This window comes from Triturus cristatus, chromosome 6 (assembly GCF_964204655.1).
Source record: "Triturus cristatus chromosome 6, aTriCri1.1, whole genome shotgun sequence".
Lineage (NCBI taxonomy): Eukaryota > Metazoa > Chordata > Amphibia > Caudata > Salamandridae > Triturus > Triturus cristatus.
Window position 1 is genome coordinate 232,405,425 of NC_140589.1, and position 72,089 is coordinate 232,477,513.

Sequence of the window (72,089 nt, forward strand, 5' to 3'; positions counted from 1 at the left end):
ATGTATGTACTTTATTCCATGTATGTTGTAATTGTCTTGATATACCCAGCTGTAATTGATTTGTCCAGAGCTGCCAGAACTATTACATGTGCAAAGCTGCAAAAACCAATACCTTGCAATCCCTCTTCACTTTTTTTTTTCAATTAGCGTAAAATGGCAATCAATTTTTTAAAAAAAGTACCTTAGAACACTGACGAACGATTAGGAGTACAGTACGCGTTGTTAATTCCCATACGCGCACTGAGTAAGCTGCAGCGTGTGAGGAAATTGCCTCGGAAATCCCAGCGCAGTGTTTGACTCGCTGACGCGTTGTCATGGAGACACTGTCATCAAAATGTCCGCTATGCGTGTTGATGCGTAGCATGGTAACGTCTTCTGACAGTGTGGCCTCGTTCCAAACCACGTACGTCACAGACGTCCACAGAATTGCCGTGATGGCGAGATTTAAATCCACAGAGAATGGAGCGCGGTGAAAGCAGAATTCAAACGTGGGTCAGTAGCGCACGCGGGTTGAATCAACGCCTTAACAGTAGTAATATTATGAATTATGCTCACCCAAAGTTGATTAAACTGTTCACACGTTCCCACAGCAATACTTCTCACCACATCGGGATAGCAAGTGGTCCACGAGCAGCACGGCTTCTCGTTACTCGTTGAAGCTGAAAACAGCGGGGTGCAGCGGTATCTGATGCTATTCTCTGTTGGCAAACACTCAAAACTTCGCTGTTGATTGTTGTAGACAGCGGTGGAAAGAGATTCTCTCGTAATGCTTGTTACGATGACTAGCAGGAAGAAAAAAAAATTCTTATGACGAAAAAAAAGTATTTTCATCCCACAATTGTCGCCAAAATGTGTAGAGATCTCGTAGGAAAGGCGTGGAGTAATAACAAGGAGGTAGCTGAGTAGTAAAGGTAGAAGTTTATTCTTAGAAGCTAAGTATATCAAGACAGATGCAGCTCTAAAGGGAAAGGCTGGTAGAATGACCAACAACCCACAGTTCATACAAAAACATTCCTATTACATAGTAGGATTCTAGTAATGGAACACCATTTAAAGAGATACACCATTACTACAGTAGCAAAGTGGTACTAATGAAGTGATATCACTGCCCACAAAAAAGATAACTTGTGTAAAAATGCCAAAATTATGTAATACTAACATAAAATGTGCTTCATTACACCACATAATTTACCTTTTCTTGCCACATAATTTAGTCACCTCTGCCGCATACTTTTGTCCTCCCCAGTCACATAATTCCAGCGGCCCTGCTTATAGGTGTGCAGGGGCATGTGTATAGGAGGGAGCTATTGCCATGAAGCCTTTTTGGGGAACAAGGCACTTGCCTGTAAATCGTTCGGACGTTGGCGTTTCCTCAAGATGTCTATATATTATAGAAAGAAAAGTTACGGCGACTTCATGTGTTTCCGACGCATATTTACTTTAGTTTTGTATGATTAGTTCTTAGTTCACTTTCTCTGGTACTTAAACTTGAGTTTTTGTCGGAAACTTTCCTGAGTAAATGTTAACCCTTTGTCCTTAATTTGTTTAAGTCACTATCGAAAATGTTACAGTTTAAAATTGCAGGAAGCAAAGGGAGCCTTTCCGCAACTACGCTTCTGGTGAGTTACTTCGATGCGTTAAACCGGTTCCTCTACCAAGATGGCGGCCGCTTGCAGTTCCAGTCCTTCACACTTCCGCATTATCAGTCAGTTTCACATAGGCTGGAGTCACATTGACCGGACTGTAGTCGTCAGTCCCTCTTCTGTGTTGCTGACCACGCATGCATTCGGACGGGAGGAGTCATGGCGACGACCTGCAGTAGGACTGTGCGATCCCACTTATGTGCAGTACAGAGGAGTGGTGAGTACAGAGCCAAACCTGGCACATGAAATGAAGTGGCAGCATAGAGTGAGGCTGAAACTGGTGCAGCGGAATAGGAGGAAGGAAGACCAGAACTGTTTGCAGATATAGAAAGAGTCGCACAATGACCCCGAGATAGAGCACTTACCGTTACCTCAAGTACAGCATGAGCTGGACTTCTGTTGTTGGGGTCACTAGTAAATCATCAGTTTAGCAACTGGCAAAATCAAAGGCATATACCAAGTATTGGTAGGGAAATGTACGGAAATAAGCACGCCTTCTCCATGTTCTCTAAACTAATACATCGTGTGTGTATAGTTCAGCTGCTCTTTGACACCAAACCGCCACCGCTGTCATAGGTTAAAGGCCACGCATGCCCACAGCTTGCACGATAGGAATGCATAAAAACACTCCTCCCAATCACTACAATCCGTATAAGGTAACATGCCAATATGTTTGTTGGCAAGGACACAACCCTGAACACGCCGCCTGTGACTATATAGTGTACATCACTGATCTCGTCTATTTACTTGAAGTAAAGTTAAGGCATACATCTCACTTGCCACCAACCTGATGACAGCGGAGCGCACCTACTGAAGTCAGTGCACAGTATGAGAATGCGTAAGGTTTCCAGGACATTGTACAGTGCCCTGCTGCCCCTGGGATAAGGTATAGCCCCTGTCACCCCTGCTGTTCCTTGCAAAGAACCACATGCGCACTGCTGCCAGGATAGGGTAAGGTAACTGCTTCCCAAGAAGATACACTGGAGCACATTCGCTTCCAACTAGATTGAGAGCAGAACCTAGCTCGCTTGTTGTCAGTATAGTTTACAGAAACAAGCTCGTCTACGCAGAAGGGGGCCCCAGGGGGAGCAGAGAAACAGTCTCCCCCTGGGGCTTTTCGCCCGAATGGAACGGGCCGCGCTAGCAACTCAAGGAGAGGCGCGCGCGTGCGCGTTAGCTTTTCCAGTCAGGTGCGGTAGTGTAGGGAAGCGCGAGCGTGGGTGAGAGGGAAAATTGAAGTCCCACCCTCCCAACCCTACTCTTGGGCAACGTTCATTAATTAGTATATGCAAGGTTTGGGGTGGGTGAGGCAGGAGCGGTCTTACCCGGCATCCCAGGAAGACGGGTAGGAAAAAGGGGAAGACAATAATGACAAGGTAAAGGTAACACAGAGAAGTTTGAAGGTTGGTTTAAAGTTTTGAAATGGGGAAATGTGATGTTAGAAATGGTTTTGGCTCAGTATTCTAAATTATAAAATAAATAAATTGCCGAGTTATTTGAGAGTTTACCTGTTCTAAATAAAGTGGCCTTTCTACTATGCAAAGATGCGTGAGGGTCAGTTTGTTTTGGGCGAAGGCAGGGCAATAGCAAATTACATTTACATGGATATGTATAAAACGATGCACAGACTGCTATCCCCATAGCATACTGTGCCAAACATTACCTGTGCTGCTAGAATGCTACCAGGATAAGATGCAGCAGCCGGCTCACCTGCTACCTGGGCAAAACATTTTTAGGGGAAAATCTATCAGAACTTCCCTAATCCTACATTGCTGGTTGCTGCTGCCCCCATAATCACTCACGTTATCAACCCTCCAGTTTTACTGGCGGAGTTAAAACCTATTACTCTCTAGAGCAAGTTTCTGAAATGAGTAAAATTAAATCAAGCTCCCTTCTGAGCTCTCCCTCCCGTATATCATGGTGACTTTAGCCTCTCTCCTTCTTCCTGTCATTACTTCATTATTTAATCCCTCTCTTAGCTCCGCAATCATGCCATTGGAATCGAAAGCAGCATAAGCCAGGCCAATTCTCAAAAATAATCTAATGCCGACCCCAATAAGTTCATCAACTATAGACCTATCTCACTCCTCCCTTACCTTAATAACATTTTGGAGGTCTTAGTAAATAAACAACTCTCCTCTTACTTGGAAGTCCATTCACTACTGGACCCTACCCAGTCGGGTTTCAGGGCTTTTTACAGCACAGAAACAGCGCTAGTGGCTGTACTAGACTCGATCAGACTTTTCCTTGATGCTGGCCTCCCATCATTGTAGCTATTACTTGATCTGTCTGCTGCATTCAATACCATCTCGCATTCAAACCTGGTTCAGAGACTTTCTGAGATTAGTATCTGTGGGAGAGGTTTGGGCTGGCTCAAAGACTTACTCAATAACCAGACCCAGACAGTGTCTATTGAGTCATTCAAATCTCGCACAATGACTTTGGGCAAGGGGGTTCCTTCTTGAGCCCTACTTTCTTTAACGTCTATGTGGCTCCCCTTGTCCAAATTGTAAAATCATTTGTTTTGAAGTCATCTCGTATGCAGATGACACAATCAATCATCTCTTTGGGACATAATACAGAAAATGCTGAAAGCAGATTTGTTGAATTCATGAGGAAAGTTGCCTCCTGGATGACTTCAAACTGCTTCCAGCTGAATGGAAATAAGAAGAAGATTCTGCTATTTGGCAAGGCCCGGCCTACTGTTCAGATGATTGGTGACCTTCTGAGTTGGGGGCAGTCCCCCCATCCTAAAAAGGCAGTAAGTCTAATTTCTCCTTTGGCCGTCCCTCATTTGTATGGCTAAATTCGGTGGTCAGTCATTTTTTTTACTTTGCTCCCCATCACTGGAACAAAGTTTCTTTTCACATTCTGATTTGTCTCTTTTGCCTTTAACTGGGCGGAGCGGCTAAATGCTCCTTCGGTGTGATTTGTCTGCGCTATATCAAATTCCTCTAATATAACATAACAACAATGCAAAACTGTTAATATCTGCTATGAGTCTATGGTGCAAAATGACACGCATCGGAGATATGGTTCGATATAGTGTACACCTAACTGCAGATTAGTTTAGAATATAATGCTTATGTTTGTATCCTATTTGATTATGCAATAAACTTTGAAGCTTCATAATTAAATATGATAATCTATTTGACCGTACAAGAAATAGACCGCATTTATACTGAGATATGCTGTGTACTGCAGTAAACCAGAGTTCGGTTTGGTCAGGGGTGCTTAAATTTCGAGTTGCATTTTTTACTTTTCTGTGTTAAAGATTTTTAACACATATTATTTTTACCAAATTTTGTGCCTTTAAATGTCTTCAACAGTAACCAAATTTGAAAGCAACCCTCATTTTTGTCTTTTAAGGAGTATGGTTTTTGTCACATCGACTTCTGAGCACCACAGGCGGAGATGGAGAACCAACCAAATTTCAGCCCCCTCCGAAACCGGTGATTCTGGACAAACGTAAATCCGAGGAATCCCAGAGGAAGTAAGATATGTACATCCTTATTACAATCAATGAGATGTCTTTCCTTGTCCATGCTATTACTTATTTTGGTTTGGCGGATGCATTGCCATCTGAAATTGGAAAGCTAATTTAAGTCACTGAGTTTGCGCTACTGTGGATTGATTTGTATAATGGAGTTCTATTTGGTTAACCATATCTAGGTTTTCTGGCTAAAATTCATATGCTGCACACGGCTATTGTTCCTCCTAAAGTTTGCACTTTTTAGATCTTCCCAGCTTTTTACTTTACAGTCCATATCAGATATTTAAGTCTGATTTGTAATTTTATTTTTTAAACAGTAGTTCGAATTCTGTTTTTAATCCTGGCCCCCTGATATACCTCCGTAAAAAAATTGTTGTCCAGAGATTTACATTTTTGATATGTGTTTTTGGATCATTAGAAAAGTAATTTAGCTTCGGTAGACCTTACTGATCCAGGCCGAATTTCTCTGGACAACATTTTTTAAAATGTGTTGCAGTAATTATGTAATATTTTAGGAATCATGAGACCTATATACTTCATTTTGGTGTTAAAACACAGGGTTTGGGGGTCAAGTAGCCTTATCTAGACAGAAAATAACTTCTCAGAGCAACTCTTCTGCTAGTTTCCAAAATGGCGGCTATAGTAGAGGAAGAAGGGACCTATATAGAAACGAAACAAATAATAATAGTTTTTAATCCTTTTATGTATACACCAAACCATGTTTATGATCTGAATACGAAAAAAATAATATTTATCACTCCTGTTATAAACACATTTTCATAGTTCACTATGTTTCGGATATCGCTCATGGTACATTTCCAGAATGTTGAACATTTGAAAAGAACATAACGACAGGGACATCTTTTTGTAGCACAAGTTTTGCGAGTACTTGTATGTTTAAGTTCTGTGGGTAGAGGCTTTAGAAATTTCTTAGGTTTTAGCACTCCATCAATATCTTCCCAACCAAATTCACGCGGATCTTTCTTTACATATGCATGATCCAAACATGTACACATCTTCTGATCAAGTAGAACACGCTTTTAATGTGTCCACGCACAGAATATGACATCAGTGGAAGGTGACTTAGAAGGACTGATCTTTTGAACTCCCTGTACCGAAGATCGTCTAATGTCTGACAGTCAGCACTCGTTACCACACAAGTCCGAGTCACATTCTTCTTCTGTCACAGCAAATCCTTTTACAAATTTCACTGGTTCAGAAGTTAAAGCTCCAAGCTTTGTTACAATTTTACTCATGGTGTCATCACTCGTAAAAATATGTGCCTTGATAGGAACTCTGGGCATCTCTGGGTCAAGTTTCTTGTGCAGAATATAAAGTGGGATTAAGTGATTTTTCTCGCCTGTTCCATAACTCAGACAATCCTTGACATGTGAACATTGCAACAAATCTAAGTAGCACAATAATAACATGTGTTATTTGACAGTATAATGACTTGATTGGAACTATTTCGAACAGCCCACTCAACTTGTGGCACAACACAAAGGTCCGCTTCCTTCAATTTGTGTTAAGTTATTGAACAATATGGCCCCTACATTTTGAATATATCTCTGGAGACACCAGCTCCTCATTGACAATCATTCCACTGCAATGATTGGAAATTCAGTATTCATTGAAGCATGAGCAATGTTTTTGCGAGTTAACATCTCCAAGTTCATCTTGTTCGATGTTGATGATCAGAATTTATCAAGTTGTATAGGTGTCGAATCTTTGATGCAGGCAAGGTCAATTATTCCACTTGTAGACATTTGTCTGATTCGCTCACATTCTTTGACCGATATTTCAAGATAACTGTCAAAGATAATGTGCAGTTCTTGCAGGGTGCACACTGACTTTGATATCTGTAGAACAGTCTGAACGACCTCTCTGAAGTTTTGCATGGATGAAATCTTGACCATTCGCAATTGTGACCTATAGTCCACAACAACAGCAGTTTTCAATGAGAACACTTTTTCGAATTGAAATTCTTCAGGTGAAAGGTTTTTTTGGAGCTCTTGTACAAGTTTGTGCTTAACTGGTTTGGTTGACCCATCTTGATCAAATAATGTGTTTGTTGTAGAATATCATGCGACGGAATGTCCTTAAAAAATTCACCCCTTTCTTTTGCTACATCCATCTCCCTATATGCTTGCAAAAGTTGTTTTTATGTAACCTGTTTGGAGTGGCTGTTTGGACGAAACTCTTACCATGGCAATTAAAGCGTGGACGTTTAGCTTTAGTGATTCTCAAACAGCTTTTTCTCTTTCAATACACATCTCTCTTGCATCAGTTCTGCATATAGTTTTGATCCATGTTCTAGGACATCTATTAGACATGTCTTCATATCGTTATACACATATTGTTTGGTCATAAAGTTGTATGGTTGCACTGGCTCAGTCATTTCAAAGGGGTTTCCTGGCTGCTGCCTGAAATGAAGAAAGCTTTCAACATGTTTACTAAACAGTTCCCCTGTCTTTCCCACAAGTTCGTGTTCAGGAACAGTTTCACGATGGTCCATTAATTTAGAATATGTCATCTCTCTGAAAACAGTGCAGAAATTAAGGACTTCATGGTAAACTAGCTTGCATTGAGCAACATATTCACTTTTATGTGTCTGACCAACAATCCCCCTGGAGCTTTTGTGTGGTCTCTGGATCGTCTGTTCCCATTTCATACCTGGAGCCACAGCTTTGAACCTTCTTTCTGACTTTCACCACAAAATGTCCTTGGATGATTTTTCTGTAGAGGTATGGTTTTTCCACCTCTTGTTTCTTCACTCTTTCCAAATATCAGGACCAATATCTCAGGTAGTTTATGCAATCGAATTCACGAAACACAGTAATCAGTGACTCCACAGTTTTCACATGCACCATGTACATCACCATGTACCAATTTACTAGAGCCATCATGTGTAAAACATTTCCCCAGTACTTGCAAAGTTCTGATATTTCTTCAGATTCTTTGAAAGACTCTACAAACTTGGTTTTCAGGTTTTTGATTTTGAGCTAAGTGCACTGAACATTGCCTGGCTTTGCATTATGTCTTTTGAATGAAGTGCACCTAGTGCATTGTTCACTTATGAGAAAAGGTATGCAGAACCTAATTTGTAATTCTTGTTCCAGAAAGCAATGTTTCTATAGCCTCAGATATGATGAGCATACCTTGTAACAAATGAACATAATGAGTTCTGCTCAATACTGACAGGACGGTTTTGCTACCAAAGATTTCAGCCTCAATAAGTGCATAGTCTATGCCACATCCACTGAGAATTTCCTGCACACCGCAACACAACTTTTGTCACGTGGAAAACAACCATCATTGGATAAAGATCATCAAATTCGACTGGATTGCTCATAAAAATGTCAGCTACAATACAGAAAACAGCTTAATCGCAGAAAATTGGCAGGATAGGCTGGTCTTCACGCTGAGCACGTACATTTTTGAAATTTCTAAGAGTGTGTATTCTGAATTCCAGCCCACGGAGGAACTGGCTTTTCTTTTTCCTTCAGTTTGCACCGAATAAGCGATATGATAAATTCGGTTAAATCAGTTTTGTGGATCGCAGCATCAGGTAGAGGAAGATTTATGTCATCAGCTACTTTAAAACTTTGTGGTAGACTGAGACGTGTTGATGGCTTGTAGTGATTTTGCGCACTTTGGCAAGGCCTGTTGGGTTATAACTTTGCAGCTTCTTTTGTTTATGCCTACAGCTGACACAGCTTGTTTTCCAGCAGCTATTTCATTGGTACTATATTGAAAAAGTATATGGCAGTATCATGTGTGCTAGAATTCCAGACAAAGAAGAGCTGTCTTCAAAATCAAAATTATCAAGAGCAGCAATTGTAAATCCTTTTCTGGTAAAATGACTTGGAAATGGTGTGCTGTCTGATTCACAAGGTTTTACAGCATGAACTGCTAACAAGTTCCTGTTCTGTACTATGTCATTATAACTTGTTGATACACCAGTCCTAATCATTGAAATGATTAGCTCTCTACTTTTGCACATGTCATAGATTGCGTGGGCAGTCATCATGTGTAGCTGAGTTTTCTTTTTGCTGTGATGTAATTCTTAAAACATTATTTGGAAAATATGGTATATTTGCACAGCATAAGCCTGTCGGTTTATGAGATTGGCTTCCATTTCTTTGCTTATATCTCAAAAGCCATCATCAATGTTACCGGCTTCTGTTCCAAACTCAAAAACTTTAGTTTGAAACAGTTTTTTGCTTTGCTGATATTAAACAGTAATGTAAAATTTGTTAAGACCACATCAGGCATTCATTCTTGTTGACTTCCATGATTTGTCATTAAGTCAAAATCTAAATCTTTCAGGACGTTTCTTAAAACGCTGACTTGACTGAATCATGTGATTCATTTTAGCAGCAAGATCTTCAGGAGTCAAATCAGCTGAGAACACCATAAGTGGCTCATTCTTTTTGTTAGAACAAAATCTGTCATTGTACATTCTCACCCAAAAAATCTTAATTTTATTATTATAGATCAATAAAGTTTCAGCAATGTTGCCATTATTTCTCTAATGTCACTGAGTGTGAACCCGTAGCCAGCACTCGAGTGGCTTTAAGAGTCCATTTGCTTTTTCAAAGAGTGCAAACTTAGCTGAAGGCTGGCGGTTACTTTGCTGCTGAGAGCTCTGTTTAGATCAGCCACTCAGCTGAAAACTTCATCTTGGAAGAAACTAGCTGCAGATAAAACAAGCATTGGCATAGCCAATAGGTCTCGCCTTTGGGACCTTATAAGTGTTTAGCCATGCAACAGTTGCATAACTAAATACTTATAAGGTCCCAAAAGCGAGACCTATTGGCTATGCCAAGTGGCCGTGCGGCTGCGAAAGTGATCTCGATCAAACATCAAAGTGACCGTGCGGCCGCAAAAGTGAAAGTAATCGGGGTCAAGCGCGGCGCGCGCACATGCACTGTAGGTCTAGGCTGGCCCGGTAGCACTTTTTGGAGCCCTCTCACTAAGTCTCGCCAGACCAGCGCATGCGCTGGGTCAGGCGAGACCTAAAAATGTTTGTCCTTTGAGACTCAAATACTCTGTACTTTGTTCTTTTGGCAATCCCTTTGGCTCTTTTTCTGGCTAAACCACAGTTAACACATTGAAGCTCCTCTGCTTATTGATCAGTTGTTGGAGGTGGATGAGGGGTAGCCATTGATCTTCTAAGTGGATGGGCTTTGGTTGCCGTCGCTCTCTCAGAAGACTTGGATCTTGTTGTGACTCCCTGGTTTCTACAAATTTTGGCAATTTTTCTTCAGGCTTTTTTCCATTGTATGACTTGTAGCACTTGTTGTTACAATGATAAAATATTTGATCCTCTTCACCCATCACTTTTTGTCGTTTGTGAACTTGGTCTTGCCGTGTTTCTTCAGCATCTCAAACTCTCTTCTGTCCAGCTGCAGTTGATGTTAGCTTTTCTTTCGGATTAGTTTAGCATTTCACATATTTTTCTTTGTTGAAAGAGTCATCAGATTTTGTAGTTAGCAACACTGTCAGGAGGTAAAGATCCGCTACGACCACCTGCTTTACTCATGTTTATACATTTAAGTCAATGGAAAACCTGTAACAAAAACAATATTAAAAATAAATTACTAATATGATGGCTAAAACCCATCATTATAGATCCATCGTTTTGGAAAATAGTTTACTGCTTTCGAGCAGAAGGTTCCCTACCTCCTCATATTACATAGACATAAAGGATAGGTAGATGAAGGTCTCTGCTCTCTCTAGGCAATTCATTGCAGGTGGCAACAACCTTTATGCAGCAGAAGGGGCTACTCAACTAATTCCTCCTCCAGAGGAGACTTTTTGGCTGGACAAAGTTTGATTAGACCAACAATTACAATGTCATACTCTTCAGTTGCTGAACAATCCAAAATTGTCAGATATTTTCTACTCTAGCCCACATTTTGCCTAGTTACAAATTTGAGAACCTGAAAAGCTACTCAATCCTGTCGGTGGGTCTTAGCTCCAGAAATGGGAATGGAAATATTGTGACTTTGGCCTTAACTATCAATGTATTTCCCCGTGAACGCAGAATGGATAAAAGCCTTTTGATGCATTGGGCTCTTAATTCCCAAACCCAATACCCAACTCCCTTTGTTAAACAGGGTAATATGAAGCTTGCGCATGAATGAAAGGTGGTAATGTATGCACAAATAATATCATCTGTTGTTTCTAAGATCTGTAAATAACAGATTACCGACCTCAGGAGGGTAAGTCACTCTGTGCTTTACCAGTATTCAAATTTTGTCAGTGGTATGCATCAATTCACTGTAATCACAAACAACTGTTAAGAACCCTCATCCAGGGTCCTTTACAGTTGTTTTTTTTTTTTACTTTCTGTGCTCCCACTGTATGCAGGATGGGATGGAGGATGATATTTTGCTACATTAAACATAAACATAACGCTATAAAAACATTTATATATGAAACGATCTGTCGACAGCAGAAGGCAGATGTGGTCTGCTGTTTTTATTTATGTGACCCTTTAGCCTGAAAAGTATGGAGCCTAACAAAAGGTTTCTCTTTTGAAAAATGTATTTTACTTACCCAACACCCAATTTCACTCTCAACATTTAAAACCAGGGAATACTATTTTGCCTCTTGTAAATGTAATTTATAGCTAAGCCCTGCTATTGAGGTTACCTTGCAACACGTACCTGGCAAACAAATTGGGTCTGTAGATAGACCTCTCATGCTTATTGTCCCTGACTTCCACCCTAGTTTGACAGCTTGATCATTGTCCTGAGTAATTCTAGTTCCTCTTTATGTGTTAAAGCGTTGTCTAAGAATGACCATACAATTAACTTTACACAGAACTCCTATTGCTGATATTTATGGGAAATATTATTAAAAATTCTTAACCTAATGTTGATATTGATAAAAACAATGCTAATGCGTATGATTGTACACTTGCATACACAAACGAAATCGCATTGCTATTGTCAAATTTGCCCGTCATGAACTCTTCATCAACCCGACTCGAAAATACATGACCAAACAGGCTCTGCAACCTAGGCCCGCAGTAACTGATTGATAGGTCACAAGTGGGGTGGCACGTAGCCAGCAGACAAACGTGCAAACACAAAACTTAGGTCCATCCCCAGATAAGCGCAGCAACACCACAATGGTTCAAGGAAACTGGCCCCAATGAAGCACACGTGTCCGGAGGGGTGCGCACATTCTCAAAATACCATCAAGTCAGATGCCGTGTAAAGCTAGTTACACGCAGCCAATCAAGACATAATACACACAGTAATCACGTGCCCCCCTCATGCCGGACATCTGGACACACTACCACTGGCCCACATTGTGTCCACGCAAGGCAGAGGCCTATCTGCATTTATCAGGGACATTATATTTATGACTCCACAGACAGGGCCCATATTCTTCTTCCAAACGAGGATCACCATATGTACCTTTATTGCTCCCAAAACTGTATATAAATCGCTTAGATTGATTGTACTTTGAGACAGTCCTCAGACACTTCTCTGTAAGTTGTACTCCCGGCCTCAGTACTTTATTACACCAACTGTTCCTGTATTGCCAAACGCCTCTTGTTTTTTCAAGGTAAATTCATAATCGAGCAACGCTAAAACATAATTCATTTTATCCAGTTGCACCATAGGAACACAGTTCTTTATTTGCATATAATCTCAGATAACTTTATGTACTTTGGAAAAGATGATCACGTTTGTGTACTTTTAAGTTGATTTTTAGAAAATGTTTCTTTATAGTAAAAACACAATTTGTCGGCAGCAGAGGTGGTCTACACAGGTCCAAATGCGTAAGATCCATTCCCCATGCTCACCATAACCAATGACAATAAACGAGTTCCATTCACTGACTATGTAAATAAATCCCAGTTATATTTATAGTGTTGTGAATGTATGTTATGTGTATAGCTCCAAAACAGTATTTGTATTTATCAATCGTCTGTGAAGAAAACAGCTTTTGTCATTGAAGGGTTGAGTCCTCTTGTAAGACCCTCCAACCCCACTTTGCTCAACTAAACTTTAACCCAGTGCCATGTAAGCAAATCACTTCTAATATATAGAAGTCCCTTGTAATAGCCAACTTTGCATGCTACTGCTAGAGTCAATGCTGTGTTGAAGTTAATTCACTAAAAAAGACATATTGTTATTTTTAACAGATGTATCTGCTACTTATTGGAAAAATATGCCCATTATCTATAGTTGAATGAAGCTTATTGAATCCAGTCTGCCATAATGAATTGTCCTGATTAACATTTGTGACACCCGTCAAATGTGGGATTAAAAAAAGTGATCTCCAGGAGCACTTTTTAAATCTGGACTGGACCTTTTGTTATTAAATCTATATTTCTCATCGTCATGAATGACCATCATCTGTATGTTGTGACCCTAAATTTAAGTAGGAGAAATCTGGCTTAAAACCTGGGCCCAGAGGTCTTTTTTGTCACACTGAATTTGTTATTACCTCATCCCTTATGCCCTCAGTGATGGGAAATAGACATCGGTGTTAATATGGTTTGCCGTTAATATGCTTTGCACTGACAGACGTTCAACTACTTTCCCTTTCAGTTTTGTGCTACTCACCAATCCCTAAATATGTATTATCTGACTTTCTCTGAGGCCTCCTCAAGAGATTTATTTGATCCACTCTTTCTTTGACACTGCTAAAGAAGGTATTTGCTTGCTCCAGATGATCAAGGTGCACATCACCAGAACTACTTTGGAATTTAGAGTTTCATGAACTGGAATAACTGATTTAGCTGTTAGTCCAGACAAGAAGAGGATTTCTGTTCCCTGAATATGAAAGTGGTGATGACTGAGCGAATCAATGATGAAATTATTTTGTTTAGTTTTTCATAACTCTAAGAACAAACTCCTTTCCTTTCTGCGATTCCTCTTTATCATGGAGCGTTTCGTTATTTTGCTCACCTCCTGGCCTGTTTCATTCCCAGCACTCTAATGCCTCTTTCCAACACACCCATGTCAAATTGGATATATTTTTGCACCTGTTTGATTGCAGCAGATGAAACGTTAATGGTGGGCGTTTAACAAAACGCCCTTCTGATATTTTTTTTCATTCAAATGGACCAAGCAGTCTGATGGTGTCCTGCAGGTGTGCTGAAAGTGCCTGGATATTGAGAGCTTGTCGGCGGGGTGCTGGTCAAGATCGGAGTGTGAGATTGTGCCTATAATGCAGCATTTTGTATCCTCTTCTGAAGCTAAAAGCAAAAAGTCACTCTGCTTAGGGTGACAAGATGCTGTGCTAATCGCGAATATTGCAAGTCTGGATCTCAATTACAGGAGTGGGTTAGGAAGGTGAGACTAAATCGCGACCGTACTCTATTACCAAGACAGTCTCCAAATCAATGTGCTTTAAGAAGACCATGACACCCTTTGGAATAAAATGTGCCTTTTGTTTCTTCAAAGCTGGTAAATATATTTGACAGGCTGTGGTAAATTACCTTACATGGGTTTTGTGCACTGCACACCACCTATTCCTTTCCCTATTTCTGTTCCAATATGCAGAAATGTGTCTGCTGGTTGTTGGCATTCTCACTGTAAACCTTCTGTAAAGCCATATCGAGCCCATACTTCTTTCAGCTCTTTGGTTACCAAGTTATCTCCTAAAACGCCATATTTCTAACCAGCTGTGTTTTATAAAAACTTTTTCTCATGTTATGGATGAAGAGCAAGCAAAAATGTGCCATATACCCATAAATAATGGGAACCAAATAGTGCTGTTATTTTAATGGTATGATAATTCTGAGCTTGGAACTATGTTTGTCGTTCTACAGGTACCTGAGCCCAGAGTTCATCCCACCCAGATCAAGAAAAGACCCTTTCAAATACTATGCTGAACGGAAAGATATGGTAGAGAGACGGAAAGTGCTCAACATTCCAGAGTTCTACCCAGGTTGGTTTAACACATTCTTCATTCATTCTCGTATTGGTCCATCTCCTGAGGCTAGAGCCTATGAAAGATGAGGGCGACTATGAAACATCCCTTAACAATCTACCAAAATAGGGCATAGTAGAAACTAGAGGAGAAGCAGCAGAATGTTAATTTATATGCACTGAAGGTCAGGAGTCCCGTAGGCTATAATGGGGACTTTCAGATTCCTTTAAATACATATATTTGTATTGATTTTAATCAGCTGTATACAGGCAGGTTATCAATGTGACCGTGTTCAGTTTTTCAGTGTTGAGAAACATTTATATTCTAATGAACGTTCTAATTTAATCTGACATTGGGTGTTGGTTAGTCTGATTTTCAAACAGACTCCACGTTCAACTGTGTCTCCTGGCATGTTTGTTCTTGCCAGACTCATTTAATTATATTTGACGTTGGAAAGGAAGGATGAGTAAAAGAAAGAGGAACATATGAGAGAAAGCATGAAAGAGCTATGTTTATGATTATTTGTAACATTACTTTTATTATCTGAATTAAATAACAATGGGAGTACAGCGGAAACATGATTTCCTTCCCTAAAGGTAGTAGAAGTTAAAATGATTTACGCTAGTTTTGATAATTATAGAAATAAATCTAATCTCGTCCATAGTTCAGTGCATTGCAGATTTTTAAAGTGAGATTGTATTCTCCATTGTGTCACATTTTAGCAGATGTATGTGGAAGCTGCGAAGGTGTCATTCAGATGGCCTTTATTTACCTCTCCTGCGCTTTTGACTCTGTAAACCATCTAAAACTATGGACCTACTTAGATCCCTGGGGGTCGAACAAGTGCTGGTTGATCTTCTTTGTCGCCTGCACTGCGACACCTTTGTGAAGGTGCGTTACTAAAAGATGGAGACCGTAACTTAAGCATTAAATCTTTTTGGGGGGTCAGACAAGGCTGTATCTGGGCCTCCTTACTCTTCTTTCTTTATGTAAATGGCCTGGATGACTATTTGACGAATTGTCGAAGGGATATGCCCCAGATTGGGGAGCTAGCTATGCCGATCCTCTTGTATGCGGACAATGCTGTCCTCATTGCAAGAACAGCAAATGGGCTACAGATTTTGTTGAATGGGCTTGATCAAAAGGTAAATATGGCCACGTTTTGCAGCTTGGTAGCAGGACCTAGAAAGCCCAAGGTTGAAATACATGCAATATGGTCCTCATTGATAAATAAAGTGGTCTTATCTAATTAACGTCAGGTCTGTTCAGTTTCAGAGAGCTGTTTATGCAGTCTTTAGATCTGCATCAAGATTCCGACATAGACCTGTGAAGGGACTTTTTCACATTTATAAGGTAAAATGCGCTGCAGTGGCCTTATATGGAGCTGGTATTTGGGGGTCATACCAACAGTTTGATTCCTGACTCAGTAGCTAATTCTATTAAAATGATATAGATGGGGAGGCATGATGTCATCTTTTCGCTGATATTGTAAATAGTTCTAGAAATGTTGCTTGTATGTATAAGATCTGGATCTTTGTAAAGGCCCTTTTCTGCTTCAGAAAATTATAAAAATCCAAATTGGATAAATTGAATCTCCATTTTATGTGGGTAAACGATGGAAAAGAAGTAGTCTCCTATTAAGTGGATACCTTTCCATATCCAATGTCTTGATATTCATGTTTTGCCATCTAGCTTTATTTTCTTATTATCCCTTATAGGAGCACACTATGTCATCCCCAAGTGGGGTGGTGATCACTTATCTGAAGCTGTGTCTGAAATGATTTCAGAGCAAGAATAGCCATTTTAGAAGCGTTCTGTCCAATCTGAACACCCTCAAAGGAAGAGTTCTTTTTAAAGGCTTCAAGAGTGGCTTAATGGCTTGAAGAAATAGAAGGGAAGACAAGGGACAGCGATGTCTAGCTCCATGTTTCAAGACCAAGAAATGTGAAGATGGCCCTTTCATCCTAATGTTCGCTCTCAGGCTTCGATAGAGTGCTATGACTGCTCTAATTAAAGCATTCCCTAATCCGGTTTTCCAGATTGTTGCTTGTATAAATAGGCCATCACACGCCTTCTCAGCATCTAGCGTGATTGCCGCTGTTGAAGTTAAGCCATTGCAAGCTTGTTGTATATTATGTGCAAATATTCAGTTTTTTTTGTCACTCAATAGTCTTCCCTTGATAAAGGTCCATTTGTACTTACAACATTACATTAATATTGGTAGGACTGGGCATAGTGTCTTAGCCAGCATTTCAGCATATATTTTACATTCCTAACTAAAGGATATAGGTCTGTAGCCAGTTGATTCTGAAGGGTCCTATCTTATGGAATAATATTATTAATGCCTTAGGATAAGATACAGTGTCATAGAATCGTTAAACATTTTATAAAATATATTTGGCAGTTCACATCCTGGCCTAGCGCCTTTCCCAGTGGAACAAATTAATTATCTGTATACCAGGCCATCATTTGTTCTGATTACATTTATATGTGTGATACTGTCCTTTGATTGAAGATAATTAGCCATCATTCTGCCTGGTTTATGTCTTCCGATAAAAGCGCAAGCGTTTTGTGCATCTATCATGAACTGCTTCACTACTTGCTATGATTCATATTTTAGAGCTTTAATACTATCGAATGTGATTTTGTTATTACTATTCCTATGTTTTCTTTCCAACACTTAAATCTCTCTTCAAAAATCCTCTTTTTCCTTCACCTGTACCACAGCAATGATAATTGAGCTATTATTAGTAGGTTGAATTGCATCCCATAACAGAGTTGGGAAAGTGCTAGGGAAGTCACTATTATGAAAGTAATTTTTTAAATCGGTCATAGTTTTCGTTGCTTTTTCGAGTCAGGCAGTATGTCTTTTTGTTAAGCCTCCATGATTTTAAAAATTGTTTAAAGTTTTGAAAGTTAGTTTTAAGTGTATTCATGCATAGTCAGAGATGCAAATGCGCTCAACAGAGCTTTGGTGATCTTGTTTGAGCCTTGTCTGTTGTCAGTACATGTGTTTGTTTGAGGAGGTGAAAAAAAAGGTAACATGGATTGAAAGGATGACAGTGATCTTCAAGATCTGATTTGGGTATTGGAACTCCTAGCTAAGATAAGATCCAAAGCTAAATTGAAATCTCCACCCAAAATCAATCTTTTATATGTTGATAACAGCAGCTAGTGTTTTTTTTTTTTTTTTGTTTTGTTCTTGCCAAGTCCCAAACCGAGATGGACGCTTCATGAGCTTCTCTGATTCAACCTCACAGAGTCTTATTTTGGTGTTGTTTTGAAGTTCTCATAAAGTCAAAAGATTTTAGAGTTACTGAATTGTATATCAGAAAGATAGAGCACTTCTAAAACAATCTAATTTGAACTGCTTTAAACACTGCCACTGAAAAGTCTGAAACTGTTTTCTGGAACAAACGCATAATGGCAAATCAGTACTCTGAAAAGTAACCTCGGATTATCTGAGCTAGAGCACTTACAGAGCAGAGAACTTCTGCAGTGAGGTGTGCGGGACACCTTTGCAACAGCAAACAGAGGTGAGGACCAGTCCATTAAACAGTTCACAGACAAACATATCTTTGTTGGGGCAGAGCGAGTGGTCAATGTGGGAAAGACCCTGTGACATTCTCGCTCAACTTGGTCCCAACAGCGGTTGGCATCTCTATATGGCCTAATTAATATTTATTTTTCTATTACTAGACACATTATTGAACTTGTAGCTTAGAGTTCAAACAGCGGATTAACATTATTGAACTTGTAGTGTGAAGATTAAATAGCAAGCACTATCTTGAAACAATGTGCATTAGTTAATTGGTCTCTGTTATGGCTACTATTAGTCCCCCACTAGACATGAATAAAACACTTAGCTGTGAGAAAAACACATTGGATTTATTCAATGTGTTCCCTTATGTTATTTTTTTATATTATTTGGATATTATTTCTCTTGATGGCACTGTAGTACACAAGTATAGGACATTACTTAAACATCAATATAAGACATGTTATCAACATTAATATACACCAAAATAGTTGCACTTTTATGAAAGAGTTATGATCACCAAACTACTACTGGCCTACTAAAAGCCTTATTTTCTCTAGGGGTTGTTGGTCTGCACTCAACTGGCTCACCTCTTTTCTTACAGAGCGCACGTTCCAGGTCTTTCCCCCTATGGCTTCCTCTGAAACCCATTCCTCTCCTTATGGGGTGCCTCAGGGCTCGATACTCAGCCCTTTGCTGTTTAATATTTGTTAGACCCTTGGCAGAAAATGCTGAAGATTCTGGTCTGTCTCTGTTTTCTTATGCAGATGACACGCAGATTATTTTTTCTCTCTCTGCAGAGAAAGTGTCTGAACCATCTGCTCTTCGGATCGGGCTAAGGAATATTGCATCTTGGATGAAAGCCAACCTTCTTAAACTGAATGCTAACAAAACTGAGGTTTTGATTTTTGGAAAAAATAAGGACTTCTGGGGCCCTCCTCATTGGCCTGCTAATATGGGTGCCCTGCCCCTTCCTACGCACGAAGTCCGAAATTTAGGATTTATCATTGACGATAAGTTATCAATGCGTCAACAAGCAGTGAAGGTGGCTGCAACCTGTTTCACCATTCTTAAGAGCTTAATACAATCATTTGGATGCTCCCTAGCTCCACTCAGAGAACAGTAGTCCAAGCTCTTATTACTTCCAGACTAGATTACGGTAACATCCTCTACCTGGGAGCCAATAAAGATGTGCTACGTAAGCTGCAAGTGGCACAGAATTCAGCCGCCAGATTGCTTTGCCAGATTCCCAGAAATGCGTCTGTTTCTAGTTCTCTGCGTGATCTCCACTGGCTCAAGATTGACATTAAGTTTAAAGCCCTGTGTTACATGTTCAAGATTAACTCTGAAGTAGCCCTTCAATATTTGAAAGCTCTAGTCTGCCCCTACTCACCGTCCCGCCTTCTCCGCTCCAACACGCGTAATCAGTTCCCGGATGGGTGGTCGCTCCTTTGCCTGTTTGGGCCAGATTTTGTGGAATGCTCTCCCCCCTTTTGCTCCGTAAGGAAACTGTTTATGTTAATTTTCGCAAAGAGTTAAAAACCTGGTTGTTTAATAGGTATTGTTTCTGCTTTCTTGATTCCTATCAGGCTGGCGCCAGGAAACCTTTTTGGTAGCTGTGCGCCATACAAACCTAAAATAACATAACAAACTTGAACGATAATTTCTCATTAAATTATAGTAAGTGAAACATTGTTTCTCATTAAGTTACTGGAAGCTTTAAGTTACTGGAAGCATAGTTCATGAGCTCCCATTATGAGAGCTACAGTACTTTAGGAGAGACCAAATAAAGATTCAAAGTCTATCCAGCAATTCCGAGTACGAGGTTCAGGTTGAAACACGTCGGCAACTCTTCAATAATTGAGCGGCATTTATCCACGAAGAATTGATGGATAGACTTTAGAGCTCTGCTTGGTTTTTCCTAAAGGATTTTAGCCCTCATGGGACCTCATGAATAAAATTGATTCCTCCCCCACAGGCCTCATCTGGATCATACCCTATTTTTTCAATCTAATATACAATTATTGTCATGTTATTATTGTCATATTGCTGCTCACACTAATAAATCTCGTAGCTTGAAACTTGAACATTAAACTCACTTTACTGAACTGATAGTTTAGATGTTGAACAGCGGGTGCCAATTTGAAACAGTGGGTAATGGATACTTTGGACTTAGAAAGCGTACAATTCTAGATATACCTATCCCCTGACTTCACTCTAAAGAACAGTAATGATGGAAGTGAAATAAAAAGGAAACCTAAAGGACCCATAAAGTCAAACCTTTAATAATACAAAAGCGGTATCACCTGAGCCATACTCGCCATTCAAAAAGAAATCTGACTTGAATGAGAACATGGAAGCAATAATGAAAGAACCGGTGGAAATGAGAGAGGTAATTTAAGCAAAAGAAACCAACACTGCCATGATTCAGCCCGGCATTGCTAGAATAAAACAAGATATTAATAAAGTATTCTTCAGAATCACTGATAATAAAAACAGAATTAGTGCTCAAAAAGCTCAAGTTACAAGAGAAACAAAACATCAAAGGATATTTCTGTCAAGCTGTTTCAGATGTCGACAGCAATGCAGATTTAGGTGACAGAAGCAGAAGAAATGCAAGTATTTTTGGCGAGAGGAAGGCTGCAAGAAAGATGGGGTCTCCGGTGCAGAATTCCTTTAAAACAAGTTATTTCCATTACAAAGCTCCAGTTCACTCAACCCTTCCCAATAAAGAGCATGTTGGATTCACAGATGTCTAGTATGAGGAATGAAAACTCAGTGTGATGATTTTTTTTGTCTCCTTAGGCATCAATATAATGTGAATATTTTAAACTAAGCTAAAGAGAAATCTAATGTGGGAAGATAAATATCTTGTTTTTGAAATACTTAAAGAAGGAGACTGCCCATAAAAGGAAAACCTTCCTCTAGGTGAGATCACATGACACATGGTTTTGTAGGCTTGAATAATATGCTTGCCATGGCGAGTCAGTTTTTATCCGCGTGAGCTAGTTTTTGGGCCTATTGTCCCGTTCTAAAGAGAAAACTCAGACTGGAAAAAAGCAGGTGTTCTGTTCATTCAGAAAAGGAATGAGCAATAAAGTAGCCTTTACATTTTGTGTATATCTTTTCACATTTGCTGTGTGTTCAAAGTCCGATGTCAAATGTCGTGATATGTGTTACTAATTGCTGGTAATTTTATCCTGGCGATTGGTGTTTACCTTTCTCTCTCTGACTGCAAAGTTAGAGGATTTTTTAATGTGAACTGTCTGACAAACTACTGCCGTACAGCGAGTATCAAAAGAAAAGCTGTAGGACGGCAATTTTATTTCTAACACACAATTTTCAAATACCTTGTAAATGAACTGCACAAATGTTTCCAAACTATTTGTAGTTAGGAAAGCACATTTTCTATGTAATTATAAAGTGTGATACAAACAAAGATTTTAAAGGAATCAAAATCATTCAGAACGCTTTACTTGGTGATTTGCAAGTGAGAAATATGTCCTGAAACCTGATTTCCACACATTATTGTGCGGTGGTCAGCTAGTCAAGTAAGTAAAAAAATCCAGCAACCATAAAGTCTCCATTAAGAAACCAGTTTGTTCCATAAAGCGTTCCAGCTCCATGTCTCCCTGCATCATCTGAACCACCCCCACATTCCAAGCCTATTTACATCAGCACATGCTAGAGTAAAACATGGGTCCTACTCCAGAATTCCACCCCATGATACCACAAATCTCCCTTTCTATATACAACACATGATAAAAGAACCCTACAAATAAAGACCTAAACCAATAATAAACAAGAAAATCCTTTATATACAATAAAGTCCCTCAGTTTTACAGGCTTTCTAGTACTTCTACTCCATCCTCTTGGGGACTTCCTCAAGGTATTGTGCTATACTTCGTCCCGTCCTTCTTGGTCATCCACACACTTGACTCCCACTCCTCTATTCTAATACCAAATACAATTATCGTCCGTCTTTACCAAATTCTTGAACACTCTGATGACTTCCATAGACTTGCTGAATTTAGAGAACTGTTCATGGGTAATAGGAGCCTTCACCACATCACCCACTTCAGTATGAAGACTCTTGGCAGCCTTCCTCTCGTCCACATATCTCTTCCTTTCCTCCACCTTCCTCTTCTCTTTACATCTCCACTCACTATCGAAATCCCCATCCTCCATCACTCTTACCTTCATTCACCCACACCACACTGGGGATAACACTGTATTAGTTTTCCTCTCTCTGAATAATTCAAATGGAACTCTTCCCCTGACTCCATGAGGGGTAACTCCATATGCCTCTAACCACTTAATAATTTCCTCTCTCCAATCCTTTTCCCACCCTTCTCGTCATGGCAACGTTTACCAATCTGTTCAATCCGCCCTGCCCCCCATTTGTCTCAAGATGATACTGGGCACACTTTTCACGTTTGAATCCTCTCTCCTTCAAAAATACACATCTCCTTTGGTACAAATTTGCACTCCGCTGTCTGTCATCAGTTACCCTGATAAGTCTTCTCTAGCCAAAACCTCTGATAAAAACTGTCTCAATCCTAGAACTAACATCATTCACAATCTTCAATTCTGGCCACCTGGAAAGTAAATCAACCAGCACAATGATACATTTAGCTTTCGCTGCCCCGCTCAATGATCCCACTATGTCTACTGCAATTTCATCCTGAATCTTTCTTTGTCAGTTCCCTGATAACCATAGACTGCTCTCTGGACCAACACACTTTGTCACTTAAACAACATTCCACACACTACCTCACTTCGCTCTCTACCTCCTTGTCCATTGTTGGCCACCAGTAGTTCATCCACAAATGCTCTTTGGCTTTGGAAATACCATGATGACCCTCATGGGCCATATCAGTCAACTTCTTACACATTGACTGTGGGGGAACCTAGATTCACTATACACCATACCTTCATTCAATGACAGTTCATCCCTAACACACCAAAACGGTTTCACTTCCTCTTCAAACAACTTCTTCTCCACCCAACCATTTTCCGACATCATGTCCTTTTGCAGCATAGCATCTACATTAACCTCCACCTTCCATTCTTCTCCATCCACTTTGCCTTTGCCAGTGACGCATATCTTCTCCTCATCAACTCCACCATCCTCATCGATCATTCTAGACAAACAATCTGCCACTACGTTAATTTACCCTTGTATGTACTCCAATTGAAATTTATATTCCTGCAAAGTAATCACCCACTTAGCAATCCTGCTCAACACATTGTCAACCCCTTTCTTCATGAAAACTTTTAATGGTTTATGATCCGTCTTCACGGTAACCTCCTTACCCCACACAAAGCATTTTAATTTCTTTATCGCCCAAAAAAACTGCTAATGCCTCTTTCGAATACCGAATACCTCTCTTCTGCTGGTTTGAGACATCTCGAAATAGATTTTAAAGTATTTTCCATTCCATTCTTCGTTTGAATAAAAATGGCTCCCAAACCTTTCATGCCAGCATCCGTACAAACCACATTGTCATATTCTGGGCAATAACTTCTCAAACTCTGCACACACCCCACTTCCTCTTTCAACTTCTCAAGCTCTTCATCACAGCTCTAATACCACTTAAACTCTTCATTATTTTTCAACAAATTACGAATAGACTAGGTTTTCTCAGAAAACTTCACAACAAACTTGCTGTACAACTCAACTAAGCCAAAAAACGAAGCCTGCTGCTTGTTATTCTTAGGAACTGGCATCATTCTAATTCCTTCACCAAGTTCATTTTTTGGCTTCAACCGATTTCTGATCAACATATGACCTAGAAAGTCCAGCTCCTCCTTGTGAAATTTACATTTATTTACCTTGAGTGTTAACGATTTGTCACGCAACCTCCTCAAAACAGCTTGTACTCTTATCATCATGCTCATCCAAAGTGTCTCCTAAAATCAAGATCTCATCCTGGTACACTTTAAATCCTGACAGATCTCCCAAAGTACTGCTCATTGCTCTTTAAAAAACTTAAGCTGTCAACACAAGCCCAAACAGCATTCTTTTGAACCTATAGGTCCCATTGATCCTACTAAAAACTGTAAAATCCATGGAATCTTCATGAAAACTAATCTGATAGTATGGTGAGGCCAAATCCAAGGTGGAAAACCACTTGGCATCTCCCAGCATACCCACCAATTCATTGACCCCTGGGATGGGAAATCTGTCCACAGCCACCACTTCATTGAAACCTCACACAACCTAATGTCCCCACTATGCGTATTTGCTACTACTACAGGATACAACCAGTCTGTTCCTTCAACTTTCTCAATCACACCTGTTGCTGCCAATGTTTGCAATTCTTTAATAACAGAATCCCTAACTTCAAAAGGTACTCTCCTCATCTTGCAACCGGGGAAGCTCCACCTTTGATCTTAATCTTATGCACATATACTTTCAAACATCCTAGTGTGTCACTGAACACCTCAGGAAATTCCTTACAAAAATCACTTTTAAAATTGTTATTTTGCTCCACGTTTATATCTACTCTCACGTGTTCTTATTGGAGGATCAGAATTTGGATCTAAAATAGTACCCAAATCCTGCTGATGAAATCAGCTGATTACTGCATATCCTTTTATAGCAACATAAATGTTTATTTCAACTCGCCCTCTAAATACCCCACTAGCTTTATAGATCTACCACCATACCTGGTAGATCTTGTGACCGTTTTAAGCAGTTATCTTGCTTATTTTGTTTCAAAGTACATCCAATGAAATAATGGTCCGTTTTGTTCCAGAGTCAAGCAGCATCTTTACTTTCTTCCCTTGCACAAGTACATAATCATGGGGACCATCACTCTTTTTACCCTTGTAATACAATTCTTATTTTCTTCATTATCATCAATAATGTAATTTACCTTTCCAGTATTAATCCTACTTCTACAACATTTGCCCATATGTCCTTTACGCATACACAGGTGACCTTCCATCCAGGAAAATTCTTATCATTAGCCATATGTCCCACGATTCTGCACCTGAAGCATTTTCCTGAGAACTGTTTACTTTTACTTTGCCCTTTCATCACTTTGTCATCCACCTTGTTAAACTTGGAGCTCGATTTACTAATTGCTGACATTGAACAACTTGCATTACACCATGAAATATTCTTCTTAATTTCCTTCACACATGCAAGACTGTGTTCTAACCTTTTGGATAAATTTATCATTTCTGTTAGAGAAGGATCATCTCGAGACCATAGTTCTTTTCTAACTTTATCATTAAGACATCCCTATATAAATTGATCTCTGATAAGTTCATCAATAGCATTCCCAAATTAACATGAAGAGGCCAATTTCCTCAAAACAGTAATGTATTTTACGGATTCCCCATTTTCCTGCATACGGTTCACAAAATGAAATCTTTCAAGAATAGACTAAACTTGAGGTAAGAAATGATTATAGGTTGAGATTGTCTAGAGGCAGTGGAATCTTTCCAGTGGAAATCCTTCCAGCTCAAGCGTTTGACTCGTTAAAACAAAAGTCTTATGGCCCCATCATTTTCAGGCAATGCAACCAGAACTTGCTCCCTTCAGCTCTAAGGGAAAAGGGGGCTGGGATTAAAACAGGAGTAGCAGGGATTTAGGATAAAGGGTCAGATATGTTTATGTACATAGCACCAAATGTAGGGTAAACATTTAGATTACTACATTTTTGTATTTTCCCCAAGCTTGCATGTTAACTACAACGTTATTACTTCTACATTTTCATTCTCTACCTTTTTTGTACTCTTGGTTACATACGGTCCCACTGAAATATGAATCTCATCTTAAATGGACATTGACATCTATTTATATTACTTGTCAATGTGTTTACTGTGTTTGAGTCACTACGAAGCTTAAAATGAGCATGAAAATGCTCAGATGTTGAAAGTACAGCTTCACCTATTAAATCACAATATATTCACACCCTCCGAATAACTGCAAGAACATAATGTGGCTACTAATTCCAATATCCACATCCTACGAATATAGCTGGAGCGTCTTATGTGACACAGCTAGTGCTTACAGTGCCAGTTGAGCCTGTTCTCTAACAACACACTACCGCTAGGAACCGCAAGTTGGTGCTGCACTGTTATATTAAAGTATGATTAAGTTATATTGACCCATGTTTGCTATTTAAGTGGATTGATGCATCAATTGCAAGAAACTGTTTCTGACCTCACGGTCACAGGTTAAAATACTGTTGGTTCCACTCAGCCAAACATGGTCTTCGGGTTCATAAAATGAGTACTATTCAATTGGGTGAGTTCTAATTAAGGGTCAAGGCACCCTTCATGTGAACATGTGCCTTACAAATACGGTATCTTCAGATTAGTCAGGCAGTTCACACCTTTTTATTATTTCAAAACCGCCTGTTATCAGGGCTGCTTAGTCTTCATAGGTTCATGGGGATATCTTTCCCCTACTCTTGCTGAATTTTGGCTGTACTTTTAAGGTCAAGTACATCGAAGCCTTATCTATGTAGCATATTAGCAGATGCTTCACTTGAGTAAAGATCTTTAATTTAAGGTGTATACCATCTGACCATTGCAGAATATGTTGCAGTCCAGTGTTTTTCACACATAGTCTTCTCATATAATCCCTTGCTCTAAATTACCCCAAAATGTCCATTGTTCACAGAATTACAGACCCTCAACTTTCCCATATGGCACACAACAGAGCAGTTCACTCACTTTTGTCTGCCTCTCACACTCACGCAAGGTTTATGGGTGAACTAATTGTTGTGACCAGAGTAATGTGGAGTCTTATGGGAATTCTGTCCCTTCATATCTGTCTGTGTAACTCTGCTCCAGCTTTAAATAGTTTGAGAGTGGGTGTCTAGATGTTCCCCTGTATTTGCAGCTTTTATCATTTTCTCCACTGGGTTTGGCTGAGTTGACTACTCAAAGTTGTGGAAAAAACTGCTTACACGTGGTATGCCCAGGACTTTGTTATGCTTAATTGTTGTTTTACACTCTGCTACCCAGTGTCAAGTGTGGGTATCGGGGATTATTGTCCGTAAGTCCCACTAAAACAGGTGGAAACAGGGCTGGCTTCTTTCCCCCATGTAAATATCTCTTTATGACTCTGACTTGCCTTCCCATTTGGGTAATATTTCTAGCGATTCATTAATTTGTTTGTTTGTTACATGCGGATTACATTCTGATATTTGATTTAAGTCCAAAGGGCTTGAACAGACATCTCCACAGCAGTTTGCTAATGCACATTTCCTGAAAATTAGTGCTCCCAAAGTAAAATTTGATCTTCAAGGGTAAAAATTCCAGAAATATCGCAATTATACTTGGTACCTCAGTAAAGAAAAAATTGGAGGTAGTCAAGTCCTATCTGTTTTTGGGGAAAATGATGTCAAGCTGCCTGAATGACCCCTTTTTATAAAGTGGCTGGTCGAAGGCATTTTGCTCATTTACTCTCTGTGTATTGAGTTAAAAACCATTCTACCTTATTGTACGTTATAGAACTAATTGATGTGATGAAATTAGACTTAGACAAAACGGAAGGGCAAATTATGAGGAAAGTTTGCAGTTTCTATACAAGTGATGCTACCCAGGCAATAAAATTAGAATTCGGATTAAAGAGTGCTTTTGTACATGGTCTTGTAGTTGTGCTACGATGGGATTTTCGGCTTTAGAGAAGTGATGTGGTGAATTCATTAAGAAATTGCATGTGAATAAAGATCTTTAAAGTGAAAAAGAAGGCTTTGTTTTATAGGAATTTTATTTCACATTTCGCTTGTTTGAGTTGTTCAGGAATGTTTATGTTCTTGGCCAGAAACACAGTTACAAATCCTTTAACAAGCATTCCTATTGCAATTTAAGCCTATGTCTAGATTCTGAATATTGTTGTGGTAGAGATACATTTCATGTGATAAACTTTTCCATCCTGAGAAAACTACAACAATATTTGACATGTAATATAGATTACAGGCATAGATGTTTTTGGGCTCCATTATGCTTAAATATTGTACCTCTAAAAGCCTTAACTGCGAATTGGTCCAAATCAGTAGATAAGAATAATGTATGTAACTTTTGTAATTATGGTGCATAGGGTGTGAACCATGTATTTGTTCTGCATAGCTTCTTTTTTGCTGCAACTTCGTGAGACCTCTGTTTCTAAAATATCACGCAAGAACGGCATGTAAGCCCTTCATTTAATGTTCGTTTTCATCTAATGTAATGTTTTTTATACAAGTTTTTTAATTTTTTAATGTTTCTTAGATTTGTATTGAATTGGAGCTAATTTTACTTGCCAAAGACCTCTTTTATTGCGCCATTTTAATTAAATATAGGTGTATTTTACAATTTTTCACCTGTTTTTTTACATACGTATGATTGTTGCCACTCTTCTGTATGTGATACTTGCATTATATTCCCGTTTTCTATACTATTTCTCATGTGGATCTCGTATGAGTTCCAAATCTTGAAATAAAAACTTAAGTGGGTGTCCTTCATGTGCCCCTGCTCCGGCTTGTAACATTGTGAGAGTCCATATCTTTCACGTCTTTGTCTACCTCCAGACTCCTGCTTAACATATCTTTCATGTTCTTCTGTCTGTCTCCCTGCTCCTGCTTAAAACAGCATCCTTCATATCTTTCTTGCTGCCTCCCTGCTCCAGTTAGTAACATTGTGAGACACCGTATCCTTTACATCTTTCTGTGTGCATCCCTGCTCTAGCTCAATACATTGTGAAAGTCTGTGTCCTTCATGCCTTTCTGTCTGCCTGCCTGGGACATTGAGAGAGTCAATATCCTAACCGCCTTTGTGTGTGCCTTCCTGCTTCAGTCTGAAACATTGCGAGTGTAAGCATTCCTCACGTCTTTGTAGTCCTCACGTCTTTGTAGGCCTCCCGGCTCCAGCCTGGAATATTGTGCGACTCCGTATCCTTCCCCTCTTTCTGTCTGCCTCCATGCGCCAGCTGGAGACATTGAAAGAGTCCGATAGTATCCTTCATGCCTTTCTGTCTACCCCACTGCCGGAGCTTGTAACATTGTGAGGGTCAATATCCTTCATGTCTTTCAGTGTTCCTCTCTGCCCCAGATTGGAATATTGTGAGAGTCTGTGATTCGGGTGTTTAGATGTGCCTCCGTGCTCCAAGTTTGAGCATGGTGATGCCATTAGTGTTTTGTTGGCCTCTGTGAGTTCAGATAGGAAGACATTTGTAAACAGTGGTAAATGTAGGGCTAGTAAGAGAACATTCCTTGATACTTTTGGGGCTGTTTGATGTCATCTGTCTGAGAATGACAAACTCAAGTGTATGAGCAGTGTGTTGGGTGCAAGGTCATCAGAAGAAGAATGTTGTAATGGTATTGTGAATGCTCTGAACGCTGACCTAATCCTTGTACGGTGCAAGATATTTTCTGTTCTAATCCAATCATAGTGATGGTCGACCTATTTCTAGTTGATGCTGCCAAGAATGTGTGCCCCTAACTATGTAAAACACTCTCGTACACAGTCCGGTTGATTTAAAGAAAAATAAAAATCCTGTTAAGGTTTTTTTTTTTCTAAATACATATTTCTTTCTTTTACATCTAATAGGAAGCATTATGGCTGTGACCATGGCAGACCCATATTCCAGTGGAAAAATAAACAGATTTGTAGGAATATGCATTAAGCGATCAGGGTCAGGTCTTGGTGCTACCTTTGTGCTTCGCAATATCATAGAAGGACAGGGTAAGTTGTTGTAATTTGGTTTTTTCTATATTGTTCGCCTCCAGTGTATATAAAACTGATGCTTTTGTGAACTGGACATTATCTTTGAACCGTGCTTTCTTACACCTTGAGTCTACCACTTCATCACTCTTAATGACTTCTGCTTTGAATGCAAATCAACCCTTTGTGTATGCCAAAGTGGTACTACTAGGTAGAACGGCCTGTCAGCAGTGTCCAGGTTTAATTGCACAAAGTGAATAATAAACGTCTGCTTTTCCCAGTCAATCCTGCCAGCGCTGCTCAAGCTGCCCTGGTTTGAGGTTGCAGCTGTAATTTTTTTTTTTTTTTTTTTTTTTTTTGTATTTCAAAAACCTTTATTCAGCATGATTACACATTACACAGCCCCATGCCTACAACCAACAAGTGGCCGGCGGCCTGGTACGAAGGTGGAGTTTAGAGTTGAACACAGCTGCCTGCCTACAACCCTCTAGGGGCCGGCTGCGGCATATAAACAGTGATAATAGGAGGCAAACTCGAAGAACAGGTCATATCTACCATGGAAGACTTCGCAGTCAGTAATCGTTTCATAGTAGTATACCCCGGGCGTGTAAAGGCGACTTTCAGTACTGTGTAATGTTACTCCCTCCCCTCCCTTCCAACACCCAGCGCAACATAGCAGTACCATGAGATACATCCATGCCGGAGAATAAGAGAGGTAGAGGGGGACCAAGGTCTCGTTGCGTGGTGACATCCCAATAATTCCCGCCTCCTCAGTTGGGGTGTAGCCTCACAATGAACTGCATGAAAATCTAATGTTGACGGGGTGGGAAGAGTGAGTTATATCTGCGGGTGTGACAACAGATACGTTTGAAGGGGACCCCAAATGTCAATTGGCCGGGATGCGGAAGGGAGGAGTTCTGCGTATAGAAGCACATTGTCCTGACAATGAAGCATGTCTTTGATCCAATCCTTAAATTTGGGAGCTCTACCCCTCCCCCATCTACAGGCTACGAGTCTCTTAGCCATGAGGAGGGCGATAGTGACAAATCTACGAACCGGCTTCTTAATAGTTTTGGTGTAGCCCAATAGTGCCTGCGTCGGAGAGGGTACAAGAGGGACATCAATCATTTCTGAAATGCCGGAATACAAATGTTGCCAGTAAGTGGCTAATTCACGGCATCCCCATGCCGTATGAAGGAAATCTGCCGCGGGAGCATGGCAGCGCCAGCAGAGATCTTCCTCTCGGAGACCCACCCTGTGCATGTGCGCCGGAGTACAATACAGCCGATGTAGGAATTTATAGTGAATCACCCTAAACCTACTGCTGGAGGAGATTTGTTCGGTTTGCAAGCAACAATAGCTCCAAAGCTCGTCATCTATGGGCTGACCCAATTCCTCCTCCCATTTGGCCCGTGCCCTACAAGGCAGGGAATCTGGTGAAGTGCGTAATGAGTGGTATAGGGTGGAGACCGCGTGTGAAGGAGTGACAGCCTTGAGTAGTTGATGGAGGGGCTCTAAAATAGGTGGTTCGCTAGGGAAGTCCCCCGTCAGTGCTCGGATACCACTACGAAGCCTGATATAAAGGAATGTGTCCATGGAGGTTGGGGCAGTGTCATTGAATAAATGTGTCAGGGAGCGGAAGAGGCCATCATGATAGAGATCCCCCCCACGTCTTGATATGGAATTTGGCCATAAAGTTTTTAAACAATTGTTCTTGTAAGAGGGGCAGTAGGGGGTGATATGCCAGGGGAAGCAATGGAGAATAGAGCAGTGTCGTGTCGGTGAGTTTCGCTATGTATCGCCACGCTAGAATGGAGCTGGAAATAGTGGTGCGATATGTCGATCGTGTCTCTGGCGCACTAAATATCGCCCCTGTCAGTGGGATAGGATCCGCCAGCCAGTGTTCCACAGCTGTCTGTGGTAAGAAGGGAGTGGGGTGGATCCAGTGGTGAACGAAGTGGGCTTGTGCGCTGTAATAGTACAGCTCAAAGTTCGGCAGGTCCAACCCCCCCTGCACGAAAGGACGAGTCAATGTCTCCCAACTGAGACGTGGCCTCTTTCCTCCCCAGACCAGTCAAATAAGTTCAGAGCGCAGGAGTTGAAAAAAGGACCGGCCAGGGTAATAGGGGATATTTAGGAAGAGGTAGAGGAGCTTAGGAAGGACCACCATCTTGATGAGGGAGGCTCGGCCTGCGAGGGAGAGAGGCAGCGTGATCCACCTGGCCACGCAGGTCTGAATGTGGTCAAAGGTGCGACCATAATTCAGCCGCATCAACTCCTCCCGATCACGAGAGAGAAGTATGCCTAGGTATCTGACTTCATCCTCCTCCCAGCGTAAGGGGTATTCCAGCTGGAACGGCTGAGCAGACGCGGTAAGCGGAAAGACAGTGGACTTGCCCCAGTTAATATGAACCCCAGACAAACCCGCGAAGCGAATAAACTCCCGAAGGATGGGATTTAGGTTAGTGGCGGGATCCCGGATGTATAGTGTGATGTCATCCGCATATAAGGAGATTAGCACCTCTCTCTGGAGACAACGCAACGCCTTGTCTCGGTGATGTTGTCAGAGCCGGGCAGCCAGCGGTTCCATCGCCACCGCGAACAATAACGGGGATAGTGGGCACCCCTGACGGGTGCCCCGCGAGATCGCGAAAGCCTCCGATATCCGCCCATTTATCCCCACCCTAGCGATCGGCCGGTCATACAGGATATCGATCCAGCGGGAATCCCATATTGCGCAGGATACAGTGCAGATAGTCCCATTCCAGGGAGTCAAAGGCCTTGGTGGCGTCCAAGAAGACCGCCACCAATGGCAATTCAGGGTCTACATTGTGCATAATGGAGAAAAGCGTCCGAAGATTATTGGAAGTGGCTCTGCCAGGAACAAACCCAGCCTGATCCGACAGCACCAGACCGCCCAGTAACAACTGTAAACGGTTGGCTAGAACCTTGGCCAGAATTTTTGCGTCGCAGTTAATTAAAGAAAGAGGGCGGTAAGAGTCGCAAGAATGAGGCGGTTTACCCGGTTTCAGTAGAGAAGTAATGAGCGCTTCCTGCATTGTTGGGGGGAGCGCACCAGACTCATGTGCCTCCAGAAAAACTTCCCGGAGCACCGGAGCTAGGATATCTATATAGGCCTTGTAGAAATCCATGGGCAACCCGTCCAGACCGGGGGCCTTTCCAGGTGCCATCTGATTGATTGCATCTCTGATCTCGTCCAGGCCTATGGGTTCCGCCAAGAACTCACGCTGGCGATCCGAGAGCCAGCCCAGGGTGAGCTCTCTCAGGTAGTCGTCCATGTCCAGCGCGCCAACTCTGGTGGAAGAGTAAAGTGTAGAATAGTGTGTAGTGAAAGCCGCCAAGAGCGACTGTGTGTCGCGTATGGGAACCCCCTCTTCCCCCTTAAGTTCTAACACAAAATTGGAGCCACGCATCGGCCGCACCGCGCTCGCAAGGGATCTACCGGGACGTTCACCCTCCCCGTATGCCCGAGCCCTGAAGTATTTGCCCCGGAAGCGTACCTCTCTGTCAGCAGTGGAAGTGTATTCTGACATCGCCATACGGTACTGCGCTTGCGCATCCGTGTTGTCGGCAAAGTCTGGACTAGTTTCCAGGGTATGTAGCGTGGATTCTAAATTATGTAGTGTGGCGCGTAGGGTCTTTAACACCCCGGAACTCTTAGAGATGCAGACTCCCCGAATCGTGACTTTCAGTGCTTCCCAGAGGGTGGCCACGTGGTCTACCGATCCCTTGTTATGGGAAAGAAAGTCTTCTAGTTCTTGACATAGTTCGGATCGGAACAGTTCATCGAGTAAGATATTGGGCTGAAGTCGCCATGTCGGGGATCTACCCATTATGTCTGGTAGGCGGAACTTGGCGAGCACTGGAGAATGGTTGGAGAATGTGCGGCCTGTGTGTTGTACAGTAACCAGGGAGGGGGCCAGTGCCCTATTTACCATGATGTAATCTAGTCTGGCCCATGTGGCATAAGCATTATTCCAGTGCGTGCCCTCCATGGAGGTCGGGTGTAAGTGGCGCCAGGTATCCACGACATCCTGAGTGTCGCATATGTCCCTCAGGTATTTGTGTGTGTTATCATAGTGGCAAGTAGAGGGGTTGGACCTATCCATGGCAGGGTCTAAAACAGCGTTGAAGTCACCTCCCCAAATGAGGTGCGTGGAGCCTACCTCACAGATCTTGTTCCAGAGAGCAATGAAACTGCGTGGGTCATCGGAATTAGGACCGTAAGAGCAGGCCAGGGTAATAGTCTCGATGCCTATCGCGCTATACGCTGCACCACGCTATACAATATCGGCCCTCAGTGTCCTTGGCTGTACCCAGGGGAACATAAGGAACCCCGCGTTTTAAGAGAATAGCAGTGCCTCTTGCATAGGATGAGTATGATGCAAAGATCGAGTGAGCAGCCCACCTAGCAGCAAAGGATCCCCTACGGAGAGGGTCCATATGTGTCTCCTGTAGGAAGACCACCTGAACATGCAGTCTATCCAAAGCACCCAAGATTCGCCGCCTCTTCCTCGGGTCTCCCAATCCCCTGACATTCCAAGAAATAGCGGTGAGCAGTCCCCCCCCCCCACCTGGCTCAGTGTGTGTGGCGTGCGCTAGGTTTTTGGACATGGGAACCCCAGGTCACTAAATCCACCCGGCGGCTGTCCCAGACATGCAGCCAGATAGTAAGGGCGGCATACTGTGCTATATCAACAAATATGCGTGCAATGTTCATGCTGAAAAAAAACAACAAACTTGTAACGAATCCCCGAGAACCCACCCTCCCACTCCGACATCCCAATCATGCCGGGCATCTTCCCAACCCCTCACAAACCTACAATGTTTTGTCATTCACTCATTGGGGAACACCCAAGTGGGGGACACCAGGGGTCCAGACCCGCCATCCCACTCCCCCGATATCGCACCCGCTATCCCCCGGAGCCTAGACCCAGTGGAGAAACACGGGAGGGGGAGGTTGGTGCCAGGGCGCAATCAAGTTAAAACATCGTCAAGGAACCATCAAAAAACAATAAGGGAGGGCAAGGACTGATAGGTGGTAGCTCCACCATAACGGCGAGCGCACAGAGTCACATATGGAGCAGCAATTTAACTTCACAGAAAAACTGGCAGAGGCAAAACAAGTGTACATCAAAAGAGTAACATAAGCGGAGCTGAATGGCAGCTGGAGATCCCCAGTCAGTCAAGGGCAGAAGTGGGTGATCGGGATCGCGCACTCCCGGAAGGGGAGTGAGCCAGTTCAGTTTTGTGGTCTTTCAGAAACAGTTCAACCTGGGCAGGATCCTGAAATATGTGGGGCTTGCCATGATGGACAACCCGTAGCCGGGCCGGGTATAACATGGAATATTGAAGTCCATGTTGATGCAGTCGTTTCTTGACCTGTACAAATTTGCGACGTGCATCCTGTACAGATTGTGTAAAGTCTGGAAAGAAGGAGAGCGTGGTATTTTCGAAGAGGACTGGTTGTTTTTCTCTGGCGAGTCGTAGAAGGGTGTCCCGATCCCTGTAATTCAAAAAACAGATTACTATAGGTCTTGGGGGCGCTCCGGGCACGGGGCGAGGGCCCAAGGTGCGGTGAGCCCGTTCCACCACCAGCTGGGGAGAGAAGGCGTCCGCGCCGAAAAGGTCGGAGAGAAGCTTCTCGATGAAAAGTTCCATCTTGCCCACAGAGGTAGTCTCTGCCAGACCAATAAGGCGTACATTGTTTCGGCGCGATCTCGCCTCTAAATCCTCATTTTTGTCAGCGATTACCTTCAGCAATCGCTCCAGCTGCGATACCTTGGACGTGGTGACCGTTGCGCCATCTTCCAACCCGGAGACCCGCTGTTCCGCCTCCTTAAACCGCTCCTCGTGCTGGTCCAGTCTATGCACCACTGAGTCCAGGCGGCGCGACATACCATCGATCTTGGCGTCAATGGAGGTGAGGCTGGTCTGCATGTTCAGGAGGAGCGCTTTCCAATCCACCTCCTCTGTGCCGCCTCCCGCAGAATCATCGTCTCCCGGCGGAGGGGCGTGGGATTTTTTGGTTGGAGCCTCGAATGGAAGCCGGGATTGTTTGGCGTGTTTGGCATCCGTCTTCCCCATAGTGTCGGTCGGCCCCCGGCCTCGGAGCCCGATCCCCAACACGGAGCAGCCCACCAATATATTTAGGGCCTGGACGTGTATGGCAGGGAGAGAGCCGGGCTGCACCCTGGCTACCGCCAACAGCGACCAGCCTGCGAATCCTGCGAAGCTGGTAAGTCGGAGGGCCCACAGACAGCCACCATGCGTCAGAGGCAGTAGTTCTTGCCAGGAGAAGGGCCACGAGCCCAGGGGGCAGTCCCAATCAGGTGCCTCCTGCACTGATATTATAGTGGAGAGCCAGGACAAGCAGCGGAGTCCTCGTGTCGCGCCCTGTGGGGGGGGGGGGGGGGGGCATCAACAGCAGAGATAACGCACCCCCCGCCGCACCCAGGGCCGTCCGGAGCTAGATGGGGCACCCCCCGCCAGCTCCGCAAGGCATGCTTCGGCCCACGAAGGCAGCCCCGCAGCTCCGCGTCCCCCTCCGAGCCTCAGCTCACCCTCGCCTTACCGGTATGTCTGGAGGTCGGCGATGGGCAGGGGGAAGCCACCGCAGGAGCGTCCGGCGCCGGTATCTGCTTTCAGCCTCGGCCGCGGCCCAGCGCGCCCGTCAGATCCCCGCTGCAGCGTGTGCGCGGCAGCCGGCCTCCTCGCATCAGCCGAGCAGTCACAGCGGCCGCGGGGGACGTCGGCGGTCTTTGCTGGCGAACCACCGGCCAGAATGTTCTTTAAGTCGGTGAACCTGTTCCGCGTCCACTGCCCATCAAATAGGGCTGGTCAGAGTCGTGTCCCATAGACGTAGGATGGGCTAATGGAGATTCAAAGCGCCCGGCGGGCGAGAGCCTCACGGATGTGCGGCCATGTTGGTCTGGCGCCCTCTAGCGCCCCCCGGCTGCAGCTGTAATTTCTTTACACACCTGGCCATGTTTTAAGTACTTGTGTTACAAGATTTTACATTGTCTACCCAATTGATATTGCTTATTTGGCTATACAGAGGAAGATGCTCTCCTATTATATAGGCCTTTTCTTTCCAAATAATTACCCTAGCGGATGAATTACCTGATGTCTTCATGTTTTTGAAAGACTTGGCTGCAATATAGCCTTATAGCCTGTCGTAGCGGGCTACACTAGCCATTAAAGGCCAGAGCCGAGGGCCTTTAACAAGGCAGCGGCACTTTAATGCTGGTATAGCCCGCTACAGAGGCTATTAGAACATTCCACCACTGGAGAGCAGAATGTTCTAACAAATAAAACAAAGGCCTCACGTAGAATCTCCTCGGGCTCCGTGAGGTCTTTGTTTACAGCAACACCTGTGAATGACAACTTTGGAAGTTGGAGCTCCAGGCTCCTACCGGCCATTAGTAGCTTGGAGTACTCCATTGTTCTCAATGCGCCTTCCAACATTCCAATGTTCTAATATCTGTTATAGTCCCCTTTTCTGATTTTGGTGAGGTTATCGACACAATGTGCATTTCTTCTGGTCAGATAACATTTCAAAGGCATATTCTTGAGCAGTATTTTGAGTAATTCAGGGACGTCAACTTTTTAATTTCCTGGACCATGACTTAAATAAATGATTCATGTTTTTTTCTTATCAACACCTAAAAAGAGTGAGTAGGTCTCATACAATATAGGCTTTAAGCAAGTTAAAAGTACATTCTAACTTTTTTTGTTCTCAGTAAATATACCTCCCAATACAAACAGTTAGTGGATTTCAGTGTTTCTTTCATTGGGAAATAATCAATACTTACTATCCTGGAATTGTTTCTCCTGGGAAAGAATACAGAATGATAAAGTCAGGAGAAATTCCTACACTTCCAACTTTTTCCTTTCCTTCTCAGTCTCTCCCTCCATTTCCAACCAACCTAACTACACAAGGTGCTTACATGGGAAACAAATGTAGAAGCCAGAATACAGGAGAAATCCCTACCTCCAACCTGTTCCTCTACCTGTTTGTACTGGTTGCCTTAGATTAGATTTTAAAAGAACTGTCTTCCCTAGTAAGTCAACCTCTTCTCTCCGATAGGTTTGCTGCTCCTCTTTAGGGGTTTCCCAAGCATTTGTAAAGAGATAGGTGCAAGGAAATGGAACTCCACCTCTCAGTGCTTCTCTGGTTGTGTTTGTCCCTCCGTTTTCCTTGCATTTTCCTGTTATGGAAGTGTCTCTGAGGGCCCTCAGTTTGAATCTGATAGTGCATTCTCTGCCATCTCTTTGCCAAAGGCGAAGCATACAAAGTGCTGAAGAAAGGCCACATAGGTAAACACTGTCTGTGTTTTTCGCATCGTGTAGGCCAGACTCGCCGAAAATCTTTGAAATCGTACTCCATCCAGCTTTCATTATCAGAGAGGATAGACATTAGGGTTGCTTAGCAAGTGACATGGAATGCTTTTTCTGGCAATGTGTACAAAATGGAAGGCTTAATATAATCTGTGACATGGACAGGTAAGAAGTTCTCGCTTCAGATTAGAAGAGCATAGAAAAAACTCACAAGTAGGCCTGGAAGAAAATGTTACTTACCTGTAACTATGGTCCTACAGTCCTGGAATCTTTCATAGATTCACATGCTTGAATCATTCCCTGTCGTCTAGATGGGAAGCCCCGGTAATCCACTGTTAAAGATAGTGCATTGAGGCCATAGGCCCTTCAATTTTGCAGCCTACCTTCATCTATTTAAAAAAAAGAAACTTGTATTTAAGACAATCAGGCTGTTTTCCCCTCTAGAGCACTCCTGAGAGTTCCATTCCCCCATTCCGTTCCATAGCACAAGTGCCAGAGAACCACTTAGAGGAGGAAAAGGTGAGCCTCTCAGGAGAGGAGGGTGCATCCAATGTGAATCTATGAACAATTCCAATACTGGAGAACTACAGTTACAAGTAGGTAGGAAAATGCTACTTACCAGTATGCATCTGTTCTTGGCATGTAGAGCTGTAGAACCGTATACTTGTGCATAGATCGCCATCTGGTGTTGGGCTCGGATGTTTGCCCTTTGTTATTGTAGAAGTCTTTGTAGTCACGAGATAGGGGACTCCTCCCTTGGTTAGCAGTGATCGTGGGCATCGACTCCATCTCCAGATTGTTTTCACCATAAAGGGTGATGATGGAGTTAGGAAGAAATAGAAAAAGATGTCCATGTGTAATGTATCTAAGTAAGATAGTACTGCAACACATATAGGTATCCGGGGAGGCGGGTGGGCGTATACGGATCTACAGCTCTACATGCCAAGAACAGATACATACTGGTAAGTAGCATTTTCCATTCAAGGCATATGAGCTGTAGATCGTATACTGTGAGGCCCATCTCCATATGCTTTGTGCTAGGCGTGAAAGCTGTAGTGTCCCCCTCCCCCCCCCCCCCCCCCCCCTGTTTTTGTATATAGTACATTGCTGTCATGTTGTCCGTCCGGACGAGGACAGCTTTGCTTACGAGATATTTCTGAAATGGTTTTAGAGTGAGAAATATGGCCAGTAACTCCAGGTGATTGATGTGGAGGAGTCTTTGTTGAGTAGTCCACATACCCTGAATGGTATGGTTTAAAAGATGATCTCCCCAGCCGGTGAGCTATGCGTCCGCTGTTAGCACTATTTGTGGAACCGGGTCCAAGAACGGCCGCCCTTTGGAAAGATTTTGTGTGTTCCACCATTGCAGAGAGCTATATGTGCGGCTGTTCACCAACACCAGATCCGTAAGTTGACCTTGGTTCCATTGTTTTGCTAGACATTCCTGTAATGGACGCATCTGTAGTCTTGCGTAAGGGACAATTAAGATGCAAGAGGCCATCATCCCTATTAGCTGCATGAACACTCAAGCTGGTAGTGAGTGTTGCGGTTGAAATTTTGTTATGAGAGCTTGCATACTGGCTGGATTGGGGTATGCAAGGGCTTTGGAAGTATCTATTGTTGCACCTAGATACTGTTGGGTGTGGAACGGTTGGTGATGTGACTTGGTGAGGTTTATTGTGAATCCTAAGTTGTGCAGCAGGTGGATAGTGTTGTGTGTTTGTTGTACACAATCGCTGCGTGACTTGCCTTTTATGAGCCAGTCGTCTAGGTAAGAAAACACATGAATGTGTTGTCTTCTTAAGTGGGCTGCTACCACCGCAAGACATTTTATGAAGACTCTGGGTGCTGTTGTGACTCTGAATGGAAGTACTTTGAACTGGTAATGCTGGCCGTCCACTACGAACCGTAGGTATTTCCTGTGAGCAGGGTGAATAGGAATGTGGAAGTAGGTGTCCTTGAGATCTTGAGTGGCAAGGAAGTCTCCTTGTTGAAGCAGTGGGAGGACCTGTTGTAGAGTAACCATGTGGAAGTGGTCGGACTGTATGTAGAGGTTTAAAAGTCTGAGGTCTAATATTGGCCTGAGAGTGCCGTCCTTTTTTTGGAATGAGGAAATGAAGGGAGTAAACCCCTGTACCTTGCTGATGTAGGGGAACTAGTTCTATTGCATGCTTTTGCAAGAGAGAGAGAACCTCCTGCTTGAGAAGCGTGAGATGTTCTGCGGACATTGGACGTTGTCTGGGAGGTATGTGGGGGGTAGAAGTAAGTTCCAGGCAGTAACCATACTGGATAATTTGTCTCACCCACCTGTCTGTGGTGATGGAATTCCAGACAGGTAGGAACTGTGATAGTCTTTCCCCGACCGTAGTGGAGTGGTCTGGGGGGGAGTGGAGGGAAGTCACTGTTTTGTGGTGGGGGAGTTGCGGGTGTTAGAACCACGTCCTCTCACTCTGTTGTTGTTGCCTCTGTAAGTCCCTCTAAAATATCCTCTGTTAGGGGAAGTTTGAGTGGGGCTTTTATAAGTGGAAGAGGTGTTTTCTGTGCCAATGGTTTTGGAGCCACCCCCCTATAAGAGGAGCGACGAATGGAACCTCTACTAGTTGTTGCATGTAGAGCCCCCATAGATTTGTCTGTGTCCTTTTTCATGTTTTCTAAAGATGAGTCCACAGTGGGTCCAAACAAATGTTCTTGATCTAAAGGTTGATTAAGGATGGTAGACTGCACCTCTTGCTTAAAACCAGATATGTGTAACCACGTATGTCTGCGTAGCAACACACTTGTGTTAATTGTGCGAGATACTGTATCTGCTGCATCCAGGGCACATTTAATAGAGGTATTTGTGATTAACTTTCCCTCTTGTATGAGATCATTTGCCTTCGTCTTATATTGGTCTGGGAGATGTTGCATGAACTTTTCAAGCTCATCATAGTGAGCCCTGTCATACCTTGCTAGTAAAGCTTGTGAGTTAGCAATACGCCACAAATGTGCCGCCTGTAACGCAACCCATTTACTGGATGCGTCCAATAGTTTAGACTCTTTGTCTGGCGAAGGGGCATTACCTGTGGTTTGGGAATTTGCCTGTTTACGGGCATTTGCCACTACTAGTGAATCCAGAGGGAGTTGACCCTTAATGTAAGCTGGATCGCTTGGAGCTGCTTTATATTTTTTCTCAATTCTAGGATTGAGCACTCTAGCCCTGACAGGATCTTTAAAAACCTCAGGGGCATGTGTAATCATCCCTTTTAGCATAAGGAGTGTATTTGTTGAGTTTTGAGGCTGTGAGAAGGTCCCTAATAAAAAATCTTCCTCTAAGGGGTCTGAGTGGAGATGAACCCCATGGTATAGTGTAGCTCTATTTATTAGGTGCGCAAACCCTATGTTGTCGTCTGGAGGGTATGGCCTAGAGGGATATACATCTGGGACATTATCATCCCAAGAGTCATGAGGTGGGATACTGTGGGTGTTATCGTCAGTATCCTCATTATCATGTGGTGGGTATGTCCTCATCCTCACCCCCTATATCCTCCTCATCGTCTTGTGGTGCAGGTGAGAGAGGAGGCCCTGGAAAGTGTGCTGGAGAGAATATTCTGTTTGGAAGCTGTGGAGGTGGAGAGAAAGGCCTCATAGGTGAAGTGGCTGAGTCTTTTTTGTTTATGGGTATCTCAGGTGTCTTTGAGGTGTCCAATTTCCTCCTCTTAGGTGGTATAGAAGTGACCTGACTGGTAATGGGGTCGATATGGAGTGTTTTGTGCTTAGGAACCGGTGGATCTGGGTAAAGCAGTTCTTTTGACACACTGTCTTTTTTCGGCGCCGAGGACTTAGGCTCCAAGTGGTGTTTTGGCTTGTCGTCTTTAGCTTTAGGTGGGGTTTTAGTCTCCTCCTGCTTAGGTGGAGTTTGAGTCAGAAGATTTAGAATGTTTTTTGCAGATTGGAAGCCTTGGGTTGACTCTGTTTCGGTGCCGAAGTGTCCGGTGTCGACGGTACCTTGGTTTTTTGTTTCGGTGCCGAAGAGTCTGGTGTCGATGGTACCTTGGGTGCCGAAGATGATTTCTCGATACCGTAGTGTGGCTGGCTTGATCCCGAGCTGCCTGAAGGCTTTGTGTACTTCGGAGCCGGGCCCGGAGGCGGGGCTTCTGAAGTATTGTCACAGTGTCGACCCAGACCCGAAGGTGAATGTGTTACCGGTGCCTTGTGTTTTTTCGGGGCAGGGGCGTCGATGCCGGTACTTGCGCTCCGTTGACCTGGAGTAATCGTGTGGTCTTCTGAGTCCGATTCATCGACTTCGGAGACGCTGGCTTGTTCATCTCCTTTCTTTGGTTCTGGATCGTCGGGGCCTGCATCGAAGATGTTGTCCGGCGCCAAAATGGTTGATCTAGACATTTTGTGACGTCGAGCCCGGCGATCACGTATAGTTTTCTTGGACCTGAAAGAATCACATGCCTGGCAGTGCTGACTCTCGTGTTCTGCAGAGAGACAAAGGTTACAGCCCTCGTGGAGATCTGTGTGTGGGCATTTAGCCACACACTTGCATTCTTTAAATGGAGTCCTTTCCGTATGCTGATTGATGGCGTCGATCGGCCCACGTTGACGACCAGACTCGAAGAGTTAGTTGGTTTTTCGATGCGTGTCAAGGGAGATCGCAATCGAAACAATACCGTCTAACAATGAGAGCTTTGCGCGTCGAAGGGGGATCGAATACGACACCGACCCGGAGCACAGCAATTCACATCCGAACCCGATGGCGGAAAAAAACAATCTGGAGATGGTCAATGCCCATGCGCACTACTAACCAAGGGAGGAGTCACCTATCTCGGGACTCCAAAGACTTCTACAATAACAAAGTGCAAACATCCAAGCCCAACACCAGATGGTGATCTATGCACAAGTATACGATCTACAGCTCATATGCCTCGAACACTTATTTTCCTACTCCGTGTTAGGAACTTTCATAGATTCCAATCCTTGAATCAGAGTAGAAAGCAATAGTGAGGCACATTGAACTGTGAGTTGTCAGGAATACAATTCTAGAATAAACAAAGACATAGTACATATCTTATAATATTTTGTCCAACATCTGAAAGCATTTTAGTATACTATAAAGACAGAAAACACATTATGTTATAGGCAATGTGCAGAACTAGTAAGAGGTTGGTGGGAAGCAAGAGGTAGCTCACCTTTACCGGAAAAGATGTCTTAGAACCGCTTCTCCTATGCTACATCTCCTTGATGAGTGGAATCCAGGCAGTAGTGTTGCTTAAAGGTATGCATATTCTGCCAGGTAGCTGCTCTGCAAATGTCCTGGAGTGGCACACCTGAAAACAGTGCTGTAAAGGTTGAAATAGTCTTTGTTGAGTGAGCATGCACAGAAGTTTGTAACGGTTTTGCTGCTGCTTGGTGACAGAAGTGAATTGCAGCAGATATCCATGCTCTCTTTGGAATGGGCTTGCCCCTTCCGTGTTGCGCTGTAAGACACGAACAACTGGTTAGACTTATGAAAGTTCTTGGTCCTGTCAATGTAGAACTTGATGCATCACTTGATATCCACAGAATGGAGAGCCCTTTCAGCTGGTGTTGAAGGGTTTGGAAAGAATGTCTTTAAAATTTGTGACTCGTTAAGGTGGAAGCCCGTGGGGCCTTTAGGGATTAACTTTGGATTTGTATATAGAATTATGCGGACTGCTCTAAATTGTAAGAAGGGTTCCTTAATAGCGAGGGCTTGTTCCACACAGACTCGTCTGGCGGACATCAAGACCGCAAGGAGAGCAACCTTCCAGGACAGCTGCTTTAAATGTGCTCTGTGAATGGGATCAAATGAGTGCTCCATTAGCTGTGATAGCACCGTGTTCAAATGCCAAGATGGCGGCGGAGGTCTGACTGGCTAAAATTCCTTAAAACCCTATTTAAGGAACTGTTTGAATATCCTGGAGGACAATAATGAAGGTGTTTTGGACGATTGTCTAAATCGAGAAATTGCTGCCAGATGAACTCTCATGAATGCATGAGCTAAACCTGAACGTGCCAATTGCAACAGGTATGGTAATATCCGTTCAGTTGAGGAGGAGAGAGGGATGTTTCCGTTCCTGTTGACGCCATAAACAAAACCTCTTCAACTTGTAAGAATAAGTCTTGTTGGTACGGTCTGCTAAGGCTTTGGAAAGTATCTCCCTACATTCAAGAGGGATGCTTAGATAGGTGAACTCATTGAGCTCAGGAGCCAGGCCGCTAGGTGGAGCGAATTAGGATTCGGGTGCAGGATTTGGCTCTTGCTCATCGTCAGGTGATAAGGTGAGACCTTCAAATGGATATGAGGTTTCTCAGACAGCAGGAGGAAATCTTTAAATCAATGTTGGCGAGGCTACGTTGGGACTGTCAATATCATTCTGCATGGTTCGATCTTCATGAGGACATTTGGAATCAGGGGAATGGGCAAAAGGCGTAAGCAAAGATTCTGAACCATACCATCAAGAATGCATTCCCCCATGATCATGGATGGTGATGCCAGCTTGCAAAGAACCAGCAGTTTGTGTTCTGTGGGCTCGCAAAGAGGTCGGGATTGGGTTTTCCCCACCATGAGAATATGTGGTCATGGCAGGATGACCTCAGCCTGCTGAGAGTGTCAGCTATCTCGTTTTGCTTTCCCGGGACTTTTTTCATTGGATGGGCATTACCAATAACATTAGTTTCTCTTGCCTTTCTGATGTGGGGAAGGCCTTGTTGGCTATAGTATCTAGTGTTGCTTAATGGTTGTGGGCTTGACGTTTTACAATTCAGAGTGAGACCCCGCTCGTTGAACAGGGATATGCAGGCGTTTGTTGCTGTCTGTGCTGCTTGACCGGAATGTGCCTTCACAAGCCAGTCGTCTAATTACAGGAACACTTAGGTCCAGATGTACAAAGTATTTTTGCATGCGCAAACGGGAACCCATGGGCCATGTACAAACCCCCGTTAGCGAGTTGCAATTTAGTTGTGACTTGCTTATTCAGATTTGTGACTTGCTATTAGGAAGGGGCGTTTCAAGGGCGTCCCTTCCTAATAGCGAGTCCGAGCCCTATGTATGACTGTTTTGCAACCGCAATTGCGGTCGCAAAGCAGTCACAATTTACCACCTACTTCAAGTAGGTGCTAAAGAATTTGCAAATGGGAAGGGGTCCCTGGGTAAAAAAAAAATGCGTTATTTAAAAGCAGTCCCAGACATGGATGTCTGCTGAGCCCAGCAGGCAACCATCCCTGGGAGGACCAGCCATTCCCAATGGGGTCGCAAATTGCGAGTGGCTCATTAATATTCATGAGCCTCGCTTTTTGCGACCCCATTGGGAAACGCTAACAACTGTTGTACATTTGCTTTTGCGACTCGCAAATTGCAACTCTCAATGTTTTCGCAATTTGCGAGTCGCAAAAGCAAATAGTCGTACATCTGGCCCTTAGTGTTTTTGTTTCCTTAAGAAGGCTGCTACTGGAGCCAGACACTGGTAGTGGCTGCCGGCTACTTTGAACCTTAGGACTCTCCTGTGGGAACGATGGATGGTGATGTGGAAGTATGCATCCTACAGGTCGAGGACTGACTTGTAATCTCCGTGATTTAGACGTAGGAGAATGTTCCCATGCGCAATCATGGTTTTATTGAGATACTTGTTGAGATCTCTGAGATCCAGACTAGGCCATCATTCCTTCCTCTTTTTGCAAATCGGGAAGAAACAGAATCCCTTTCCTTGCGAAAGAGGGACCCTCTATATCGCCCCCCTTCCGGAGCATGGTCTTGACCTCCAATTTCAGCAGGTGCAGATGTTTTGGGAATAGAAGTGTGCTGTGGGTTCGATGGTGGGTCCTGAACACATTTTAGGGTGTGGCCGAATTGAACAAGGTCTAGGACGTATTGGTCCAATGTTATTTGTTGCCAATATCGGATGAACTGGGATATTCTTTATCCTAGTCTGGGAGGGGTAGCCAGTGACTGTGACAGGTCATTGGCGACAACCACCATCCTTTCCCTCACATGCTGCTCTTCCTCATGGCAGAGGCATGCTGTAGGCCGCTTGAGGTGGTTGTTTTAGGACATATGGCCAAACCTGCTGGGAGGTAGACGTGCAAGAGGGATACCGGTATTGCTGGTAGCCTCCCCTAGATGAAGGCATGCCTCTTCCTCTGGGGTGTCTGTGTCAGTCTTTATTGCCTGAAGGGCTTCATCAACATGCTTGTTGAACAAGGCCTCTCCATCAAAGGGAAGATCAAAGATTTTATTCTGTACCTCCGGCTTAAAGGAAGTAGCTTTGAGCCAGCCTTGCCTTATGAGCACCACAAGCTGCCTAAACGCAGTCGTGGCAATATCCATGGCACAATCTATGATCTCTACCGATGTGCACTCTCCTTCCTGCAACATCTTTTTTTCTTCAGTTTGCCTATTACGGAAGCTGATCTGTCTATGGGGCGATGTCAGCCCATAGCTGGCGATCCTACCTCCCCAAAACAGCTAGCCAATTTACCGATCTATCAGCCCCGCCAGATCAAGAAAGCAAAATGTAGGGGACACAGGATGTTTCCGCCAGATTTTTGCCGACCCACTTTGGTGGGTGGGACGGGAAAGAGACCCTTTTCCTAATATAGCCCTCACTCACTTTAATAGTGACATGCTTCATCATCGGGCTCACCCCAACTCCTGAATTTTCCCATATTTCAGGGAGCACTTATGACCATTTGGTGTATGGAGGCGTAACTTGGTCAGTCCCTGTCTGCAACCTACTGTGTGCTCTGCTCCCCTGCTTCTCCAGGAAAATGCTGAATATGTGACTACAAGGCATCCTGCTCATGCCACCGATGGGAGCAGAAGCCCTGTTCATGTGGGGTAATTCCTTTTAGAAACAGCAGCAAGTATTTTACTTGTTCCAAAATAACTTCTTCAAATTACACATGCAAGTTGAATGCCAACACTTTTTTTACTTTACTTAGGGTTATAGGACCGTTACATCCTCTAGCCCTACAATTTTGTTTTTCAACCTTCCCTCCCACTCCATTAATAAAGGATACTTTAGGAGTGGGTGAGGAATTGTATGTTGGGGTGAGCCCGATGATGAAGCATGTTACTATTGAAGTGAGCGCTATATTAAGAAAGGGGTCTCTTTCCATTCCCACCTACCAAAGTGGGTCGGCAAAATATTTGGCATAAACATCCTTGGTGTCCCCTACATTTTGCTTATTTGAAGGAACCAGCCTAGGTCCAGAAGGGATACTCTTTTGTCTTCAGATATTTTAAACAGGGAGGACGGATCCCCTCCAACCACTTTAGTGAGGACCCCTCTTCCCTCCAAGGGCCCTTTCCGGGTTCCCTATCCTGTGAATGAGGGTAGGGTAGAGGTAGTCATCCCATTCAGTCTGGGCATCATGGAGCTCTCCTTCCTCAGGATCCTGGAGCAGGGCTGTCTGTGGTGTGTGCCTTACTGAGGTAGGCAATGACTTGGGTCTTTGTGCTGGAGTGGATGGTTGAGCAGTCGGTGATCTGGCTAGCATGGATGCCTGTGGAGCATTAGCTGTAGAAGGTGGAAACTGTTTTCTAGAATCTGGAATCATGAACTGCAAATCAGAAACCAGACAGCCAGGTAGACAAACTATCTCCTCCTGGTAGGGGTGCTTATACTGGACCAGCAATGAATAATAATACTGTTTATATTCTGCATCATAGCCCGCCTCCTCTTCCTGGCATTGAACATGCAGCTCTGCGCGCAACCCCAAAGGGCCTTTCGTCATCTGATTCTTCTTCCTCCAAGAGATGAGCTGATATCAGGGGTGTTCTCTTGCTTGGATAGGTGTATCTTGGAGTTAATAACCTTGTTTTCTGTTTTTTGCCAACTTTTCTGTCAACGGTGTCGCTAATCTGTTATCTGTCATCAGTGGTGTAGTCATCAACGGTACCACCGTTGTCAGCAAGGTTATCAACGTCGACTGAGCCTTCGCCAATGAGATCAGGGAAATCTTCAGCTTCGACGGTCTAGTCAGAGAGTTCGTTGAGAAGGTGGTAGTGAAAAGCGTAGATATTGTAGCTGTTCTTTGTTGATGAAACCGCCGTATGCATCTTCGTCGTTGACTGCGCCAGCAACTATGTTCTCATCAACGGTAGGCTGCTGGTTGACCATGTGTCCGCTGGCAGAGCTGAGGAAGGATTTTTTAAAGCGTCACTGACTTTAGGAGGTGGTTTAGGCTGCTCAGTGGATGACCTTCTAGCCTTATCTGAGGAGGCAGAAGGTTCCTTTTTTTGTCCATTTTCAAAGAAGATTATTTTGATCTGTGAGGAGATTTAGAAGGACTGCGGCCTTTGTAAGACCTATGAGTGTTTTTTTTTAGGCTTTTCTTGGCTTCTCAAAGGAGGATCGAGAATTGGGTGATCTCTTCTTTCTTATGAGATCTTTTAGAGGACCAAAGGGAGTCCTCACTGTCTGATTCCGACACTGCCTGCTTTCTAGTTTTGAGCTTTTGAAGCCAGATTAGCAGCCTTCCTTCTCTACCCTTTAAAGTCTTGGATGAAAAGGTATGACATGCCTTATAGTCCTTGGCAGAATGATCCAAGTATGGCCAGTAAATGCAATCTTGGTGCGGGCCTTTAGATTGGAGTCTTTTTACTGCAGGTATTGAAGGACCTGAAGAGACTCTTCTTCTTCTTATCTGACATGATGTTAAAATAAAGACTTAGTCAGATCTGTATGGTAAACTCTGTGGGTAACAGGAAAGCCTCCCACAGCACCAAAATATAGGAAATATTCTGAGAAAGTATCCAAATAACTCAACAGAGCTCAGTGGAGACACCCTAATGCGAAGTGCGGTAGAATATCTGAGGGAATGGAACTCTCAGGAGTGTTCTAGAGGTCAGGGCAGTCTGATTGGTTGAACTATAAGTTTGGCCTCTTTTATATGGTACCACAGACTCCCATATCGACAACGGGGAATGATTCAAGCATGTAAATCTACGAAAGTTCTAACGCTGGAGCAACACAATTTCTACAAAATGTTCACCTATATCATGTGGCTAGATTACTAAGTACAGCAAGTCAATTCTAACATGGTCTTGCTTGGTTAAATTAAGGCATGAGGTGATAACGGAGGAGATCTCTAATCCAAAGTACGCAAGGTATTAATCATAATTAATCTCCCAGAGTTTTGGTCCCTTGGAATTGGTGATAGTCTCCACAGCCCTGCGTGGGAGATGAAATGTTGCACCTTTAAGTCTTCTCTGTAAGTTAGTCAGGCAAGTACCCTAATAATATTGAGAAGATTATTGCGAGTTCTGTCACCGAATTTTGGATGGACCGTCTAATTTCGCAAATGGATACAGGTTACGCCAGACACAGTGTAGTGGGGAGTTGAAAACCACTCAACTTGTGAAACTGGAGGTCACATGTATGGATTTAGGATCTATCCATTTTTCTTCATATAGAATGATCAATTCCAAGGTACCACAGCTTTGGGTCAAAAGAACCAATACCTCTTGAAATGGGACCGAGAACTCCTTATGTATCATCTTTTACAGACTATTTTATGTGTTTTATTTCCCCAAACAGGCAAAACTATTTTGACGCCAGAATTGGCACGCCGCATTTAGTAACCCTGGTCAGAATATTCCCTCTACAGCAGAGTCTTCAGAAAGCCTTTCATGGACAGAATGTATCTGCTTTACATGATGCTTCTTATCTGAATCCGAGAATCACAATCAATAAAAAGACAAAGAATGAGAAGACGCTCACATTAAATGTATTGTTCGAGTGACATTAAGCGAACGATTGGTCACCAGTGTGTTCCTGGTTTCAATCAGTATCCTATATTGGCACAGCGATCACCTAGTGGCAATAGAGACTATCAGATTGCACTCAAATGTTTGATTTTTGATCTCTTGAGCTAATTTTATTGTACTCATGGATGTCCAGAGTACTGTACCTTTTTTGTAAATTGCATTAAATAGCATGGATATGTTATTGTGGGTGGAGGTGATATCCCTAACAAAGTTGTTTTGCTTTCAGCATTTAGCAATTTTGAAGCAGCCTTGTGTGCAAAGGACAAAATTGTTTTGTTTTTTACAGTTTGCTTCTTCTATGACCTTTTTCAGGTATAGAAATTCGCTACGATTTATACAATCCCCGCATCCAATCCATCGAGGTGTTAAAGTTGGAGAAAAGACTAGATGACAACCTGATGTATTTAAGAGATGCTCTTCCAGAATACAGTACTGTTGATGTGAATATGAAACCTGTGCCCTTAGCAAATACAGAGGTTCCTATAAACCAGGTAGGTAGAGCCATATTATACACATCAGTAAATAATATAAATTGCTTACAGTTGCAAGATAATTTTGCCCAGGATACTATTTTATCCCTTGCAGCCTACTAGTTAACAGTGCCTTCTTTTACACTTTTTGAACCTTGCATGAGAACCACCAAGGAGGGGAAACCGTGCTCAACGACACAGAACTGTATGAGGGATTAGAGATGTAATGAGCAGGGACTTGCAAACATTTGGCAGGCTTTCAAAGGCAGGGGGGGGGGGGGTTATAGTTAAAGACAACTCGATAAATACAGCAGCAGAAATTAACATGGAACCCTGTGCAGTAGTTTGCTGTGATATGCCAGCTCTCACTAGACGGCTACACTGTGTCATGAGGAGTGCAATTCTGGATGCAGGTACCACTTTCCCATCAAAGTCCTCTCAGAAGACATGCTTAGAAAGGTTAGGATTTCAGGTGCAAAATGGATTCCCATCACAGAGTATAAAAAGTAGTACGTTTGAACACTTAGTACCGAGCAGGGAAGGCAGCTAAAGGCAGTATCCGGAATGACGCCAAATCCTGCCAGCAAGAGGATAACCTTTTTAGATAAAACTGTGAAAGGAGAAGACACAGGAAGGGCTTCAACACTGAAGGCGAGCAAGAAAGCAACATTTGTGATCCAAAACTTCGTTTCACGATGTAACATTGCACACATGCTTGCTTGAAGAGTACGTTTTTTCTTTTGCAAATACTACACATGTGTAGGGGAATGCAAAAGATGAGACACTACAGCGTAGGGTCAGCTGTGCTTCAGTCACACAACCTGTTTGACTGCAGCAATGCCGCTGAAGGGTACATAGTACCTTGAATGGTAGTCGGACATGGACCATTGGGCACATGAGGTGAGCCCATAGCGGTGCTGTTGCTTAATTAGTAACAATGCCCCTTGGTGAATTAGTTGTTTTTCCTGGTAATGGTACTCCATGTGCTTCTGTCATAAGTGCTGAAGTTCTGCAGTGCCTTCAAAATAGCCCCATTGTTTATTTGGAGCAACACATTAACAATAAGTGAATCTAATATGGCACGGCGCAAAAGTAAAGGTGGGCAGTTTAACTTGTTCAAAACCTGCTGACAGTTCCAAATTTAAAAACATGATTGAAATCTGACATTACAATCAAGAGTACCAGGGCCTGTCGTTTGTTTGGGTAAGTGCACTGACAACCAACATATGTAATTGGTGGCAATCTGGATTCAATGTCAAACTTTGGTAGTCACTCAAGCTGCATATCAGTCCATTAGTTTTTGCCCACCTTGGCACCTCAGACAGGAATCAGGCATATGCAAATCAGCCTTTGCACTGTTACAATAGGAAAAAAAGTCTAGCCTAAATCACCAGGTCAGATCCCCTCGGCTTTTTGGGATTGGTCAGTAGGTTGCAGCTTGGAACTGGTGGCACAGTGGGGCCTGGGCATACCTGTTGAACTGAGGACAGCTTGATGCCCCCTCCACCTAGAACTTCTTTTTATAACCTACTAATTCGCTCTACATTTGCTTGAGTCTTTATCTGGCTGGGAAGGAGAGAGCTTTGAGAGACATTACAATGTTGTATTCTATTGCACCAGTTAATTTAATAACCTCTGTGTTCCTCCTAGACTAAAGTCAGAATGAAGCCCAAACCCTGGTCTAAACGATGGGAACGACCAACGTTCAACATTAAGGGGATACGATTTGATCTTTACATCAGTGAAGAAAAGATGGAAGAAGCCAAAAAGACCGGCAAGCCCTGGGAAGAGTTTGATATGCTCAAGGAGTATGATACTACAAAGCTACAGGAGAGCATCTGGAAAGAAGTAAACGAGACACTTGCGAAGTAACGCTGCTCTCAGTTAGGAACAGCCGTTGATGGCAATGTGATATGCTTGCACTGTAAATACATTGTAATATTAAAAATAAAAATAACCTGTTACGTTTGAAGTTTGTGGTAATTTGATATGCTTTATCACCAGTTTGTTGTTGCTTGATCTCTTGTACGAGTAACTTGATGTACCCCAATTACAAAGAGGAATTCACTACTAAACAAAGGAAACCGACTTCTTGTCTTTACAAATACAATCCATACCTCTTTTTCTTGCTTCCAGTGTCTTGTGACAGGCTCTCGAGGAGAACCTAGTACTGTTTCTTTTGATTCTAAATTGTAAATCACATTTCATGCACTAAGTTATTTATAACATCTGTGTTGCCTTTGCACTGTTGCTCCTTGCCTCTTTTTGTAGGTGCTAATGGATAAACAGAAGACTTATTATTTTTTTTTTTAAAAAGGTCCGTTCTAACATCATTGTTTCTGGTTGCTTCTTGTACAGTAGTGTCCGAAGTAGTTCCAGGATGGTTACAAATGGTAGGATTCGTAACAGATTGTCAGTACAACCAGCGTCAAGTTTCATTTAAAAGCTTAGGATATAAACGTTTATAATACAGTTACCCTGAAAATATGGCACCTATTGCCATAGATGCAGTGATCATAACTGCAATCTTGGAACAACAAATATACACGCTAGTTTTTTGTCTTGAGTATCTGTCTCTTGAAGTTCTATCTCTGGATTGTTTGAGAAACGTCAAGTTCATTAGAAGTAGTAAAAGAGCCCTCTTTAGTGGAGCAGAGTTGTGGCATGTACTCCCATCTAACAAGGAAAAGGCTGAAAACTCCTTTGTTTGACGGCGCCAGTGGGCACTGTGATCATATGGCTTGCTGTGGGTTTCTGTAAGATATGAAGGGAAAGTCAAATTAAATGCGAATATATAAGATGCAGTACATAGGGACCGAGGGGCACTTTTTGGCCCACACTTGATCTGTTTGACCTCGGTGGTTTGCCCGAAAGCTTACATACTATGAAAAGGTCTCGAGGAAAAAAATTAATAGTGGAACAAACCTGAACTCTGTGTCTGGTCAGTGCTACCGAAGGTCGGGCATGCTGGTCAGGTAGGTGCCCCAACCCTAGCATTGTTGTATTTTTTTTATTTAAACAAAATTTTGTTTACATATAACAGTAGCAGGTGAGACATATCACAGTTGACATATTCAACATTTCGTGCACTGCATAGTTATAGACAGGTCCCATCTTTCACCTATGAGTGCGAAGCGCATTGCATATTCTATCAGAATGGATGCTCCACTAACATTGAACTAATCCCCCACATACTCCTAGCCATGCATACATTCCCACACTGGGTAACAAAGTTTTAGAGCATCCTCTGCGTGTTCAGCTCCCTCCTCTGGCAGCCCTTCTTCAGATGCAAGAGGATCAGGCGCTGTCACTTCCCGAGTCCTTCGTGGTCAACTGAGATCTGTGTCCTCGTCTGGGGCCATAAGACAATCCACCAGGTGTTTCCCATACTCTAGCCATAGCAGTTGTTCTCAGTCCCCTCTTTAGCTCCCAGAATAGTGTAGTACCACAAGGCCTGACCATTTGGTGAGTTCCTCTTGCCATTTTGCTAGTCTTGGTCCTCCAGTGCATAGTGAGTTCCATTTTCACCAGAATCAGTGAATCTAGTGGTTGTTTTTAGATTGGTTGGGCATGGGAATATCCCATATCAGGCAAGCCAGAGGGGTGCAAGGGATTGCCCAGTGACAAATATTATTAATGCAATCTATCACTGCTTCCCACTACTCCGCCAAGGAGGGGAAGACACACACAAGTTCCCCACACTGAGTACATTTGGCTACTGCAGTGGTATAAAACCTATAAATCCTGCCCTATTAATAAGCCCTCTGTAGAAAGTAAAAGTTAATCAGTTTGAACCTGGCATTACGAGAGATGGCTGGGATATTCTTCCGTATTCTACCTCAGTCCGCATCTGTAAGCTGTAATTTCACATCAAGCTCCCATTTTACCTTCATGTCGGTCAGGGCAGTAAGAATGTTAGTTTGTATGGCTCGGTATAGGCAGGTAATCGCTTTAACTCGACCTGTTGTGGTACAAAGCAGCTGACAGCCTTGATGCACTGTGGGTTCCGATTCCCCCGCCGATCCAGATTGTGGCCACGATTTCCTGGTGTTGTAAGAATTGGCCAACTGGAATGCCGACATTCCACAGCCAAGTTCTCAAAGGGGAGCAATTCTCCATCCCGGTAAATGTCTACCACCAACGTTACTCCGTAGGCGTCCCATCCCGCAATTCCCTCCCCAACCATAGCATTGTTAAGCTCAGATTGATACAATGTGGGCAGTGACAACTTGGCCTTTATGAGAGGTCATATACTTTAAGATACCTTTGCCCGCTCATTTCTGTATGGATATAGAATTTGGATATTTGGGTGAGGTATGCATTGCTGAAATTGGAAAACCTAAGACGGGCTTCACAGGGACTCAAATTGTTTTTCTTTCTGTTGGTTCCGTCACCAAAGGTACATCTTTATTGGAAAGGTTTTCCCACTATTCACCCGTCTCCAAGATTCCTGGGGTGGCAAAAGGCTAGTGTCCTGGGCCTTTATGTGTGCTGGAGCCAATCCATTTGAAGTTTAATTGAGTAAGGGAACACACCACCCCTGGCCATCCTGCCAACACCTAGCCCCCCCTCCCCCTTTGGTCTCACTCAGGAATACACAAAGCCAAACGGCTAAGCCATTCATACTCATGTGACCCACGATACTGTGAGCATGCACCAAATGGTTAGGACAAAATAATGCCAGTCTCCTAGAACTGGCACTTTCAGAATTGTGACCTAAAATCCAACTTTACCATTCAAGAGGGCTTTAAACTACAACTCATTTGAGTCCAAACTAGAAATCCTCATCTTTTCCTAATCAAAAGTTTGCACTTATTAAATGTAATAAAGTAACCTAATGTTATCCAATGAGAGCGTTAGATCTTAAGAATAGTGAAAAAACACATTTAGGAGTTTTTCACTATAAGCACATGTAAAACTTAAAAACACATGTCCTACTTTTGAAATAGAATGCACTGTGCTCTATGGGCTGTGTACGGCCTACCCTAGGGGTGACATGAATTATAAAGGAAGGTATAGTCCTGGTAAAAGGTTTATTTTGTCAAGTCAACTTGGCAGTTTGAAACTGCACCACAGGTTTCCCTGGCAGGCCTGAGACATGGTTTAAAGTGCTACTTTAGGGTGTCGCTAGGAGTGCTGCTGGTCCACTAGTAGCATTTTATTTACAGGCCAAATATGCCAATTAGGTGTAGGCCCATTATAGCATGTTTATGTTTAAAACGTTTTTATTGAAACAAAACAAACCATGGGGGAGGGGGATAGGCGGTTAGGGTACATTTAATACAATCAAAGAAAAAAGGTGCAACTCAAGAGGGCTGTCGATGGATAGCTCGATGGGCCAGGGGAAAAGCACAGTAAATGAAAGGCTAGAAATGCAAACTGTGGAATCCCTGCGTGCATATCCAACACCCCAAATCTGAGCAATGAAAGCCAGCAGCAACTCGACAAAGCACAATCCACCCCCCCCCCAACCCCCCAGTAAAGAAAGGAAGGAAAAAAAAACAATACCCCACCCCCCCCGTCCTCTGGTCCCGCGTCAGATTAGTCCTCACCAAGAAGCCCCGCACCCCCCCCCCGGAGGCCTCTGTCTCACATGTGATCTAGTCCGCCGGGATCACCGGCGGCGTCAGCCTGAGAAGCCTAAGATACCTCGGACAGGTGAGCTCCCGGAATTCGGTGGACAGCAGCGCTAGAAAGGGTTGCCACAGCTCTTCAAATTGGTCTGTTTCCCCCGCCACCGTGAGCGACAGCTTCTCCATTCCCAGCACATGCCAAAGCCTATGCAACCAACCCGTGATGGAGGGGACAGTGTTGGTGCGCCAGTGGATAAGGATGTTCAGGACCGCAGACCCCAGCGCAATCGCGATCTGCCTGCCCCTGCGGGACTTCAGTGGGTACATTAGGTCATTGGGGAGGCCCAGCAGGACATACGCCGGGAAGCGCGGCAGCTCTATCCCAAAGTGCTTATCCACCTCATCCAAAACTTCCTTCCAGTAAGCGGTCAGCACGGGGCAATCCCAAAGAATGTGTGAGAGGGTACCCTCCTGCCCGCAGCCCCGCCAGCACCCCTTGTCAGTGTGTTTATGCATTTCATACAGTCGCTCCAGGGTATAATACCAATAAGTGGACACCTTAGTGAAGGTCTCCGTAAGGCCCGTGTGATATGCAGAGTGCCGCGCCCGATACGCAATTTTGTCCCATTCCTTGTGGCTAAGTGTCCTACCCAATTCCCTGTGCCAGCGCTCCCTCCCCGGATTGTAATAGTGAAACGGCGGGGGTTGTAGGTACTTGTACAGATCGGTAATTAGCTTAGCGTCAGAGGTCCGGGTAGCCAGCCACCTCTCATACGGTGTAATTTGACGAGCCGCGGTGTCACGCACCTGGGGCTGGAGGGCCCAATGCCGAACCTGCATGTAGCGCAATCTGTCCAGCTCCGTCAGGCCGAACTCCTGGCGGAGTTGCTGAAACATATAAACAACAAGTGACAGAGCTGTTCCTGAAGGGAATGGGAAGGGATGTACCATGTAGGAAGGTATCTGTTGTGGATATTGGAGCCCTCACACAGCCATCGGGATATTGTGAATCACATACCCTTCCGGATGTAACGTAACATCATCGGGCTGCTCCTACGTCGAGTCGGCTGGTGCAATACCCGACGGGCTCTTGTTTAGAGAGCACTCTTGTGGAGATCTTCTATATCCACGATAGCCGGTTGTTCAACTTGAAAAGTGTGGGGCTTGGTGATAATGTAGATGAATGTTAAAAAGGGGAGGGAGTACTATCTCAATTTTTTATTATGATGTCTCCTCACCTGGTTAAAAAACATGAGGTAAAGTGATAGAAACTCAGGTCTATGTTCTGGGTTATCTACACTGCCTCTTCATGGTCATGAAGAGGCAGTGTAGATAACCCAGAACATAGACCTGAGTTCATAATAAAAAATTGAGATAGTACTCCCTCCCCTTTTTAACATTCATCTACATTATCACCAAGCCCCACACTTTTCAAGTTGAACAACCGGCTATCGTGGATATAGAAGATCTCCACAAGAATGCTCTCTAAACAAGAGCCCGTCGGGTATTGCACCAGCCGACTCGACGTAGGAGCAGCCCGATGATGTTACGTTACATCCGGAAGGGTATGTGATTCACAATATCCCGATGGCTGTGTGAGGGCTCCAATATCCACAACAGATACCTTCCTACATGGTACATCCCTTCCCATTCCCTTCAGGAACAGCTCTGTCACTTGTTGTTTATATACTTTGGGCACACTTAGCTGGACCTTACCAATAGCCCCTTTTTCGGCCCCCCCTTCCTTTTGTTGATTGGAGTTGCTGAAACGGAATCACTCCCTCCGGGCCATAGATCTGGAAGAGCGCCCTGCAGCCCGCCTGCACCCAATGGGAGAAAACTCCCGGCTCCATCCCTGGGGAGAAGTCCGGGTTGCCCGCTATGGGTGTGAACGGCGAAGGGAAGGTGGTGAGGCCCCGAGCCTCACAGACTGCGTCCCACACCCGCAGGGGGACCCGCGTAATAAAAGAAGCGTAAAGGTTAGGGGGGCGGTGCGCGCGGCGCAAGAATGGAACCTCTTGTAAAGTGCGGCCCGCCACTGCCTGGTCTTGAAAGAGCCAGTGTTTGTCGGACTCCCACCTGCTCCACTCCACCAAATATCGCAGCTGTGCCGCCTGAAAGTACTTACGGAGGTCTGGAATACCGAGGCCCCCCGCCTCCGGAGCAAGCGTGGAGAGGACCCTCTTCATTCGTGGCTTGCGGCCCTGCCAGACAAAGCGGGAGATGTCAGCCTGCATTTGTCGTATCCAGCCCACCGGGGGCTGGAGAGGGAGGGCCCGGAAAAGATACAGTATCTGGGGCAACACCGTCATCTTAACCGCCGCAATTCGCCCCAACCAGGACAGTAGGCCTTTGCTCCAGCGACCAAGCTCCTCCTTGATCTTCCTGCTGAGGAAGGCATAGTTAGCCGTAACCATCTCCGGTAATGTGGGCGCCAGCAGAATCCCCAAGTATGGCACCGTGGAGGAGGACCACTGCATGGGGAAGAGTCGCTGAAGGTCCCTCCTGGTGTCCGCAGCCAGGGACACGTCTAACGCCACCGACTTGCTCATTCATTTTGAAGCCGGCCACACAGGCAAAGGCGTCTAGTTCCTGGAGGCAAGCAGGCAGCGACCTCCTAGGGTCGTCCAAGGTCAACAGGACATCGTCCGCGTAGAGACTGACAGTGTGGACATACTGGCCCATCCGGACCCCAACCGCATCCGGGTTATCGCGAATCCTCTGAGCAAACGGCTCCATGTAGAGGGCAAACAAGAGCGGCGAGAGGGGGCAGCCCTGCCTCGTGCCGCGTTCGATGGCAAATCCACCGGAGCTGCACCCGTTGACCCGCACCGACGCTGAAGGATGCTTATAACAGTTGAATACCATGGTGCGGAACTTATCCCCGATTCCCAATTTCTTGAGAACCAGCTCGAGATACGGCCAGTGAACTCTGTCGAAGGCCTTCTCCGCGTCGACGGACAGCAACATCCGCTCCCCCGGGATCCGCGAGGCCTTCTCCAGAACATGCGCCACCCGCTTGGTATTGTCAACCGTCTGTCTGCCAGGTACAAAGCCAGCCTGGTCCGCCTCCACCAATCCGGGGAGGTGTGGACCCAGCCTGGACGCTAGAATCCCTGTATACAACTTGAGGTCGACATTTAAGAGCGAGATGGGTCGATACGAACCGCAAAGGGCCCGGTCCTTCCCAGGTTTCGGAATTACCGCGACCGTCGCCCTCAGGAGATCCGATGGGATGGCTCCCGGTTCGGAAAAGGAATTAAATAGCCGAGTAAGGACAGGGGCCACAGCCGTGCAAAAAGTCTTATAAAACAAAGACGTGTACCCGTCCGGGCCCGGGGCCTTACCATGCTTCAGCCGCGCGATAGCGAAAATCACCTCCTCAACATGGATATCCCGCTCCAGGTGGACCGCCTGAGCCGGATCCAGCACCGGAAGGGTCACCGACTCCAAATAGCCTTCGGCGTCCCGTGGCGAGGAGGGCTCCTCCGCATACAGCGCCTCGTAGAAGCCGCGGAAAGATTCCGCTACCGCTGCGTCCCCGGAGACTACCACCCCGTCCGTGCCCACCAGTTCCCTCACGACACCACGCTGCTGCGTGACCCGGAGCCGGTGTGCTAGAAGCTTGCCACATTTGTCCCCCCCAGTGTAGAAGGCGTGTTTCAAGCGCAAGGCAGCATACTCCGCCCTATCAAGATCCAATGCCGACAGGAGCTTCCTCGCAGCCTTCAACTGCCTCCACACCCTTGGCGCCCCCGTGCGTCGGTGGACCTGCTCAAGCTCCCGGACCTGAACAGTCAGCTCGTCCCTCTTCCGTTGCCGCTCCCTATTTTCGGCTGCGGAGATAGAGATAAATTCCCCCCGGAGGACTGCCTTCAATGCCGCCCACTGTGTCGCCTGCGAAGTGTCGGTGTTGCTATTGTGAGTTAGGTAGTCCTGTATGACCTCCCCAATACGCTGCACTACAGACTTTTTGTGTAAAAGGGTATCCCGGAGGCGCCACACCCCCCGAGAGGGGGAGGCCGCCGGCCACTGGAAAACGCCGGTGACTGGTGAATGGTCAGACAAGGTCAGGACCCCGATGTCCGCCGCCGTGGCAGCGGCATGCATCGGTCCACTCACCAGAAGGTAGTCCAGCCGTGAGTAGGTTCGATGTGCGTGTGAAAAGTAAGAGTAGTCCCTATCCGTGGGGTGCATGGAGCGCCAAAGGTCGTGTAAGTCCATTTCCGCAATCCGGGCCTTCACAGCCTGGGACAGTTTACCCGTCTGCGGGAAGCGCGGCGCCGATCTGTCCATCACAGGATCGAAGACAATATTAAGGTCTCCCCCCACAATGACGTGGCGGTCGGGGGAAGCAGTGACATCCACCAACACTGAGTCTAGGAAACGCTCTTGGTGGTCGTTTGGGCTATAAACGGAGCCGACCGTAAACGCTATGCCCCCTAAGCGCATGCGATACGCAAGAAGCCTCCCCTTCTGTTCAGCGCACTTATACAAAACCTCCCCCCTAAAGGAGCTCGCTAGAAGAATGGCTACCCCCGCCGTCTTGTTCGCTGCCGAGGAGAAGAACTGGGTAGGGAACTTAGCAGAGCGCAGCCTATGGCAATCCCGGGACAATAAGTGGGTCTCCTGTAAAAGGCAAATGTCCGCCTGCGTCCCCTCCAGCAAAGATAAGATCGCTCTGCGCTTCACGGGGTTATTCAGACCCTGAACATTAAGGGTCACTAACTTTAGGGCCGACATTCCTCTCGGGGATCGGGAGCGCCGTGCAATGGGCAGGGGATCAGCGGGTGGGGCGCGCGGGGCAGCCGCACAGGACAAGCCATAACATACCAAGCGTGGGCATGGACAACATCGGACGGGACCTCCCCAACCCCAGAACAACCCCTACACCCCCCCAAAACACAACCCTGGCAACTAGCCAAACGCAAACTCAAACACCCCATTGTCCCAGTCAAGCCCCAAAACGGGCAAGTCCGTAGAAAAGAACGAAGTGGACGTCCAGCCACTCACCTCCAGCCGCTCCTCCCCGACCCCCCCGCCCCGTACCCAGCATTTAAAGAAGCTAAAGGCATCTCCCCCCGGAGTGTGTATTAGGCCGTCAAGGCCACGCCGGTGGAGCCGGCAGAGTCCCTGGCCGCCGCCCTCAAAGCGTCGGCCATGTCCGCCCTGATGGTAGGGGAATCAGGACGCCCTGCGCTGGCCGCTGATCGTCGCCTCGCCGACCTCCGCCGGCTCCGTCTCTCCGAGGCCCTCCACGACGGTGTAGCTCCTTCCTCCTCCGCCGCCGTAAGCCCCAAGACTTCACAAATGTCCTGCAAGGAGCGTAGCTGGTGTAGCACCCCGTTCCATCGAAAGATCAGGCGGAAGGGATGACCCCAAGAGTACGGCGTCTCGTGTTCGCGCAAAAAGTCAGTGGCAATCCTGAAGGACCTGCGTTTCTGCAGCGTGATGGCGGAGAGGTCCTGGTAAAGCGCCACCGGCCGTTCCCGGAAAGTCAGGGGCTGTTTCCTGCGGGCCTCAGTCATGATGCGTTCCTTCAGCGGGAAATCGGGCAGGAAGGCCAGAATGTCCGGTGGAGGTGCCGATGATTGGCGCTGCCGGCCAACCCTATGTGCCCTATCAATGCTAATGGGGAAGTCCGCAGCTTCCCCCAGGATCTCTCGGAACAGGTCCCGCAGGTAGCTCCCCAGATCGGACCCCTCGTCTGCAGTCGGCACACCACGCACTCGAATGTTGTTCCTCCGCGATCCGTTCTCAAGGTCCTCAGAGTGGGCCTGGAGCTCAACACACTGCTCCCGGAGGCGGAGAACGTCCTGTTGAAGATGGACTATCTCCTCCTCCCGGCGTTGGGCCTCCGTCTCCACCGTTTCAACGCGCTCGCCAAGGCCCTCCACTTCCCTGCGCACTTCCCGGACCTCGCTGGCCACCTCCCGCTTCAGTGTCTGGAAGTCCTCTCTGAGGGAGCTAAACAGTTCCTCCATAAAGGTCCTCGTGACGGGTGGCTCCCCCCCAGTCACGTCCGCCGAGGCCTGGGAGGTCCCCGGCGAAGGCTGTGTTCTGTCCCGCAGTTGCTGGGCCCTGCAAAGCATGTCCGGCAGGGTGCGGTCCCCCTTCTTCGAGCCTCCTCTTCCAGACATCGCAAGCACTACGGTCGGGCACTGGTCCAGCCGCCCCAGGGATGCCTAGCTGCTGGCAAGCACTCGACGTGGGTGTCCCCCCACAAGCAGGGTCGCTGCGTCACAGGTGACAAAATGGCGGTCCAGCCCGGTCACCGCCAGCCGCGGGTGCCCATCCGAGACAGGAATGGAGGCTACAGTGGGGGGTTCCTCATCAGCACATCCCCCAAAAAGTCAGCCCGGCAGCAGCGGCGGTCACATACATCCGCCAGCAAGGGCTCCGGCGAAGGCCAACACCACTGATCCCACGGGGACAGGATGGCGGCAGGGCGAGGCAGGGCAGAGCGACCAGGCCCGGCGACACCACCGGGGCCCCCAAAACGCACAGCAATCAAATGGGTTCCACCGCCGGTTTCAGTCTGTCACACGCAGGGGCCCAGATGGTCCGACCCCAACAGAGAGTCCGCCGTACTTCGGCCAAGGGCCTACACAGTGCGAAGTGTCGCCGACACCGGTCTGAGTGCCAAAGCACCCGTCCTGAGTCTTCCGCACCGTCGGGCCCCCTCCCGCAGGGCTCCTTCACCCTCCGTCGAGCGACGGGCCAGATTCCCTCCAGATCGCAACTTTCAGCACCAGGCCCAGCCGAGGCGCCCGGACAGCACTCCGATGCGCTCCGCCTCTCAGGCCCTCCTTCGCTCCTCGAGCTCGATCGGACTTTTTGGGGGCTTCCCCCGAGGCGATCAGAACCAAAACGGCAACAACGTGCGCACCAGGTGCTCTGCCACGCTCCTCTTCCACGCTGAGCCTCAGCGGGGGGAGAAAAGCATAAGAAAAGGGCTCAAGCTTGGCCAGGCCGGAGGAGCTACGGGAGGAAGCGTCCGCTCACCCCGCCATCTTGGCCACGCCCCCCCCCCCATTATAGCATGTTTAAAGGAGAGATCTCAATCAATTAAGCTATGGTTAGCAGTGGTATAGAGCGGATAGTCCCAATGCCAACAAAAATGAATTCAGAACACAGGAGGGGTGAAGGCAAAGGGCTGGGGGAGGGGACCATGCACAGCGGGTCAAGCCAACAGTGTTAATCACTAGGAAAATTCAAGTATCCTTTTTAGCAGTGAAGATATTCTTCTGGCAGGCAGGTGCGGAAGAAAAGTGGCTCTGCCTGGGCATATAAAGTGCAAAAGTGTACTAACCTTAGTCAGTGGCAGGAGCCCAATGCCTTTCTAATTCTCACATCAGCCATTCTCTCAGATATGCGATATCACTCCGACCTAATGAGATTTGTTTTGATGGATACTTCTACTGCAGATTCCTCATCTTGTGAATACCCTTATGTGCCAGACTCAATCTACACAATTTTCGTAATTCCCACATGAGTAGATAGGTGGAGTCACGCAGCTTTCGACTCCATCATACCCCAGAAGCCACATTTAACTGCCATCCTTGTCACCAACATTTGCTCTTCGTTTTGAGTCTTCGAACAAAACTCTGGAGATGGCTCCCTCGCGTTACCGTATGACAAAATATTTAATCAGTTTCAACTTAGTCTGCAAGGGATGTGTCTCTCCCTAAAATGACTGGCTTCCAACCCTGCAAGGACTGTCTTCAATATGTCACTAAGGGACCCTCACTGGGTCGGTCTTGTGTCTAGTTCTTCACACAACTCTATGCCCTGTGACAACTGCACAAGGATGAACCTAACGACCACCCAAGACCAGCAGGTCAAGCCGAACAGCATCTTAAAGCACATATGGCCTGGTGTAGCTCGAAGTCTAGGACGCCAATAAGTTCTTGCACTCAAGGCTGTTCTTGAGAGGTCCGCTTCCTGTTCCAAAAAGTCCAAGAATAAGCCCAAGAAGTGAAAATGTGGTCCCCTACCACCAATTACTTTCATCAACAGAAGTCATGCGGGCTTCAGAGTGCCTCCAGATCTTGGTCCCAGTAGGCGGGCTCACGTTAGACTACTACCAGCAGATCTGTCTCCAACCTGGTCTGTACATCTTGACCCATCTGCAGGGTCCGCCCCAACTCCGGGCCCAACGCCTGTCCGACTTCTTATCCAGCACAGATATCCTCACACCGCAGGCAGAAAATATTGTTCTTTTTGACTCAAGCAAATCTGCTACAACCTCTGTAGGAAACTGACTTTCTATGTAGTGTACCAAAATGAGGTATACTGTGCAGAAAGTCCAGACGACCTCTTTTGGTTTACAGGGCTTAAATTAAAAATCACAAGTGCTCTATTTGTGGTGGTGTGGACAAGCAGCTTAGGCTGATCAAAGGGTAGTGATGAGCATTTGTTATACATACAGTCAATAAACGAGAGACACACTCAAAAAGAAATTTGAGACCAATTTAGAAAAAAAACAGATTTTTAAATAATTTTAGACGCCAAGATCGTCGATATCAGATACTTTAGACGTTATAGACTTTTACAGGTAAAACAAAAAATCACAGCTGTCAGATTTGAGGCATGAGCCTATAGGAGAAACATTCACTGTATAGATACTTACAAGCAATTCTAAGGGTTACTCTCCTGGAATTAAGGTGCTTCGGGGCCAAGGTCCAAAGAACCACCAGCAGTTCTGATTTACCTTCCCTAGTGTGTCCGGGTGCAGAGGTGCTGGTCGCGATGGTAGCCTCCAACACTACCTGTTAAAGTCGGTGGAAAGAAAGGCTGCAAGTGGGGACTTGAGGAACAAGTCTGGCAGAAACTAAAGGGGGGCTGGGCTGCCTAGGCTCTCTGGAGTACAGGGAGACTGTTGGTTTTACGTGGACCCGAGCTGGGGTTCTGGTGCAGAGGTGTTTTGTCCAGCGGGTCGCTGCAGTTAGAGGCTCTCACTTTGTGTGGGAGACCTGGAGAGGGGAAGAAAGAAAGACTTAAGGGCCACTCTTGGTGATGGCCTAGGGGATCCGGATGTCGCTCATTGGCAGGTCAATGCTGGCATTGGTGGTGTCTGGACTGGGCACACAAAAAGCCTTGGTAGTTGCAAGGGCTCCAGTACCCAGGAAGGCTCAGCATCTCAGGGCTTGGTGAAGTGATGGGGCTGACCTCTTGGACTCTCGGTGACCTCCTCCTGGCAAGTAGCTACCTCTGTGGGCGCAGTGGTCAGCAAAACAGTGAACTGGGCAGATACAGTTAGTGCCTGCAGGGGAGTGGCTCCTCCACCTTAAGGGACATCTTTGCTTGTTGTTGAGATGCTGGACAGTCCTCCAAGGGTTTGAGGAGGATATGCAGCTTTTAGACAAGCAGTCTCTGCAAGGAGCTTGGCAGGGTTTGGCGCCAATCTTTGGTACTGTTCTTGCTCTGTCAGTCCTTCTTCGTCCTTCCTCTGTTCCTAGTAGTCTAATCTGAGTTCCTGGTGTCAGGGGGCAACCTAAATACTAAATTTAGGGGTGTTAAGGGGAATGTTGGGGAGTGGCCAATAGGCTACTTACCTCTAGTGTGACTACACCTCCAATATGACAACTTCCTGCTAGAAGTGGGCATAATCCTGACCCAGAGTTCCTAGTTCCACCAAAAATAAGATAGTGAAAACCTTCTTTCGTTGTCCACTTCAGTAACCTCACCACAGGGGTATGACTAGCCTGAGAGTTCACACTCCTGATGGCTAGCTTTTCCTGTCCTGGTGTCAAATGGGTTTTAGGGTAGGCGGTGGCATCTCCCAGGTCTGGAGGAAGCCGGAGTTGCATACCAAAGGCAGTAGAGGCTTTGAAGCCTCTGGCCTGGATATGCTAAATCACTAGCCATCCTGCTGGAAGTGTGATCACCTTTCACCGGAGCAGGCACTGTTCCTGACCTCTGAGAGCGTGGGCTCTCACCTACAGGGGGTCAGAAACTAGTCTGTGGTGACAGGCTGGGTGATACCTGTCAGCCATAACACTAGAGCTCTAGTAGGTTTTCTGGTGGCACCTCTAAGGTGCCCTCCGGGTGCATGTCATAATAAATCTAGTACTAGCAACAGTATTTATTTATTTAGGCAAGGTGTTTGATACCAAACACCATTAGATTCAGTGAAGTCATCATGTAGCTGGGTAACTCGTAATGACCATTGCCCAGTACATATCCTTAACATGACTTCCCTGATCACTTACAATATCTAGTAACCAAACTAGACAGATATGTCCTCACATGTAATATGATACGCACTGCCTGAGGGCTAGAAGGCCTGCTGTAGCGTTGGCTTACATATATTACATGCAGTGTCTGGTGGCGTAGCACACAGGGAGTGTGCCATGTTGTGTTTTCAAAAGGGTTTGCACCATATCACGCAGTCTGCAGGTTGGTTTTGTGAGAGCCCTTAGAGTGGCTTCTTTCTTTCTTTTAAATCTTTATTTCGATTATGTGAATCATAAAAGAACATACAAATACATTTAAATCACAAAGGTTAACTTAAAAAAAGAAAATCATTCATAAATGAAGGATGCACTAAAAACTAGGGAGAATACAATTGCAAATAAGTGGATTGGAACATAGTCCTAATCAATGGTAGACAATTTACATTTCATTCCGTAAGATGGATTCTTCTAATATGCCATATTGCTGCTAGATACTTGCTAATAGCAAAGACAGTACAAGGAGATAAATCACTTTTCAGCAGCCTGTAGGCATCTAAATGTCGTCTAAATCCCCAGCTCCTACAAATGGGAGCAATCCATTTCTTCCTAGATTTCGTGTACATAGGGCAAAAAAACATTAAATGAATATCGTCCTCCAGCTCGCTAGAGCATGTGGGACAATTTTTTACAGTAGGGGGGTGCCACCTACTGGTAAGTGCTCTAACTGGGAGTGCATTATAACGCCATTGTAGAAATACTTTTCTCAAGGCGACAGGATTAATGTCATTCAGGACGGTTTCCAATATGTAGTGGTCCTTAATAGTTAAAAATGTAGTTGTCATTGATCCCAAATTCTCATTAGCGAGAGTAACCGAGAGATTAAAATTGTGGTAGAGTGCAACAAGTTCTTTACGGGGTATGGTCGCACACGACTCTAGGGGTTTTGTCCAATGGGTCTGTAAGCCCAGCTTAGCAAATTCATTTTTTACATAATTCAGCCATGGGATTTTGCCCAGGGCTGGGTGAAGGTAGAGTTCCAAAAGTTCAGAGCGATAACTCAAATGTTCAGGGGTTGTCCAGAGACGCCTCCAAAAAGTTAAAGGCTTCACGCCGAGTTCCTCCCTTATCGATCTTAGTCCCATATCGAGCCTAAGGGGAAGTAAGGGCGTGCTAGGTGGAAGGGCAGACAGGTTCCTTAGGAACTTGTTTTCCGTAACGACAATCTCAGGGGCACAATCAATGCCCCAGAGTTCACCGCCATAAATTAAAGCCCCACGAGCCTGCAATTTATAGATTTCCAGAGGCGGGCCAATCGGGTGCGTCATAGATTGGTTCCATAATTTCAGGATTCCCCCTACCCTTTGATTTAACTTTAAATTTAATTTGGTCTGATGATGAGACCAGGTCATTTTCTCATTGAGTGTTAGACCCAAATACTCGAAAGTGTGGACTCTTTCTAAGCTGGTTCCATTTATAGTGGGATTAGGTCGGAGAGACCTCGGGGGGTTGAAGATCATAAATTTAGTCTTAGCCGTGTTGATCTCCAACCCCCGATCAATACAGAAGGATACAAAACCGTCCAAGACACGTTGTAACCCCATGGGGGTCTTAGCTAAAAGCAACGTATCATCGGCAAACATAATGGCCGAAATGCCAATACCCGCAAGGCGTGGAGCATCTCTATTGGGTACTTCATTTAAATGAGAGATGAGACCGTTTACATAAAGGCAAAACAGGGTGGGCGCCAAGACACACCCCTGCCTTACCCCTCTTTCAACAGGGAAACTAGCTGAAAGGCTGCCACCCCTCCCGCATCTTACCCTCGCATAGTTATTAGTGTGGAGACGCACCAGTATGTGCAAGAGAGGCCCTGGGAGGCCTAAATCTTGTAGCACGGACCATAATTTTATGCGGGGAACAAGGTCGAAAGCCGCACGGAGATCGACAAAAACTGTGTATAAGGACCCCCCCTCTATCTTTACTGTTTTCCAATAGAGCATACACAACCTAAAGATCTGGTCGGTTGTGGAAACGCTCTTTCGGAAGCCAGCTTGGTAGTTGCTCAAGATCTCAGATGACTCAACCCAGTCCATAATACGATTCAGGATCAGCCTCGAGAAAAGTTTTTGTGCAACATCTATCAAGCTAATAGGCCTGTAGTTCCCTGGCAACAGTGGAGAACCTTTTTTGAAAATAGGCACAACTTCGGCGCCTAACCAAGTAGGGGGAATTGGCAAGCCGTCCAAGATGGCATTAAACAATAGTGTGAGATAAGGTGCCCATACACTAGGTTCATGTTTATACAAGTCACCTGGTACCCCATCCAATCCTGGTGCTTTCCCAACGGGAAGTTGGGAAATTGCAAGCTGGATTTCAGTTAGCGAAAATATTTGATGGTCTCGGCTTGGTACTGTGTATAGTGGGCTCGCAGGGGCAGACATCGGGGCCCTGTAGAGAGTGCTAAAGTGGATTTCCCAGGCTTCTGGGGCAATGTTGTTAATTACAATTGCGGGGGGTTCGGTTGTCCCAGTAGATACAATCAACCAAAATCTCCTCGAATCTCTTGATTTTAGGGCAGAGGTTAGATTCTCCCAATTTTCAGAAGCCCATTCCAGTTTAGCAAAACGTATCAGGGATCTATAGATCTGTCTCTTGTGTTGGATATCAGCCTTAGGAGCTTTGTTCTTTATAGCACCTAGCAGATCGCTCTTTGCCAATCTACAGGTCTTGTTGTACCAGTTGGGCTGGTTAACAAATCCCTTTTTACAGGGAATAATAGAGTGGCATATTACATGCTGCAACCCCATGGGACCCTCTTTATTACCCACACCCTACCTACCGGGCATTTTACTAGGTACTTACAGGGATGTTAAAGGCCTTGCCAACTGTGTTAGTTAGAAAAGTACCTTGTTTTAAGAAAAAGAGCACTAGGGGCCTGGTTATCAGGGACCCGGTGCACTTTTAGTCGAAAAGCATCAGTACTAAGGCAAAAAGTGGAGGTGACCATGTCAAAAAGAAGCACTTTCCTACAACCTCGAGCAAAGTCTCGCCCACCTCGATCTCAGAGGCATCCCATTCATACCAGGATGGGTTATTGCCCCTACATCAAGACGTCTTTCAAATCCAGAACCCCATGATGATGGCGAGGACAAGGATAAAGATCACCAATTCCACAAGCAGGACAGTTGGATTCTGGATATTCAGGATGGCAGGTCAACCCCATACACTCATTTACACCATCCTAAACTCTCCACCTTCTGCTTCCATAGAGTACTCAGCCTCTTTTGTCATGGTAATCAGGAGGGCTGCAGAAGTCCTCTACCTTCAACTGCTGTTTTTTGGAGGTCAAAACAATTGTTCTGAAAGAAGTCCTGCAGCGTTCTACAGAGCTGCTGCTTCTGTTCAGTGAGGCCCTTAAGAATACCTTGATGAGTATGTAGGCAAAACCTGGATTATGTTCGCTTGCAAACAGTCAGATTGCGAGATGGCACAAATCTGCTCCGGGAAACCCACATTTCCTTGTCTAGAATCCTACTGCTGCTTCACAAGCACGATGAATACAACTTCTTTCCTACTATGCCTCCGGATAGGGAATCCGGACACATGGAGGCCTTTTGTAAAAAGATGTTCTCATCTGCTAGACTCGCTCTCAAATCGGGGAACTTTAGTTGCCTCCTATAACCGTACTTGCATGCATTATACATGGTAAGCAAGATCTTGCCCATAGTTTAAAAGAGTTTTATGCCAATTTGGCACAAGTTATACAAGATGGCCAAGACACTGTGAAGTAAGTCATCAGATCTATGTAGGACACCACCAACTGCGTCACCCAGTCATCACTGATGGACATGCCATTTGACAGCACAAGTCTTTTCAGGGACAAAGCAGACTTTACCCTGGAGAGCTTCAACGAAAGCAGAGTCCTTAGCTTTTCAGCACTCAATCGGCAGTATCCCAAACAGTTCTGCCTTTATCGGGGCTCCATAAGGGGCATCCAGCAAAGGCAATGACAAGGTCCTGCTCTGCAATAAAAGGCTCCACCCCCCCCCATCCTTTCAAGGTATACTACCCAATCTCCCTACCGCCACTTCAAAACCATTTTAGCTTGCCCTTGGCAGCACAGTCAGCCTGTTGGAGGCAGAATAAGGTGTTACTTCAAGGTTGTAAAAGCATCACATCGGACAGATGGGTGCTTCAAATGTTCAAGGTGCATATGCTCTATCTTTCGTATCCACCCCTTGACACATACCACGTACACCAAAGAGGCTTCCAGAGGACCACTTGTCCATCCTACAGAGGGAAGTCCTGGCTCTCTTGGACAAGGAAGTCAGAGTGTGCCGATATCGAAAATAGAGACTGGTGGTACTCCCATTATTTCCTGGTGCCAAAAAAGGACAGAGGACTTCATACTATTTCAGACTTCGCCCTTTGAAAAAAGATGTTCACCCTGGCCCAAGTTCTAACTGCCCTATATCCAGGTGACCCCTAAGGTGAGGTTACTGAAGTGGACTGTCCTTCAGTCCCGCAGACGTCACCTGCAGTTTCAAATAGACCAAGAGCATTTCAAGTTTTCTGTACTTCATTCCAGCCTCACCCATGCCCCTCCCGTGTTCAGGAAAGTGATGGTGGTGGTGGTCGCTGCACATCCTTGGAGATTAGGAATACCAGTCTTCTCATACTCTAACGACTGCTGTTGAAGGCGTGCTCGCTTCCATCAGTTGTGGACCACCTCAATACATTGGCAACCGTCCTTACATCTGTGGGGTCCTCGATAAACATGCCCAAGGTACACCAGACTCTTTCATAGAGGCTCCCATTTGTTGGAGCCATTATAGATATGGTGCAGTTTCGAGCCTTCCCTCTACCTCCACAAGTCCAAGATATTCTGGCTATAATCCCAATGTTTCAGCCTTTTTCCTGGGTCTCAGTGACAGTAGCTCTGAGACTTCTTGGCCTCTTGCATCCTGCTAGTGGACCACGCTACATGGAACAGGCAGGTCCTGCAGTGGAATCTGAAGTCTGTCGGCTAAGCTGAAACGGAACCTGTCTGATTCCATCCAGTTGTTGGAGACAGCTAAAGATCTGCAGTGATGGTTGTTGAATCACACATGGATCAGTGGCAGACCCTTCTTCCTGCCTCTTGCAAAGCTCACTGTGGTGACAGAGGCCTCATTACTGGGTTGAGGAAGTCATCTGGGACTGGTGGAGATCCGAGGATTTGTGGTTTCCAGCTGAAACCAGCTTCCAGATCAATTTGAGTTGTGGGTGATTTGCCTGGCACTAAAAGCTTTTCTTCTATCAAGGGGGAAGCTGGTGCATGCCCTCTTGAACAACACAACCACCATGTTGTACTGCAACAAGCAGGTTGGAGTGGGGGTTGGGGTCCTGATGCCAAGAGGCTTTGTACGTCTTGAACCAGCGAATAGGGTATTTCTATAGTTGTGCACCCCCTGGCACAATCTTTAAACATCAGGGTGGACAAACTTGGCC

The 72,089-nt window shown here is 45.0% G+C and overlaps 1 protein-coding gene across 1 annotated transcript; it reads left to right on the forward strand.

The window, feature by feature from the left end:
• Positions 1 to 1,726: 1,726 nt before the first annotated feature.
• Positions 1,727 to 52,820, forward strand: MRPL19 (mitochondrial ribosomal protein L19). The gene is made up of 6 exons (XM_085609157.1): positions 1,727 to 1,860; positions 5,013 to 5,136; positions 14,939 to 15,057; positions 30,131 to 30,265; positions 50,691 to 50,869; positions 52,499 to 52,820. The coding sequence occupies exons 1-6, from the start codon at positions 1,803 to 1,805 to the stop codon at positions 52,718 to 52,720; spliced, it is 837 nt and encodes a 278-aa protein (XP_085465283.1). The 5' UTR covers positions 1,727 to 1,802; the 3' UTR covers positions 52,721 to 52,820.
• Positions 52,821 to 72,089: the final 19,269 nt, after the last annotated feature.

What these genes read in the sequence shown, in the direction of transcription:
- MRPL19 (XM_085609157.1), top strand. Translation starts at nt 1,803, where the DNA reads ATGGCGACGACCTGCAGTAGGACTGTGCGATCCCACTTATGTGCAGTA. An exon ending in ATGTGCAGTACAGAGGAGTG is followed by an intron (nt 1,861 to 5,012) that starts GTGAGTACAGAG and finishes TTGTCTTTTAAG; the next exon opens with GAGTATGGTTTTTGTCACAT. An exon ending in TCCGAGGAATCCCAGAGGAA is followed by an intron (nt 5,137 to 14,938) that starts GTAAGATATGTA and finishes GTCGTTCTACAG; the next exon opens with GTACCTGAGCCCAGAGTTCA.